The sequence below is a fragment of the Vigna unguiculata genome, chromosome 3 (assembly GCF_037176805.1).
Source record: "Vigna unguiculata cultivar grain cowpea cultivar isolate G323 ecotype 2 chromosome 3, ASM3717680v1, whole genome shotgun sequence".
Classification (NCBI taxonomy): domain Eukaryota; kingdom Viridiplantae; phylum Streptophyta; class Magnoliopsida; order Fabales; family Fabaceae; genus Vigna; species Vigna unguiculata.
In genome coordinates, this window is record NC_140794.1 from 8,873,058 (window position 1) to 8,926,327 (window position 53,270).

General features: G+C 33.3%; 2 protein-coding genes across 17 annotated transcripts; one reads left to right on the forward strand and one right to left on the reverse strand.

The window, feature by feature from the left end:
- Positions 1-303: 303 nt before the first annotated feature.
- LOC114175122 (FHA domain-containing protein At4g14490-like) lies at positions 304-6,867 on the reverse strand. 12 transcript variants are annotated; one of them, XR_014994129.1, is made up of 6 exons: positions 5,624-6,867; positions 4,216-4,423; positions 2,864-2,932; positions 2,675-2,751; positions 1,763-1,851; positions 325-1,492 (listed from the first exon to the last, which is right to left on the reverse strand). XR_014994129.1 is itself a non-coding variant. In XM_085671752.1 (1 exon), exon 1 carries the CDS (start codon positions 6,779-6,781, stop codon positions 5,675-5,677), a length of 1,107 nt encoding a protein of 368 aa, XP_085527878.1. In that variant the 5' UTR covers positions 6,782-6,867; the 3' UTR covers positions 5,358-5,674. The 12 variants fall into 12 exon arrangements, 1 of the variants encoding a protein (XP_085527878.1); XR_014994127.1 differs by having other exon boundaries at positions 306-1,492; positions 1,763-2,751; XR_014994132.1 differs by having other exon boundaries at positions 314-633; positions 1,343-1,492; positions 1,763-2,932.
- A 3,599-nt stretch (positions 6,868-10,466) lies between these two features.
- Positions 10,467-52,988, forward strand: LOC114177994 (vacuolar protein sorting-associated protein, putative (DUF1162)). Of its 5 annotated transcripts, none has more exons than XM_028063642.2 (51): positions 10,467-10,903; positions 11,218-11,257; positions 11,355-11,421; positions 12,012-12,179; positions 12,632-12,736; positions 14,537-14,614; positions 14,839-14,948; positions 15,145-15,238; positions 17,110-17,153; positions 18,247-18,315; positions 18,450-18,508; positions 19,915-20,122; positions 21,390-21,458; positions 21,571-21,650; positions 22,856-23,005; positions 23,761-23,824; positions 26,068-26,169; positions 29,576-29,767; positions 30,182-30,309; positions 30,856-31,006; positions 31,484-31,579; positions 31,675-31,776; positions 34,145-34,203; positions 34,299-34,401; positions 35,222-35,407; positions 35,508-35,624; positions 35,764-36,041; positions 38,194-39,734; positions 39,854-41,010; positions 41,248-41,376; positions 41,477-41,632; positions 42,760-43,332; positions 43,459-43,530; positions 43,628-44,032; positions 44,148-44,331; positions 44,411-45,149; positions 45,504-45,620; positions 46,105-46,378; positions 47,361-47,474; positions 47,546-47,629; positions 48,605-48,655; positions 48,744-48,923; positions 48,999-49,318; positions 49,431-49,787; positions 49,880-49,943; positions 50,206-50,352; positions 50,718-50,822; positions 50,906-51,016; positions 51,105-51,209; positions 51,615-51,684; positions 51,832-52,988. In XM_028063642.2, the coding sequence occupies exons 5-51, from the start codon at positions 12,646-12,648 to the stop codon at positions 52,515-52,517; spliced, it is 10,371 nt and encodes a 3,456-aa protein (XP_027919443.1). In that variant the 5' UTR covers positions 10,467-10,903; positions 11,218-11,257; positions 11,355-11,421; positions 12,012-12,179; positions 12,632-12,645; the 3' UTR covers positions 52,518-52,988. The 5 variants fall into 5 exon arrangements, with proteins under 5 accessions (XP_027919443.1, XP_027919441.1, XP_085527371.1 ...); XM_028063640.2 differs by having other exon boundaries at positions 12,644-12,736; XM_085671245.1 differs by lacking the exons at positions 10,467-10,903; positions 11,218-11,257; positions 11,355-11,421; ... (10 more) ...; positions 21,571-21,650; positions 23,761-23,824 and having other exon boundaries at positions 22,916-23,005.
- Positions 52,989-53,270: the final 282 nt, after the last annotated feature.

The window sequence follows — 53,270 nt, forward strand, 5'->3', positions numbered from 1 at the left end:
ACTATAAGGCTTAAATATAGTTTTAGTGGTCGAAAAAATAAATGAACAATTTTGTCTCTGAAGTTGGTGGATACTATCACACTAGTCCCTCAACCCAAAAAAAATCCTCAAAATCCCCAAAACTATAACATGTAAATCACACCAGTCCAACACGTGACTTGAGTAATAATATTACCATATTTTTGGGACCTAAATGAGAATAACTGATTAAATTTTGGGACTTTGAATATTACAGTTTCAGAGATTACAATGGTCATTTACTTGTAAATAAAAATATGACAATTCTTTGTCAGTAACCCTGAAAATTCATTTAGACCATTAAGAAACCCATGATTTTAATTCTTCACCAGACACTAAAAACATGCTTTTCATAATTGTTAAGGACAATAGATTGAAAAAAAAAAAACGTATATATACACATAACAAATAAAACCAAAACAAATTCTATTTCAGGATACCAAAAAATATATTTTGGTTACATTATAAACATATATTTTGGTTCCCATCAATATGTTTTCAAAGAAAGAAGGAAAAGAAGCAACCTGTTCTTGTTGGAGAAAATCCAACTTAATCTTGTACAAGTTCATATATTTCCGTCGAAAACATCTGCATCCAGGAAACTTAAAGAATTACCTAGACAAGGTATATGAATGTGAGGGAGAAACTGCATAACAACACACGTCATAAGGAAATCAGGTATACTACATTTCTCCTTCTATTTGTGCCTTATAAGTAGGAAAAGGAAGACATAAATTTAAAGATACCAACTTGAGGGGCAGTGTTAGAATCCCTTGATTTATGCTGCATTTAATATTTCCGTGTATAATTTTAATTACATATCTAGGAAATTTAATTACATTTCATAATTAGGACAATTAATAGGCTGACAGCATATTATATATTTATAATCCAAGATCTTTGATTTTGAATTGTAGGGATAGATTATATCCATTATAAATTAGGATTTTAGGTTAGTATATCTATGTATTATATTTAAGAGCAATTGCTCCTCTATGAATAATATCATAAACAGTTTTTCTGAAAACGATAATTACCATAATCTTGTCCCTTGTGGCATAGCTTGATATTAGAGGCCAAGGTATCATAATTAGTCATCTAACAAGGCAATACAGAGTATGACATTGACATGGTAAAGAGAGCAAATTCAGATCAAGTAATGCCTAAAGTTATCATAGTCAAGTGGAGGTGAGAGAAAACTAGAGCTGGAGAAACAGAGAGAGAGAGAGAGAGAGAGAGCCCGCAAAAGGTAGGAGAAACAGAAATGGACATCAGAAATCAAACACAACTTTTATTGAGAACGAATTATATTGCATGAACTTACAATCGATCACCAAAGTATCTCCATGATGTTTTCTTCAATTTCCTACGAACATAAGAAAGAACTGATTGCTGTGCATAGTGCCACCAAAATATTTGCCAGCCTTCACATTTTCTTGGTAAAAGACAATGCCAGGGGCGAAAGCGTCCATACCTGTACAATATAAAGATTAAAAATTTAAAAAACCTAAAGCTATACTTTTTACATAAGAGACAACTTCATTGGAAAAGCAAGAACTGAACCAAAGGCAACATACAATTAGAATAATAGCTATTAAGCTGATCCCAGAAAGTTGATTATCCCCAGTTTATGGAAGGGAAAAGAACAAATTAATTACATTTGGATAATCAAAGATTTGAAGGAGCTATGGAGTAATTAATGCAAGTATCAAATGTAACAACTGAATTTCTGAAACCAGCTTACCTCTATCAAGGAATTACAAATCCTGAGTCACTGAAAAAGTACTCAGTTTTGTTCCTTCTGATACACTATTCCGCATAAGAACTGGAAGTCTGAAACCAGTTTTAGCTTCAACTCAGATAACTAATGTTATAATGAATAGTGCATAGTTAGTGCTGAAGTTAGATCTAGGTTTTGTGCAGAACACGAGAATTACACAATTTGTGTAACCACAAGTCTTCCTAGATAAACCTTTTTGCAATATACAATAGATGAAAAGCATAAATCAATGAATATACTCGGAATTCATAAAAGAGTATTGTACTGTTGATATAATATTAGAATAACCAAGCAGTCGATAACTGGAAATATTTTTCACATCCACTGATCTGCTTCCAACTACTGCAATAACAAAAATTGACAGGCTGGAAATTTACTTTAATGTTAGATTCGCAAAACTATCTGATCAGCTGAAGAGTTTCTACAATTTTTTTCCAAATTTAAAATTGTTATAAAAAAATTCAGTGAACAGTAAATAATTGTCACTGTTTTAACCTTGCCTCGTGTTTTGCTTCATATATATCAATGTTATTTTGTTTCTGAAAAAAAATAAAGATTAATGCACCATGTGAAAGTATGTCCAGAAAGTACTTCTTTAACAGTACAAAAACAACTATTTCAAGCTGTTGTAACATGTGCAGCATGACCTTAATGTGTTTATTTCCTCTTTCCTTTCTGAAGATTTAGTTATTCCTTACCAGAATTGATTAGTCGATATTTTCTTATTTGTTGTAATCAGACTCAATTATGACGTCCATAGTTCTAGCATAAGTTTTTATGACCAAGGCTGTATAAATTGTTGCACACTCGGAAAATATGAAGTGTATTTAATTGTTTTCTTCTCATTTTCAACTCAAGCTCTGGCAAGGAACTTACTTTTCTCTTAATCTACAAGTGCAAATATAATCGCACACAAGACACATGTGCTGTAACTGAACCTCGTCTAAGGATATCTGATAAATGGGGACAATATTAGAACTACATATAAGCAATGCAGGTAGAACAGAAAAAGATAAATACCAACAGATTAGTTAAATTGACAAAGTCCACAAAATGAGTACCAACCAAACCACTCAATTCGGCAGTGACAGAATACTGAGGAGTATTGCCATCAAGCTTTTCCAATCTGTTGTCCTGGAAAACAAAATAAAAAGCAAAGCATAAGTAGGAAGAAAGAAAAGCTTCTCATGGTCTTAATATTAATTACACAAATACTGACCAGAAGGTTATGCATAAAAATAATAAGTGGAATGCAATACACACCCACTGCACAATTAATGGAAATATGCAGTAAATACAAAAGAAGGTTGGAGTATTGCAAAAATTGCAATAAATGAAGTTAGTGGTTGTCAAAATGGTGGCTAAGATCATAAAATTGCACAACCTTACGAGCATGGAGGGCTGTCCATGCTCGATCAGAGTGAAATCACCGATCTTGCTTGTTGAAACATAGAATCAGCAAGTTTTGCTTTACAATTCCAATTTGTGTAACATGGTTTTGTGTTTGGTTTTCGACCATTCAGGTTGCAAAAGTAAACTAAACTTCTAGCTCCGTTACACATAAAGTCCCCTAATATCTGTTTCCTCACACATCAAATCTATCCCACACCCTACCTTGTTGATCTCTCCACTGTCTGCCTTCTGTTGTTGCAATAAAATTTCGACCAACCGCATTCTGATCTCCCACCTGGTGTTCTAACTACACTACAATCTTCATGTTGTTGATCTGGTTTCTATATCTCAGCTCAATCTATATTCTGCTTTAACTTGTCATGGCAAAAAATCTCCTCAAGTTTAGATGCTTGGGTTACATTGGGACCATTTTACCATGCTTTAGTATTTATAATTGTGTTATCATGAAATCATGTTGTGCGTTGTATGAGATCCTTTTATAATGAATTTTAAATTTTAGTTGAATGTTATGATTTAAATGTTATTTTTTAACCGCACCATTTTTCATGCACATGTATTATAACTTTGCATCTTCAGTAGGATCATACAATCCATGTGTTAGGATTATGTGATTTACAATATTTCACCCCCATCTTGGTCCTCACATAGGACCTCAGTATAAACAACATTGATTACAGTTACTATGAATAGGAAATTTTTCTGCTCGAAAAGTACATGGGGATGAAACCTTGACAAGTTACAAAAGAAAACAGCTAGAACTTAAGATATTGAACCATGTAACAGGGCATGCCAATTAATTTGCATTGCTAACAAAGAAGCACCATTAAAGAGACCACAAGCAGGACATCATACACATTGTCTGTCTCTCTCTCTTGTAATAGAAATAGATAAAGCTACAGTTCATTCTCTAATAGAGTTAAAATCATAAATATCACAAGAATTAGTAAGATGCAAAGTTAACGTGGAATTATGGAGAAAGAGGGTTCTACTAAAGATGTCCATACCGAAAGAATTAAGGTTGCATCACATGGTGCCAATATAGAATAGTAATGTTTTCCTTCCAATCTAATATTGCTTGCTGAGTACGAGTTACCCATAGTGTTCATAGTTACCAAGTCCATGGAGCCATGAAACAATCTGGAATAAAATTCAAGCCCCTTGACTTCTACAATTTTATTTTCTTGGCCCACTCTCATCCTTCCATTTACTGACCTGAAATATAGGAAGAAAAAACAAGTCACCTCTAAGTCAAATAACTTGCATAAATTGGAATTTGCTCACTTGAGATAAAACTTGAAATAGGACTACAACATTTCAAACACAATACCATTAACCATACCAACAGAATGTTACAATTCAATTTGAACATCAAAGGAGGAGGTCAGAGATATGATTTGATTATGTTAGAATTATGATTTGATTTCATTAAAGAGGGAGGTACGATAGGATTTGACAGGGAAATATCTTACCAAATAATTCTCATTTTAGATATTGATTCCATTCTTTATCATTGTATATCTAAATACTCGTGTGTACAAAACACATGGAATTCTTTATATCCCTTCTCAACTTGGTACTTGAGAACTACCATCCCCTACATTTGTTTTTTTACTGGTGCTGATACACACCTTGATCGAAAAAACAGAAAAATTCCCAAAATGCATAGGTAGAACCCTTTTCTACTGAATATACCTCAATTACTATTGTTCAACAATTGTTTACAAAGGAACTAAACTCCCTCTACAATCCTCGCAAACCCTGCATCCCCAAGGAAAGGATTAATGACATTTATAACAAGTCTGTCTCCTGATGCATAGGCTCCAACATGAATGGGAGTGTTAGGGATCTCATATGATTGTTATTAGATATGATTTGATTACATTAAATAGAAAGATATGGTATGATTTGAAGAAATCCAAGCAGGTTTTGCTCAACAGCAGATGTCATGCCCTCCCACTTGAGGGGGTGTGGGAGGTGGGGGTGTCAGATATTATTTGGCATTATTTACCTTATTGGCTCTAACAACGAAAAGGGTTTAAGATACTTCATAAAATCTTAAAATAGCACATGATATAACACAATTCAAATGCTCAATATCATATAGATTTAAAAAGGGAAGTATATAGCGGAAATCAGAGGATCTTAGTTGACACTCAAGAAAGCAAAATAAATTTAAAATAAGATCTGAACCAGAAAAACAAAGGAGTACCAAAAAGAGGAAAAGCTGCTCTCTAACTAAAACCCTAAACAAGTTAGATCATCATGCAACAGTAGTCCTTAAACCATATCTAAGAATAATACAAAATTCCATTAAGCAGCTTGCAACGTGATAGATATGTCTCTGTGACACAAAACCGTCAATGAAATAGGAACTAAATTCATGAAAACCATGCCCTATGTGAGCATACTTACAAACAAAAGTTAAATGAAATAGTAAAGTCGACAAGGAACTAAAATTTTGGCCTATCTCTCCAGTGTCATTTTATCCTTGGCATTCTGTTGCATCTTTGCGATGTACTCGCGGAGTCCCTCAGCTGTTTGAGTCATTGAATCAAACATCTCTTCTGTTTCATCTCTTATCTGTTTGGGCAGGTGAACTTCCAAGAAATCCAACCACTCACCAAGTGTCATCTTATTCAAATCAGGCCAATTCCTATCATCTTCATTCGAATTCCCCTTTTCTTTCCCGTCACAAGCCTCTTTCCCACCATTCCCATCTTCACCTTCTTTATCCAATTCCCTCTTTCCAACAACACCCATCTTTGTCTTCTTCTCAACATTCTCAACTTTCGCAGTCACTCCACGCGTGTTCTTCGAATTCCGTGTCCCGCGCGCCTTCTTCGGTTCCTCCACCACCGGATTATCGAAATTATCATCACCGGAATCAGAAACCACAACCAAACTTGGATCCCGCGTATCCTTCTTTTCCTCCACCTTCTCCGCAAGAATCAAATTATCAACACTCGATCCTTTAGCCTCGCTCCCTCCTCTTTTCGACTTCCGCGTAACCCTCGCGGGAGGATTCACGCACTCAGATTCCACGTCCACTACACTCGCCTCGTTTACATCAACGCTCTGAACCTGACTCTTATCCCCATCCTTTACTCCCAAACCTCTTCGGCGGCCGCGTGGCTTAACCGGCTGAGAAAGAGCCGGAACCAGAGCTGGAGCCGGATCGGTTCGACCGCGGCGCGTGGGGTTCCGTCTGGGGGGAAGAGCGTGTTGCTGTTGTTGTTGTTGGGAAGGGAGAAAGATGACGTGGATGGAGGTGAATTCTCCGATCTTGATGGTGGAGTCGTGGTGGAGAGCGAAGGGGGTGTTCGGGGGAATATGTGAAGTGTCCAAAACGGTGCCGTTTGAGGAGTCTAGGTCGCGGAGGATCCATTCGCCGGATTCGTTGAGAATGGAGAGATGTTTGGAGGAGATACCGGGGTCCTTAATGGGGAGGGTGTTGCCCTTCACGACCCGACCAATTCGGACGGCGGATCCGGGTTTGAAGTCTAGGGTTTTGCCTTCGCCAGGGCCTTGCAGAATTTCCAGTCGCAGAATCGGAGCTTCTTCTTCTTCCATTCCAAAGGGACTGAGTGATTCACTGAATCTGCGCAAACAAGACACTAACTACACTCTTCTCCCGCCCACGCAAACTTGAACATTATTTCAAATTATCTAGTCTCGGATTGGGTTTTTGTTTTCAAATTTAGATAGAGAAAATTATAATTATTATTATATTTAGATAAATAATTTATTTATATACATAATACTTAAATAATTAAATTGATAATTTATAGAAATATTAAATAATCAATTTTTTTATAATAAATTAATTAAAAATGAATATTATTATCTTAATATTGATGATTTTTATGTTAAGTAAATTATTACTACCGATACTAATAATAAGAATAAATTATATTAATAATAATACTATTAATAAGAATAATAATATCACAGTACTAATTTGTTTTTTAAAATAATAAAATAATTAATATTTTTATATGATAGTTTTTTGTGATGTATCATTTCATTAAGTTTGCTATTGTGTCCTATACAACCCAGTCAACAGTTTCTTCTCTCATTTCATTTGGTTGAAGTTGGTTCAATGATGGGAAGTAAAAATGGCAAAACGAATCAATTTAACTTGTTTTTGACATGTAAAAGATGGATTTGTCTAGGTGTCATGAGTGAAAAACGGATAAAAAAACTGCAACTCATTCTGTGATGGACGAGCGGACTGATCCACTATTTTTTATTTTATTTTTTAATGTTTTTTAAATTTTATTTATAAAACTTGTTTATATATATATATATATTAATAAATATTTAGAACATATTAAATTATATAAATTTTTTTAAGCTTTTAATTATCCATTAATATCTTTAATTTAATAAATTAAAATAATTATTATATTTATATGTTAAATTATTTTATTATAATTAATAATTATAATATAATTTTAAAATATAATAATATTATATATTTATATTTATATAAAATATAATTTAAAAAATTAATTTTTTAATTAGTTTAATTTAAAAAATAGAAAAAGTTAATAACCATGAAGAATTAGTCTACTTTTGACATGTTAATTTAACGGGTTAGACGTAATAGACCGACATATCATGTCTAATTAAACGCTTTAAGAAAAGCACAAAATAAAAAATATATATGAATATAATAATTAATTAAACAAATGTGAAATGACATAAAGCCAAATAGACACTTATGATTTTTACATATGGTTAATTATGTAAAATTTCTAATAATTTTGATTCTTAGTTTTATAATAGATAATAAATTCTACGTAACATTTTTAAAATAGGAAAATGCTGTTTTTTCACAGTGCACATGTTGTTTAAAAAAATAGTAAAAGACTTTGTGACATTTCATGATAGATGTTTGATTTAATCACAAAATTTTATTAAAAAAACTTTTGATAAAAAAGTATTAATTAAATAAAGTAATTATTTTGACATTTATATTTATAGATGTGATCTTAATCTTGTATTTAATGTTCATTTCAATTTTGTTATCAATAATAAGTTTTATAAAGAGACTAATTCTATTTTTGTTCAAAAATTCAGGAACTATAAATATATTAGTCTTTTTATTTTATATAAAATAAAAATATATAAAAACATGACTTTCCGTTTTCAATTTTTTTACACTATTTAACACGTTTCAGCTTTATTGTCTCATAATTTATGAATTTTAATTTTACTTAAAAATTTAAGGATTAAAAGAACATTTAATTTTTAATTCTATATAAAATAAAAATATATATCAAAATTATTTTTTTCAAATGTATAAAATTGTCATTTAGTATATAAAGAAATTCATATTTGAAATAAATTATTATGTTTAAAATACTTGTTTACTTTGATATACGATTACGATACGTGTATCGGATATGACACGTATTCGATATGTTGATATGTTTATTTTAAAAATAATATAATACGGTACGTAATATATGAATATCGAAATGTGTACAATCATTGTTAAAAACATAACAAATATTTATTATTATTATGTGAATCAAAATTAAAACTATAGGTACTAAAGTTGTCAACATAAAATACATAAATTATTGTCATCATAAAAGTACCATTAAAAAAAAAACTCTTAAATAATGATTAATTTTAGTAACCAAAATTATGTTAGAGATCAATTTCATAATAAGTAACCAACTTAGAGACGAACTATTTTGGTAACCAAAATCTTGATAGGTAATATTGTTGACCAATTGAGAAACCAATTATTTTGGTAGTCAAAATTTTGGTAGTTAATGTTAGTGACCAATTTAGAAATTAATCCATAATAAAAACTATTTTAATTATCAATTTATAGACCAATTATGATTTTTTTGAATTATTTTAGTTGCCAATAATTTTTAGTTTCTAAATTGGTACTTAAATTATATGTTGTTATTAAAATTGGTCATTATTCAAATATTTAATTTTAATGGACCACGACTTTATAAATTATATACTTCATTTGATAAATATCAATAGAGTATCATAAAATATCATATATGGATACATATATAACAGAGATAATGATCCAAGTTGAAGTATCAGTGCATCATAGCTTGTTTCCTATGATTTTGGTATAATTCTTTTTATCATTTTCTTTACAATATAAGACACACATTTCTCTATGTAATATATAATTAAAAAAAAACCCAATTTATGATTCTATCATAAAATCTTATTATATAATTAAAATTATATTTTTTATGAAGTTATATAAAATAAAACATTTATATAATATAAAAGTTGGATTTTCTATTTAATTAATACAACGAGCAATTAATTTAGAAGTAAAATTTCATTTTAGTTTATAAAACGGAATATACTACTTACACACAAATATCAAAGTTTTATAAAATAAATAAGAAAATTTAAATTTAATTTACCATATATTATTTTGTTTGAAAAGTTAAAATAACTCATGTAATTAACATATTTTAATTACTTAAATAAATATTTAAGTCATTAACTTTAATTTTTTAAAACTAGTGAACAAAACTAATTTTGGAGAAATGATGTAATTCTTATAGTTCATTATTTTATTTTGTAAAGATAAGTTTCAGACAACATCATTTTTAATATATATATATATATATATATATATATATATAAATTAAAAATAAATCTGTAAGATAAATATATTAAAATTTTCTTAAAAAAATGAAAAAAATATTCTTAAATAGTGAGCAGATATTTTACTTTTGATCACATCAATATTTTAATTAATATAATAAATTTGAATAAATAATTTTGGAGAAACTATAATATCATTATCACCTAATATAATACTATATAGATTTAAAAATCATATATTTTATAAAAAAGTTAAAAAATACCATTTATAGAATATTTATATTAACTTTTATATAAATTTCGATAAATTAAATTTAAATATAATTTTATTATATTTTTAAAAAATGGATGGAAATGCTACTTTCAATACAAATCAGATAAAAAAGAAAAATTATTTATGGAATAAAAGAACTTTTGAAACTGTTTCACTTGAATCCAATCACTTAGAATGTGCAGATGAAACATTTTACCATTTCCTTACCCGCCTCCAGCAACGCCGAGTTTCAGCGCCAATGACATGTCACTACAACCATAAAAATCCTACAAAAATTAATTTTACCCGCGCGGACTTAAAGGCGGGGCAAGCTGACCCGTTTATAAAATTAAAGAAATTGAAATTGTGATGCAGTGAGTGAAGTGGTGGTGAGGTAAAAAAGTAATTTTGTTCATTAATTTGTATAGTCCCTTCTTCACGGAACGCAAAAGCTCCCTTCTTCACGAAACTCCCTCTCTTCCCTGAAAAACGAAATGCGAACGCGGTGAAAATCGAGGCAGCAGCAACACGGTGTTTCCTTGGTCAGCGGCGCCACACATCCAGCGGAGGCGCAACCGTAGGAGTTAGGGTACCAGCGAACGCGGTGGCGCAACCCTAGGAGTTAGGCTTCCAGCGAAGGCCGCGACGCCTTCCTCACTCTCCAGACAGCCAGCAACGCCCCCGTAACTCCCTAGCCAGCCAGCAGCGCCTCTTCAACTCCCTAGCCAGCCAGCGGTGCCTCCTCCATCCCTCGAAGGCAGCGACACGACCCTCGTAACGCGGTGCAACACTCCATACAATTCTGCTTCTCTTCCGGCAAACCCCTCCCATTCTAGGTACGTATATGATTTTTCTATTAAATCATAAAATTGATATCGGTTGATAGCTAGTAATGACATTTTCATATGATAGTTCTAATTCATAGTTTATGCTTCGTATTCTGTCAGCTTCTGTTTCTGTCAATTCTAGTTTTTGCTTCGTATGTTGTCATCATAGCTTCTGTTTCTGCCAATCGTGTTACCTCAACGTGTCAAATCCTTGATCTTCTTCCACGGTCATACCCAAAAGTTAATTACAGACTGATGCATTGTATAGATAGATGGATAGATAGATATACAAACTGATATGATCGACCATTTTATCTTTGCAGCTGGTCAGAGATAAAATTTTCCATGGCTCCCTCGACTCAGGTTATTTACCTCTCAAAATTTATTTATTCACCAATGAAGGAAGACATTTATGTTTGTTGAATGATGATCTTCATTGCAATATGAATTGCTTTTTCAGACTGCAAAACTGTTTACATTCTGCTGTTGAAAACAAAAAGCCACATATCAGACCTTCATTTTTCAAGGTCAGTTGCAACTGCACTTTCCTCAGCAGTTTTTTTTGTTTTCATGTTTCCATTTTTTTCTGTTCTCGTGGTTCTACCATAAGTTTGGACTCATTCTTGTGGTTCCTAAAAGCATTAGTATTTAAGATTCAAATATTTACATAATGTTATAGTATATGTAAATGTGCAAAGTATATGTTTTAGTATTTCCTACGGTTTTTTGGAAAGCTTGGAGGGTATGAATTTGTGATCAGCATTTTAAGGTAAGTTGAAATTGAACCAAAGTGTTCAGAGAGTATGAATTTGTGATCACTGCATCTAACTTGATTATTAGTTGAATTTCTGGTGAAAATATGTCATATGTCTTCATCATATGTGAATAAATGTGGAAAACATTGATTTAGTAGTCATGAACGAGCACAACTTTTCATGGAATAATCATAATAGAATATGGAATGTTGGTGTAGCCTCTCCCCTTTCTCTTGCTTGCTTCCTTATTGTTTATGTGCATTTGCGTATCCCTGTTGCATAGGACATTTTTTTACTCAATTTTCAATGTTCAACTTAGATCTTCTCAACTAGAAATTGAAATGGATATTTTATTCTGGCAGCTTGGACTTGTAAAGAACAACATCTTGAATGATGAGTTTGAACTGGTAGCATCAGATTCAAGGGATGCCAATGCAAACAGTACCACCTTGTTCTCTGATGACACAGATGACAAGTCCAAAAGAAGCACTAATCCAGAGACTGTAGCATCAATCGAACAAGAACAAGAGGTTAATGCTAGAAAACAGTATTTAAACAGCAAAAGAAAGAATGTAATGGGTTTTACAGAATTGGAAATTCATGACTTTCTGTTTGACCTTGAAATTAAATGATTATTTCTAAATTCAGACATTTTCATCTGTCCAATTTAAAAAAAAGTATTACTTTTTCATGTTTAATAAAAAAAGCTCATGGGCTGGCCCTGGCCGGCAGAACTTTTGTGGATTTTTTGGCCATGTGGGATTTTTTATTGGGGACTTTTTGGTCCCGTGGACTTTTTTGGGCCTAACCCATGTCGGCCCGGGCCAAGTCATGTGGACTGGGCCAAATTGACAACTTCACCCACACGCTCAAATCACTACAACGATATCAAACTAGAAAAGAGAAAATCTATAACACCATATTTGATTAGTATTTGATTTGAGTGAATTCAAACTAAGATATTAATGTTGCATCTGCCAAGATAATTCTCCAGCAATGTTTGAAGGACTGGTTCATCAGTTGCTTCTGGGTTACCTGGGACGATATTTCAAAGATATACAGAAAGAACAACTGAAGATTAGGCTCGGTACGTGATTTACTAGTTGTGCTTCTTCAGTAATTATATTTCCTATTGTTTTTATGCTAATCTTTTTGGAGTATGTTAACGAGTGTTAGAATTACCCTAGTGTTTACGTTGAGGCCATTGCTGCTGCCCCTCAATCTTGTGAAGTTGAATTGAGTGGAAACTCAGTTTGGACTTCCAATAATGTTTATTTGGTCCTCTATTAATATTTTGAACAAAATAGTGCCTCAGTGTATAACTTTGAGGTCAAACGGCTCTTTTGAAAAGCTGAGGTTGTTGAAGGACCTATTTGATTCCAAAAATTGGTACTGACGAGTCTTTATGACATGCTGAGCTGTTCACAAACTGATAGCACTTGTATCTTTGAAAGGCCAAAATGGAGGTTTACTTGTTGATTCTGTTAGTCTGTGAATCATAGTTAGCCAGCCCTATTGCATCCTGCCAGTGTCTCAGTTGCTAAAGGATGTAAGGAGAAAGATCAACTTACATTTGGAAATTTTACACATGGCATCCACCTCAAAATTTGGTTGATTATGTTCATAAATGCAACTAAATTTTGTTTTATAATTAGTTAAAAGTAAACAAACACGATTGAAACATTTGTCAATATATGGTTAATAGTCATGAGGTTATTGAAATATTTAAAGGTGGTTGAATTTGTTTCTTAAGTGGTTAATAATGTCGTGAGGTCATTGACATCACCAGTGATTAATTTCATGCCTAAATATCGTTAATTTTATCTAGTGGTTAATAGTGTTTAGAAGTTATTGAACATCACATGTGGTTGACTACATATGTAAATATGGTTAACTTTGTTTCACAAGTAGTTAAGGGTGAATGAATGTAGTTGTATCAAATACCTATATGGGGTTAATAGTGACATAGGTTATTGAAATGTCTAATGGTGGTTAACTTTACCATAAAGTTGTTAACTTAATAGTTTTTGCCGAGGTTATTAAAATGTCTAATAATAGTTAACCACTTGCCAATCAAAATTAACCATGTCGCTATGTTATTAACCATGTGTGCTGGGTGTAATTGGGTGATATTTTTGTAATATTTGTTTAATTCTTTCCAATGTGTACTTTGACTTATATTAGCACCTTTCAAACTGTATGAGTTAATTTGATTCAACAAGCTATCAATTTGTATTATATGATTAATCTCAAATGACTTTTAATCTTACGGTGCATGAATAAATTAGTGTAATTTTGCATCCTTGATACAGATCAACAATTCATCACCTTTTCGTTTTTACTTTTCTTTCACCAATTCTCATGAAAGAAATTGAAGAGTCATATAAACTTAAATTGTTAAATGAAAAGGAATTGAAGGAGCAAAATTAAATTTTAATTAGTCTACTTTCCAGTACTTCATTTGCCACTCATCATTCATTCAATTGATGCACTTTATTTAGATGTTCATTGCTTCATTTCCATTCTTTCAAAATAGAGGATATAACAACTCAGGTTCAATTAATAATTTTGTTTTGAGACTTATGGTTAAGTATTTTCCATCTATATATAGTTTAAAATTATTACATCGAACACTGTATCATCTAAACAATATACTTAGTTGGTTTTCGTTGTCATTTGTCTTATGATTCTGTACAGATTATGATACATAATTTAAAAACCTAGCACGGGGATTCACAATTTGATAACTAAGTTTGACTAAATGCATAATGTGCTTCCATTTGGTTATTCTGTTGCTATTTACTAATCATTTTAATCGTAAATGCTTGCACTTTAAATTAAGAATTTTGGAGAACTGATTTTTGAGTTGACATTTATTATTGCATAGAGGAAGTACTACTGGAGAATGTGGAGCTGATACTTGATGCATTTGATTATCTCCAGCTTCCCTTTGCACTAAAACAAGGTATAGCAAATTGATCCTCCTACAAACATATAGTTAACAAATGCAGCTCATTTCCATAAAAAATCTGGACCTGATTTTCTATTCTACACTCTTTGTCTTCTATTTATAATTATGCTGTTCTGTTTTTGATTTTTTTTGATAAAGTGGTTGATTGAAATAAGTGGATTGGAAATTCTCGTTGGAACTATTTTTTCTTTCCTAACGTTGCTTGAAAATTTGGCTAGGTCGAGTTGGAAAGTTAAGCATAAAAATTCCATGGAAAAAGCCTTGGGACCCCATTATAATAATTTTAGAGGATGTCTTTATTTCTGCATCACAGCGAGGTGATCAAGAGGTACTTCTTAATTCCAGCGTTCTGTGTCCAAGCTTCTTTTTTCAAGAGCAACCTATAACCAATGAATCATAACCATTAATGAAAAAACATAGTAAACAAATTTTAGATTCTTAGTTGTATCATTTGTAGCCAAACATTTTTCTTATGTATTTTATTTATTTTTGAGTTTATTAGCTATTCTATGCTGTTGTAATAGTGGGGTGCTGATGCTGTTGATAAAAGAGAATTTGCTGGAAAAAAGGCTAAGCTAGCAGCAGCAGAGTTGGGAAAATTATCCAGACGAGTGTGTGGTAAGCCATTTAACTTTGATTTGAAGTGTTTTTATTCAAATATATTTTATTTATTTTCTATGTAAGAAGGGAAATTATTTGTCAAGCTCCAAATAAGGGTTCAGATTGCATCAGACCTTTATTTGAGAGATAGAGAATTTATTAATAAGTTCAATGGAAGGCCGCTAGAAGGGTTTGCAACTTTTTCTAAAGAAGTAAAGACTGAAATTTTCTTCTGTACGATATCAATTCTTAAGGTCTAACTTCTTGATAAGCTCCTTCTCCCTCTGCCTGTGGCTACACTGCCTTGGCATATTGAAGCCTTATTTTTTATCTGTTGTGAAAAAAATATATTTTCATATTCATTACTTAACATAAGTTAAATTGAGCCTTGGGGCAACAATAAGGCTACTGCTTTGTGACATGACTCGTGTTCATATCCTGTGAGCATTTCTGCTTCTTGGGCCAAGGTCATGGAGATCTACCATTCTCAAATCTTACTGACAAAAGCCACGTACACTCCATTTTTATTCTTTACTTAATAAATAACAATTAACATTGACATCGTTTTCCATTTTGCCATGGTAAGTTTCCTTCTCAATTCCAACATATCTTAGCAATGAATATTTAAAGGACTTTTATTAAGCTTAGATTTTCATGTTAATGAATGAATTTCTATTTCTTCATTTATACAAAACTCATCTTGGTCTTTCGAAAATATTTGAGCTGAACTAAATGGATTTTGAATTAAATTGTATTAAAAAACTGAATTGTTTAGAACAACTAAACAAAATTGTTATGCTAGTTTAATTTTTTACGACTAAATTGTTTTTAAATAGAACTGTTTGAACTAAATTGGACTGTGACTTATGAGATTGGAAAACATATTCTAAAATAAGCTGGCCATTGGTAACAATTCAAAAAATTCAGATAGTTCAAGCAATTCTAAAAAAATTTAGAATAATTTAATTTGATTCAATTCACTCAAACCATGATGTTGTTACCATTATACTATTTAGTTCAGTTATGTTGAATCACCTTTAAAATTCAATTTCAGAATAATTCAATTCATGCATTTGCTTAGCCCTAAACTTAGCAGGCCCCCCTTCTCTCCTTAACGGCAGGGAGGAATGGGTAGTGATCAATTTATAAAAAGGAGAATAAGGAGAGGGAGTGCAGAATGTATTGTCGAAGGAAAAGTAGAAATTAATGTAGTTTTGAGTTTTTTGGTAGCTGTGGGACAGCTGTTTCGGTTGGGTACAGAGATTGCAATTAGTGGGATAGCTGTTGCAGTTAGTGGGACAGATGTTCTGGTTGGGGGCAGAGGTCTTCCTGGTGGAAAACCTTTATATTCAGTAGTTTTGTTGCTTGAAGGGGAGAGAAATTGTAGTTTTTTTTTTTTTTTTTTTTTATGGTATGCACTGTAAGAAAGGAAGTAATTTTCCTTTGCTTTTTGTGTATATTTGGAAGATTATGGAGAAATAATATTTCTTATATAAATTTTTTGTTTTTTTATTCCTTTCGTGTTTCACACCTTCAATTGAAGGTTTCCTATAACCAATCTATATGCTTTAAAGACGAGATGAGATCTTTATTATTTATTGGCTAATGTGTTTGTTTGGTTTTCAATCCCTATTAAACAATGATTTGGGAGCAAATGTTTTCTTATGTTGCATGCTTTGCTACAGAGGATAGTAGGATACAGTATCCTCCAATTGTTTTTTATTTTCCTCTCTTCTTTCTAATAAACATTTGAGAATTTAATAATCTTTCACAATATTAAATTTCAACTTTTGACCTGTTTTCTTGTGCTAATCCTTGTGCTGGTCAACCTAATATTTGGGTGAAGTATTTGTGTATTTGGTTTTTATATTAATAGTTTTTTTCTGCAGGTAGTCAAGCTGGGCAATCTTTCATTTCTCATGTCACTACAAAGGTAGGATATTTCTTTTTTTGCTAGGTATTATTGTTGTTTCTGCCTAGGCTACTCTGTTCATAGCAATCTAGTCTTGTTGGTCCTAGGTGTCAAGGACCAAGCTCCTGTAAGGTTGTGCTATTTGGTACATGCCCAGGAATGATTTTCGTTTGTAATGTACCCCTAATTCAATTTTCTTAAAGTGTGGATAGAGCATTTTTTGAACCGCTGGGTCAACCAGTCAAACTAGGAACTAGTTTGGTTATGCTCGTTGATAACACAACAGTAACAAAGAGTAACTGATTCTATTTTTATCAGTTACCCTTTCTTTCCTATATATATTTACGTTCCTATGCATAGGTTTAGTTTGGTATTCTTTTGTAATTGACAACAGTCAAATACAGTTTTCTTTCTTTCTGTCTCTCTCTCTCCCAATCCTCTCTATCTTACATGGTATACAGAGCTGAATCCCATGGCCTCTGAAAATTCTTCTTCTGCCCACAACTCTAACACATCCACTGTTACTTCCTCCTACCACCCTCACACTTTCACCATACTGATCTCTCTCAAACTTAACTGAAAATTTCTTGATCTGGTAAGAACAAGTGCTTGTCACAATCACAGGACTGCAACTTTTCAAATTTTTGGACGGTCAACTTTTCAACTTTTCAAATTCTACCTCTTTTAAAGCATACTTGTTGCTACAAACTGGCTTAGGAACGGTTTCTAAGTTTATCTTCTGGTATTAATAATATTCTTATTGCTGTATAGGATAAGACTACTGTCATTTCTTTTTTAATTTTTGTTGTATGCATGGTTGATTCCATTTTTTAAGTTTCGTTTGCTGGACCTTGGTGCCAAATAATTTAAAAAAACGAAGCAAGAAGAAAGATTACAATTTCAAATTTATATAAAGATTTGTGCCATTGTGCCATGTTAGATGCTATTGAGTTCTGCTTTGTGGTTTTCTGTTTTAGTAGACTACTTGTGGGAGATATTTTATCCTCCTATTTGTGTAACTTTATATCTCTTCTTATCGAGTGTCTTTCTCTACCTAATAGGACACTCGTACTTGGTGCAATTAATGTTTTATGCCTTATTGCTTTTCTTTCAGATCCTTGACAGCATTCAAGTAGACATAAGGAATTTTCACGTATTATACACAGATATGCAGAATGATATGGTATGTTTATGTTGCACATATTCCCTTTCAAATTACTCAGGTCTTGCATGTTGCTTTTAAATCCACATATTTTAAGTATTTGCTTATTAACAACTAACTTTGGCTAACAGTTGTTTAATTTTAATGTTTTTCAGGGGCATGTTATGTTTGGTTTAAAGTTTACTAGCTTGACCATGAAGCAACATCTTATTGGGTAATGCTCTCTTATTTTCGTTTTACTTTTATAATTAGACCTTTTTTCTTTTTTTCTTGTTGAAGATTTGTAGAGACTTTTTTCTGGATCTATTTTGGGGCTGTGGAGTATTTGTCGCCTATTCTGTGGGTGCTTATCTTATATCTTATTACGTCTTGTGTTTATTACATTTTTTTTATCTTACATCCCCGATCTTTTTTTTTTCTTTTTCTCTAAATGTTCATTATTTTACCTCTGTTAAAAGGAATGGTGACAAAACAAGTCATCGAACATGATACTGCACTGGTACCATGTTCGGAAGAGAGAAATCAAGATGGATTATAAAGAATTCTGTGTTTTGTATACATTAGTATTGTTATTTATAATGGAAAAGAGATACAATAAGAAAAAAAATCAATATCTTATAATAGGAAATATTTGGTAAGTTATTTCCCTATCTACCGTATCTTGTTTAATAAAATCAAATCATATCTTTAATATGTCCTTTCACGCTGGAGCACATGTATCATATAATACAAGCTTATTACAAATGTCATTATCACAAGAGCCCGTGAGAGAACCATGTAGGCCCTTTTCGTTGTTAGAGCCAATAAGGTAAATAATGCCAAATAATATCTGACACCCCCACCTCCCACACCCCCTCAAGTGGGAGGGCATGACATCTGCTGTTGAGCAAAACCTGCTTGGATTTCTTCAAATCATACCATATCTTTCTATTTAATGTAATCAAATCATATCTAATAACACAATCAAATGAGATCTCTAACACTCCCATTCAAGTTGGAGCCTATGCATAGGGAGACAGACTTGTTATAAATGTCATTAATACTTTCCTTGGGAATGCAGGGTTTGCAAGGATTGTAAAGGAAGTTTAGTTCCTTTGTAAACACTTGTTGAACAATAGTAATTGTGGTATATTCAGTAGAAAAGGGTTCTACCTATGCATTTTGGGAATTTTTCTGTTTTTTCGATCAAGGTGTGTATCAGCACCAGTAAAAAACAAATGTAGGGGATGGTACTTCTCTAGTACCAAGTTGAGAACCGAAAAACTGAGAAGGGATATAAAGAATTCCATGTATTTTGTACACACGAGTATTTAGATATACAATGATAAAGAATGGAATCAATATCTAAAATGAGAATTATTTGGTAAGATATTTCCCTATCAAATCCTATCGTACCTCCCTCTTTAATGAAATCAAATCATAATTCTAACATAATCAAATCATATCTCTGACCTCCTCCTTTGCTGTTCAAATTGAAATGTAACATTCTGTTGGTATGGTTAATGGTATTGTGTTTGAAATGTTGTCGTTCTGTTTCAAGTTTTATCTCAGGCGAGCAAATTCCAATTAATGCAAGTTAGTTGACTTAGAGGTGACTTGTTTTTTCTTCCTATATTTCAGGTCAGTAAATGGAAGGATGAGAAATGGCCAAGAACATAAAATTGTTGAAGTCAAGGGGCTTGAATTTTATTCCAGATTGTTTCATGGCTCCATGGACTTGGTAACTATGAACACTATGGGTGACTCGTACTCAGCAAGCAATATTAGATTGGAAGGAAAACATTACTATTCTATATTGGCACCATGTGATGCAACCTTAATTCTTTCGGTATGGACATCTTTAGTAGAACCCTCTTTCTCCATAATTCCACTTTAACTTTGCATCTTACTAATTGTTGTTTTATTTATGATTTTAACTCTATTAGAGAATGAACAGTAGCTTTATCTATTTCTATTACAAGAGAGAGAGAGACAATGTGTATGGTGTCCTGCTTGTGGTCTCTTTAATGGTGCTTCTTTGTTAGCAATGAAAAGTAGTTGCATGCCCTGTTACATGTTTCAATATCTTAAGTTCTAGCTGTTTTCTTTTGTAACTTGTCAAGGTTTCATCCCCGTGTACTTTTCGATCAGAAAAATTTCCTATTCATAGTAACTGTAATCAATGTTGTTTATACTGAGGTCCTATGTGGGGACCAAGATGGGGGTGAAATATTGTAAATCACATAATCCTAACACATGGATTGTATGATCCTACTGAAAATGCAAAGTTATACATGTGCATGAAAAACGGTGGGGTTAAAAAATAACATCTAAATGATAACATTTAACTAAAATTTAAAATTCATTATAAAAGGATCACATACAACGCACATGATAACACAATTATAAATACTAAAGCATGGTAAAATGGTCCCAATGTAACCCAAGCATCTAAACTTGAGGAGATTTTTTGGCATGAGAAGTTAAAGAAGAATATAGATTGTGCTGAGATATAGAAACCAGATCAACAGCATGAAGATTGTAGTGTAGTCAGAACACCAGGTGGGAGATCAGAATGCGGTTGGTCGAAATTTTATTGCAACAACAGAAGGCAGACAGTGGAGAGATCAAGAAGGTAGGGTGTGGGATAGATTTGATGTGTGAGGAAACAGATATTAGGGGACTTTATGTGTAACGGAGCTAGAAGTTTAGTTTACTTTTGTAACCTGAATGGTCGAAAACCAAACACAAAACCATGTTACACAAATTGGAATTGTAAAGAAAAACTTGCTGATTCTATGTTTCAACAAGCAAGATCAGTGTTTTTACTCTGATCGAGCATGGACAGCCCTCCATGCTCGTAAGGTTTTGCAATTTGATGATCTTAGCCACCATTTTGACAACCACTAACTTCATTTATTGCAATTTTTTGCAATACTCCAACCTTCTTTTGTATTTACTGCATATTTCCATTAATTGTGTAGTGGATGTGTATTGCATTCCACTTATTATTTTTATGCATAACCTTCTGGTCAGTTTTTGTGTAATTAATATTAAGACCATGGGAAGCTTTTCTTTCTTCCTACTTATGCTTTGCCTTTTATTTTGTTTTCCAGGACAACAGATTGGAAAAGCTTGATGGCAATACTCCTCAGTATTCTGTCACTGCCGAATTGAGTGGTTTGGTTGGTACTCATTTTGTGGACTTTGTCAATTTAACTAATCTGTTGGTATTTATCTTTTTCTGTTCTACCTGCATTGGTTATATGTAGTTCTAATATTGTCTCCATTTATCAGGTTATATCCTTAGACGAGGTTCAGTTACAGCACATGTGTCTTGTGTGGGATTATATTTGCACTTGTAGACTAAGAGAAAAGTAAGTTCCTTGCCATAGCTTGAGTTGAAATTGAGGAAAAAACAATTAAATACACTTTATATTTTCCGAGTGTGCAACAATTTATACAGCCTTGGTCATAAAAACTTATGCTAGAACTATGGACGTCATAATTGAGTCTGATTGCAACAAATAAGAAAATATCGACTAATCAATTCTGGTAAGGAATAACTAAATCTAAAGAAAGGAAAGAGGAAATAAACACATTAAGGTCGTGCTGCACATGTTACAACAGCTTGTAATAGTTGTTTTTGTACTGTTAAAGAAGTACTTTCTGGACATACTTTCACATGGTGCAGTAATCTTTATTTTTTTTAGAAACAAAATAACATCGATATATATGAAGCTAAACACGAGGCAAGGTTAAAACAGTGCAATTATTTACTGTTCACTGAGTTTTTTTATAACAATTTTAATTTTGGAAAAAAATTGTAGAAACTCTTCAGCTGATCAGATAATTTTGCGAATCTAATATTAAAGTAAATTGCCAGCCTGTCAATTTCTGTTATTGCAGTTGTTGGAAGCAGATCAGTGGATGTGAAAAATATTTCCACTTATCAACTGCTTGGTTATTGTAATATTATATCAACAGTACAATACTCTTTTATGAATTCCGAGTATATTAATTGATTTATGCTTTTCATCTATTGTATATTGCAAAAGGGTTTATCTAGGAAGACTTGTGGTTACACAAATTGTGTAATTCTCGTGTTCTGCACAAAAGCTAGATCTAACTTCAGCACTAACGATGCACTATTCATTATTACATTATATCTGAGTTGAAGCTAAAACTGGTTTCAGACTTCCAGTTCTTATGCGGAATAGTGTATTAGAAGGAACAAAACTGAGTACTTTTTCAGTGACTCAGGATTTGTAATTCCTTGATAGAGCTAAACTGGTTTCAGAATTTCAGTTGTTACATTTGATAACAGAAGGATTGTGTAAATACTTGGTACTTGCATTAATTACTCCATAGCTCCTTCAAATCTTTGATTATCCAAATGTAATTAATTTGTTCTTTTCCCTTCCATAAACTGGGGATAATCGCCTTTTTGTGATCAGCTTAATAGCTATTATTCTGATTGTATTTTGCCTTTGGTTCAGTTCTTGCTTTTCCAGTGAAGTTGTCTCTTATGTAAAAAGTATAGCTTTAGGTTTTTTAAATTTTTAATCTTTATGTTATACAGGTATGGACGCTTTCGCCCCTGGCATTGTCTTTTACCAAGAAAATGTGAAGGCTGGCAAATATTTTGGTGGCACTATGCACAGCAATCAGTTCTTTCTGATGTTCGTAGGAAATTGAAGAAAACATCATGGAGATACTTTGGTGATCGATTGTAAGTTCATGCAATATAATTCGTTCTCAATAAAAGTTGTGTTTGATTTCTGATGTCAATTTTATGTTTCTCATACCTTTTGCGGGCATTCTCTCTCTCTCTCTCTCTCTCTCTCTCTCTCTCTCTCCAGCTCTAGTTTTCTCTCACCGCCACTTGACTATGATAACTTTAGGCTTTACTTGAACGGAATTTGAATTTGCTATCTTTACCATGTCAATGTCATACTCTGTATTGCCTTGTTAGATGACTAATTATGATACCTTGGCCTCTAATATCAAGCTATGGCACAAAAGACAAGATTATGGTAATCATCGTTTTCAGAAAAACTGTTTATGATATTTTTCATAGAGGAGCAATTGCTCTTAAATTTATCACACAGATATACTAACCTAAAATCCTAATTTATTATGGATATAATCTGTCCCTACAATTGAAAATCAAAGATCTTGTACTATAAATATATAATATGTTGTCAGCCTATTAATTATCCTAATTATGAAATGTAATTAAATTTCCTAGATATGTAATTTTTAAATTATACACGGAAATATTAAATGCAGCATAAAGCAGGGGATTCTAACACTGCCCCTCAAGTTGGTATCTTTAAATTTTTGTCTTCCTTTTCCTACTTATAAGGCACAAATAGAAGGAGAAATGTAGTATACCTGATTTCCTTATGACGTGTGTTGTTATGCAGTTTCTCCCTCACATTCATATACCTTGTCTTAGTAATTCTTTAAGTTTCCTGGATGCAGAAGTTTTCGACGGAAATATATGAACTTGTACAAGATTAAGTTGGATTTTCTCCAACAAGAACAGGTTGCTTCTTTTCCTTCTTTCTTTGAAAACATATTGATAGGAACCAAAATATATGTATATAATATAACCAAAATATTTTTTTTTCTATCCTGAAATATAATTTGTTTTGGTTTTATTTGTTATGTGTGTGTGTGTGTGTGTGTGTATATATATATATATAAATACTTTTTTTTTCAATCTATTGTCCTTAACAAATATAAAAAGCATGTTTTTAGTGTCTAGTGAAGAATTAAAATCATGGGTTTCTTGATGGTCTAAATGAATTTTCAGTGTTACTGACAAAGAATTGTCATATTTTTATTTACAAGTAAATGACCATTTTAATCTCTGAAACTGTAACCCACTGTCACTTTGGTCGTTAGATTGTGAAGAAAGTTTCTGGAATTAATTCATTTATTCGAAGTCCCAAAATTTAGTCAGCTATTGTCATTTAGGTCCCAAAAATATGGTAATATTATTACTCAAGTCACGTGTTGGACTGCTGTGATTTGCATGTTATAGTTTTGGGGATTTTTTTTTGGGTTGAGGGACTAGTGTGATAGTACCCACCAACTTCAGAGACTAAATTGTTCATTTATTCTTTCAACCACTAAAACTATATTTAAACCTTATAGTTATGTAGAGAGGCATTTAATTGCATGAAATACATTTAGGATGATGATGGTTTGATACCATTTTTCTTTTATACTAAATTCATAAATTATTATTTTATTTAAGTTTATATTTATTTTACTATAATATTTTGTTATAAAGGTTTGTTGTCAAATGAATGTAGATAAAAAAAGTCAGTGTCAAAATACATTTTTCCATACATTTAATTTGCGTGGAATACATTTAGTCTTTGAATGTGGTTTGATAATATGTAAGCAGTGTCTTAATTCACAACGTTGTGTAAATCATGATTCAGGGAAACACACTTTTTTTCTTATCTGAATAATTCAGCATCATGACACATGGATATGGAAAAGCACTTTTTTTCTTATCTTGTGTTACGGTTTCCTTTTAGATGGTATTAGAGCTTGATGCAAAGTAACTTTTTTAGTGGTATGCAGTTCACGATGCTATGCAGTCATTTCAGCAGCTTGAGACACTTTCTGGTCTTCATCTGTGATTGTTTTTTGCCACAATGAACTGTCATTTGTCAAAATTTCTGGCTGACAACACGTCTGGCTAATGAACCTTGTCTAGACTGGCTCACATTTGAAATCTTTAGAGACAGACCGAAAAGTGCTTAAATATGGAAGGAAGTCCTCACCTCATAAGTTGGTTCTATGGATTTGAAGGTGGTACTAAGCCCATCCTAGATCCATTAAAAGGGCCACCTACCTATTACTCTGGCAAAAGCCAAATAGGCTTGGACATTGCGGGTGTATTGGGGAAAAAGCATTTCATTTGTCTAGAGATAGAATCTGAAAAGAATATATATGTGAGGAACAACTCTTTCCAAACAAGCCATTTTTGCTGAGCTGAGTTACTCTCAAATCCTAATTCTACTCTCTTATCCCCATGGTCTGCAAGAACTCATTTTTTTTGGCACGTGCAACCAATTTATGCCCTGTATCAAAGACTTCGTATTTTTTATTCCTTGCATTGATGGGCTTCTTTGTTCTCTCTATCTCAACATGTTGGAAATCGTGACATTTATTTTTAATTTTCTTTCAATTAGCGTAGATATTTTATTTAGCTAGGTTCTTTCCATCTTTACAGCAACCAGTTTCTTTGTTTTACAAATAACTTAAAACAGTTGTACTCGGCTGTCACCTGGCAGTTGGCATGTCTAAACTTATTAATAGGTAGCAAAATACATTTTCCACATTCCTATACTAAAACAGAAAAGAATTGTTTGTGTAGGGACTACAACTGAGTGTTTAGGTATAGTTTCTAAAATGAAAAATTGGCACAGCTATAAAGACCGAATGGCTGATTAAACCTTGTTTATTTAAATGACTTGTTAGGATATGTTTTAATGAAGGGATTGTGTGGCCCTTTAATTAATTACAGATAAACAACCTTGATAAAAAGGACTTCGATTAATTGCAAATACTAATGGAATGATGTAATTTTGGTAATTAGGATAAGTTTGGTATTTGCCTTATAGTTTTTTCTCTGTTAATTCAGTCTGCCATGTAGTTTAGCCACATACTGTTTTCATTACATTTTCCATTTTCTATTTTCAACCCATGGTTTAGAATATTAATTTTGTAGTGTGTCCTGTTAATGATGACTATATTTATGTTTATTAGCTAGTTGATGATGACATTCTTCGAGATTTGGAGCAAATGGAAAAAGAATCAGATTTAGATGATATATTGAATTATCGATCTGCTGCAGAATCTGAGATGGAGGTGAGTATGCTCCAAGTCATTTAATGAGAACAGCGTTTGTTTATTGGTGTTATTTTCCTTCTTTGACTTTCATATTTTATTCAACTTTGAAATCTGAGGAATGTTTGTTCTTGGGGTATTCTCTATTACAGAAGGGTTAAGTGTCTTTCATCAAGTTATAGAGTATATATATATATATATATATATATATATATATATATATATATATATATATATATATATGTCCAAAGATGTTCTGTTTAAGGAACACGACTTTCCTTATGTAGATTCTTTTCCTAATGCACTGAATTCTATCATAGATCTTAATTTGTATTTCTGCACAGGTCTCACTCTTACACCACCTCAAAATTCTCAAGCTCCTTCACCAATAACTTCTGTTACATTTGAGTCTTTTAATACGCTATGTATCACTCAAGGTTATTGAACTCGCGGGTTGACTCGTAAACCCGTACGAGTCTGCGAGTTTACTCACCGTTTATGAGTTAACTTGTTAATAAACTCGTTTTCTTTCAGACTCGAAGGGGACTCGGAGTAGGGTCGGTTGACTCGTACAAACTCACGAGTTTCAGACCGAGTCACCGAGCTCGTAGAAGGGGATGAAACGACCTAAAAATTTGTCTTCAGATTCAGATTTTAAACCCAATCAAAAGCCCCAAATAAAAAATGTGAACCAATTGAGAAATCGAAGCTCAAACCATAAACCCTAATCGAAGAACAAAAGAAGATTGAAACTTGAAAGTGCATCGCAATCGCATTGCCGTCGTGTCGCTGTCGCATCGCCGTTGTGTCGTCGTCGCGTCGCACTCCTCTGACGTTGTAGATGCAGTGGCTGTCGCACTTCTCCCTTTGAGCTGGTTCAGTTTCTCACTTTCTCACTGACTCACCTTCTCTAGCTTTTTCTATTTGAGTGCTTCGTGCTTCGCTTCGAGATTACATTTTAAGTTACTGTTATGCACACATTACATACATATATTCCTTTAAATTAATTTAAGTTGTTACTTATATACATACATATATATATATATATATATATATATTTGTCTTTTTTCTTTTAATTTTTAATTTAATTTTTGTATTTTTGGTTTTTTGAAAAAATTAATTATGTCATTTTTAATTGACTGAGATTGATTCACAATACTCGAGAAATGGTTCGGTTAATCCTATTTTAGAGGCATTTGATCTTGATAATATAGTATTTGATGTCAATGTTTATGATGTACACTTGTCATCTGAGGAAGAGCATGATGGTAATGGAGAAGATGATGATGAAAGAGATAATGATGTTGGAGATTATATAATTAGAGGATTGGAGCTAGAAAGTTGAAGTTATTTATGTTGTGATTTGTATTAACTTATGTATTTGGTGTTATTTGAACTTATATAACAATGACATGTGTGTTGAACTAAGTTACTATATACAATTTTTCAGATGAAGTAGACTCTTACAAGTCTACGAGTTAGGTTTGCGAGTCGAGTTTACGAAACTCTCACGAGTCTACGAAACTCTCACAAGTCTATGTAGACTCTCGAGTCTATGTAGACTCTCGAGTCTGATAACCTTGGTATCACCTCTAACTCATCTTCTAGTCTGTTTCTGTTCCTAATACAACTACAATAGTTAACACTCATCTTATGGAAACTAGACCTAAATCTGTTATTCTACATGCCGGAATTCATCCCTCATTGTTTCTCTCATTTTGTACATAAAAATTTTAAGTAAGCACATGCGGATGATAATTGGTTGATTGCGATGGAGCTGGAATGCAACGCACTTAAGCAGCTGGAATTCTACGTGCTTGTGCAGCAAAATACATGGGACTTAGTATCTCTACCTCCTCATAGACAAATTGTTGGCTGTAAGTGGGTTTATAGAGTTGAGGAAAATGCAGATGACTCTATTGATAAATATAAATTAGCTTGATGTTAGGGGGTTTCATAAAGTACATCTCTTTGATTTTCATGGAACCTTCTCTCTGGTGGTAAAGCATATTACAATCAGAGTTGTTCTTTGTCTTGCTGTGGAAATTGGTTCAGCTTGATGTCAACAATTCCTTTTTGAATGGTATCCTTGAAGAAATAATTTATATGGCACAATCTCTTGGATTTGAAGTGGGGGACAAATCTCTTGGGTTAAAAGAAGCACCATAACAATGGTGTGGCAGATTGCAATTTACACTTTGTTAGTATGTCTTTGTAAGCAGTAAATGTGTCTTTTTGCTTTGTGCTATAGAAAACAATCTCAGGTTGTATATTTTGTGGTATATGTTGATGATATAATAACAGGCAGCTCTAGTCCACTAACTCAACAAAACACAACAAAACTTCATGCAACTTTTTCTCTTATGGTTCATCCTCATCTAGACTATTTTCTTGTCCTTGAAATTAAATATTTGCTTGATAAGTTTATTCTTATAACTCAGCAAATATATTTCAGACTTGTTTCACAAAACACGTATTACTAAAGCTCATCCCATTTGTTCCCCTATGGTTTGCAAATGTAAGTTATCAAAGTTTTGGTTCAGTGGCTAGTATTTTGCAATATGCCACTACTACTAGATTGTAATCCAGCTTTGCTGTGATCAAAGTTTGTCAATTTATGGCCAAGCCACTGGATTCTCACTGGGTTGTGGTTATACACATTCTACAGTATCTTAAAGGTACTTTGCTCCTTGGACTACATTTTCAGAAAGCATCTCTTGCCAACCCTGAAAGCATTTTTCTGACGCTGATTGGGCATATGATATTGATAGTAGACATTGTACTTCAGGAGCAACTAACTTTCTTGGTCCCAATTTAATATCTTGGTGGTTTCGCAAGCAGTGAGTCACTTATTTTTGTAGCACAGAGGTTGAGTACAGAAGTTTGGCCCAAACTTCTACTTAATTAAGGTGGCTTTCTATTTCATTCACTGAATTTCAAGTTTCATTTACTGATCCCATTCTTTGTGATAATCAAAGTTCTATGTCTATTGTTCACAGTCCAGTGCTTCATAGTCGCACTGAACTCATGCAGATTGGTATTTTCTTTGTGCTGGAAAATATTATGGCCAAACAGCTCTTCATCTATCATATTCGTGTTCTTGACAATGGGCAGATGTGCTGATGAAGTCTTTATCTTCAACTCCTTTTGCTTTTCTTAAAGGCAAACTCGATTTTATTCTGAAAGATCTTCTCCTTGAGTTTGAGATGGGGGAGGGGGGAAGTTTTGTTAGAGTGTATATTACTAGGGTGAATAATTAATTATTGTTATATGTGTTAGCTTTTATTGCTGTCAGCTATTCCTAACCATAACTTTTGTTGCAAGTGGTTGCCTATAATTAATCTTGTAAGATTCTTATCTCGTAAATAATGAAGACATTTTGTGATGTGTGATTTTTTTTCAAATCTTCTCCTTTTTATGTTTACAGGAATTTCTTTCAAGATGTTCTACTCCTAACAGTGGCAAGATTAACACTGATATTCCTGTAGAGAAGTCTTGCAATGATGAACATACAGTTAAATCTCGGGGATGGTTAAATTGGCTTTCTCGTGGTATGCTTGGTGCTGGAGGAACTGATGATTCTAGTCAATTTTCTGGAGTTGTGTCATATGATGTTAAGGTACTTGCATGCATCAATGCGCTTGCTGTGTACTGTTGTTTAGCAGAAAACTGGTAGAAATAAATGCTTCAGAAATATGATACGGACTTAGTACTATTGGGTAGAGTATTGAAGTGCTTGGTCATCCCCCTTATGCTATTAATGCTGTGACAACTAACTGATTAAAATTAATAACTCAAATGATCAATCATAATTCTTAACAATGAGAAGATGGCTATATTTGTTGGCGAGAGAATTGTTTTTCTTTGCTATTCTGTTAGTTCAGAACATATCTATATCCAAATGAATTGTAGACATCAGAATCACATACTACATTGTGTAATTTTCTGTTGGACATCACCAAAATGTAAACCAAGAAACCCATATTTTATATTTTAGTATGATCGTTATCAGTTGTTTTCTGTATTTTTGCAGGATATGTCTGAAGCAACTGAATTTCATCCTCTAGTATCGTCCAGTTTTGATTCTGCTGAAAAGCATGAATTATACATTTTTTCGATGACGTTTGAGATTGATCAGATTTCTGCTACGTTGTGTAGCAAGTATGGCGCTCTATCCCTTTGTTCTCAAGCATTTTGAGATACTTTTTTCATCTAAATCCTTGGGAATAATTTCTATTTTTCATGTGATTCATGTTAGAGTAATTAATGCTTTATTCAGTTCTGTAGCAAGCGTCATATTGTTTATGTTGTTTAGTGTAATGTTTCTTTTCCAGCTGTTAGCCTTGTAGTTGAAACACAGTCCGGAGTATGAGTGAGATCATTTACTACATTTAGAGGAACCTATTAGGAATTCATTATATTCTAATTTTAAAACAGTGAAATCTGTGTTTTATTTTGTGTTTTTAACTCTCCAAACCCACTTTCCCTCACTTTCTCCTTGACTGTTATCAATTCAGCTGTGATTTTTTACTAAAAAATTAGAATATAATCTCAACTTTAGAATGCTACTCAGTTTTTCATATACTAAACTCCGTCTCTTTGATTTGATTATGTGTGATATGAAATTGAACATGTAGCCATGTACTCGTACTCTTAAGTAGTCAACTAATTATGTTTATTTTCCCAATCTTTCTTTCATTTTCTAAGGCGGCATGGTATAGGAATTGCAGAAATAATTGTTGAAGGTGGAATTGTCAAGTCTAAGATCTACAAAGATCGTGGAATTGTTATATCCAAATTCAATTCTGGGAAAATGGTTGATCTAAGCAACAAGAAAGTCGTTGTGCATATTGGAGGGGTATCATTCTTATAATTTCTTCTGCATTGAGTAAACATGTAAATCAATTGGGGAATTTTGTTTGCCATCTTTCCTTAATAGGTGCTATTCCAACTTCCTTCTGGATACATTGGTTCTTAATATTTCTCATTTTTTTTCTATACCCACCCAACCTCATAAGCTTCCTATTTCTTTACCAGATATTTTTGGCTGTTGGCTTTTTTACTGCTCAACATTCATTGCCAGAGAGAAGTGTTACTTTTATGGGCATTGGATAATTTTTTCTCCAGTTTGATATAAACCTTGCCATGACACTTTTCCCTTTAATCCACGAAGTTTTGTTCCAAATTTTACTTCACTGGATTTCTAACATTATTTCATTTCATCCACCACAATGTAGAAAAGATACAACAGAATTATTGGAACTTTAGCCTGATAGTTATTCTACGTATACCATTTCAATTTATATTTCTTATTGTTATATACTTTGACTTGCAGCCTGTTGTTGAAAACCATTTACTGGACAATTTGGATAGTTGTTGCAGCATTCGAGTAAAATTTTCATCCCATACAGATATGGACATGTTAGTGAAGGTATGCAACACTGTTGGTATGCTCGTGTAGGTAAGCATATTCAAAACTGAAATGTCTTGTTATATCATATTTTCCTTTCCAATTCGTTTTAACAGGGAATACTCAAACAACTTGAAGTGACAGTTGATGCAAACATTTTATCAAATTTGTTGGAGTTTTATGACGTCTTTACGTCATTCAAATTTCATAATGAAAGGGTATTAACTATTTTACCAATATCCTGCTTTCATTATTGTTGTCCTCATTATTAATTTTGTATATGTTAGCATGCTATTAAACCCTACCCTCACTAAGTGTCTTTTTGAAGTGAGATCATTCTTTGCTACCGTCCATTGTGTACTAGTCCTTGCTGACTATTTTCATCAATTAAGTGGCAACTGACTTCTGCGTGTTTAGTTGTTAATGAGAAAGGTTTTTAGAATTTTAAAGTAGAAACTGTCTGATTTGCTTGAACAAAGAACACTAAGCAATCTGGATATTTTACACTAAGAAATGTTTACAACTTGCTAACATGCTTTTACAAGATAAGACTATTGGGGTCAATCGACTAGAAAATTAGTTATGGGGCTGCTTCATAAGGGTTTGGGTAAGTTTCTTCATTAGCATATTTAAAAAGGAAAAATGAGAGTGAACTTCTCCATCTGCTAAAATTAGCTTATGTATAAGCTAGATTGTAGAAGTTCTCATATAATGTTTCAAATTATTTTCAATTTGTGCATAAGCTAAATTTAGCTTGTGGAGATTTTTTTATTACTTTTCACTACTAGAAGTGTTTATGGATAAATTTGTCCAACCACCTTTTACATCCAACACCATTCTCAAGCTGGAGGCATGGAGCATATAAGAAAAATGTGTAGGGCTTTGGACAAGTATACTGAATTCAGGTTCCTTGAGGGGCTCAGACAACATTTACTAGTTGATCATTTAAAGTAAAAGGGTTGGTGATGGCTCTCTCAGAAAGGACTTTTCTAGACGTAATAATGATTGATAGGCACCCAAACATATGGGGAACCCACTCTCAAAAGCTAGCTATTAAGGAGGGAGAACCAAACATTCCATGGTACTTAACAGGGGACTTAGCAACCCCATAATATCCAAGTTCCTATGTTAGCATTGCTCCTTAGAGCTGATCTCTTGGTGACTTTTGTTCAACGAGACTTCACATATGATGACACTTCAACCTTGCTCTACTCCGAACCCTCTGTAGGTACTCCGAACCAAGGTACTATGAACTAGTTTCAATGTCAATTGATAAGTACCCAAGCATTTAGGGAACCCATCTTGAAATTCACAAGGCTGGATATTGCATTCATTGTAATTTTGGTTGGCCAATTTATGTATTGTCCAAGGGAAGTTCATTTACAAGGCACATGTATAATTCAATTTCCCAACTAATCTTTTATCCTGTTCGGGATCTGACATTGGCTCCCCCTGATTTGGTAGAAGTTTAGTATTAGGATCTAAGAATGTATCAAATTTTGAATTCATCAATCCAGGTTCCTCCAAAATATAAAATGCATACTTCCTTTGAGAAATAACAATACCAAGATATATATGAGTTTTCCAATATCATTGGTCTGAGAATGATTAAAAAGATGTTGTTTCATTTGGAGATGCCATGGTTGTCATTGCTTGTAAGAACTATGTTTCAACATATACTATCAAGTAGACACATCCAACACTTGAGTGACGATAAAAGACAGAATGACCTGCCTCAAATTGAGTTGTTTGAAATTTTTGAACAAGGTTGCTAAATTTTTCAAAACCAGGCCCTAGGAGACTGTTTTAGGCCATATAAGGATTTGTGAAGACAACATACCAACCCAATAAACTTCCCCTGAGTAATAAATTCAGGAGGCTATTCCATATAAATCTCTGCTTGCAAATCTCCATTGAGGAACGCATTTTTAACATCTAGTTGATAAAGAAACTATTGTTGAAAAGCAGCCATGTCGCGGTGAAAACGGATGCTCCGACGGTGATGGCGGCTGATTAATGAAGTTTGTTGTTTGTTGGATCTATTGTTTCACTTGCTATCAGACCACCGATCAATGTTGTGTCCATGCTTAAGATATATATGGCTCGGCGTGAGGAGGTGTTTTGGAAGTCCTATATCGATTAGAGATATGACCAATTTACATTAGTGTGTGCAAACTTCACCTTACAAACTAGTTTTGTGGGGTCCAGTTAAGCTTAAAATTCACTTAATAATTTTTGATGATTAATCTGCATGGGGTTTTTTCCTTTCTGTAGAGGATAATTAGATTAGGTGAAAGTAGGAAACCAAATTCTAAAGAGAGAAGAAAATATTACAATAATGAATTTTCTAAAAATTAGCTAAATAAAAACAGTAATAGAGTATTCATACTAAAAAATGTATTATTACTGACTATATAGGGAAACAAATCAATCACACAATCAAACTGATTAACTGAAATATTTCAGGGGATCTAATAGAGATTTGTTTCTCTTTTGACTCCCAGTCTACACATTGTAGTTCCAGTTGAGGACGATATATTTTTGTTTGTATGTTGTCATAGATCTCTTGTTTCTGTCAAACTGCAGGTGTTGCTGTCACTGAATGGAATTGAAAATGACAATACTCGACTCTTATCCAAAGCAGAGTAAGCTGTGGTGTCACATTTTTCAGAATCCTTTTTTTATGTGGAATCATCTGTCAAACAATGATGGCAACTTTTGGGTTTCTTTCAATCTGCAGATATATTTCTGTAAACCATAAAAAACTTGTGTGGGATGTTACTATTGTTGATGTTTCTGTCAATTTTCCTTGGAGAAACACAGCATCAGAGTATAGCAACTTGGTAACTTCTCTATATTACCAAACTAAATATGTTTTGTGTCCAATATTGCTTGACGAGATCAGTGGACTAATTAGTTTAACTGTGAAATAAAAATTTATGCAGTCTTTTCTCGCACTGTGAGTAAAAACTTGGCTCACTACACTTTTTTGTTTCACGAGAAACAGCCATGAAACTTGAATGCAATCATCAATAACAAACCAACAAGCCCTAGATGGAGTAGGAATATTGGTGGGTTCCCAAACATGACTGTGTATATTAATACAAAAGGAATAGTTGTTCTATTCTTACTAAGGGGAAAATCAACACGCTTGTGCTCTGCTAATTCACAAGTATCACAATGAAATAAAATTAGATTCTGGTTTATCATAATATCTCATTTTTCAACAACTGTAATGAAAGTCCTGTCTGCAAGTGCAATTTTTTGGTTACTAGGACAGGGTCTATTGAGTTATGTGGTCTGTGGCTCCAAAATCAACTACCCATACACCTTCTTTAGAAGAATTTAAGGCATTTATTGCACAGGATAATAAATATTACCTGCAAATTCTAAGGAGTAATTACCTGAGTCTGCAGGTTTTGTTAACGTCTCCAGCTTTATAATTTTCTGTCAGCCAATCTATGGTTGCTTCAGATTTCCGAGTATCAGAAAACTGTAATTAAATCTCCTATTTATGCAATTAAAACTGTACAAAGAAATATTTACTACAACATAAATCAAGGTATTCTGACAGTTTTATCCTTAGTAAATTATTGAATTACACTTTGTTTCATAGTTATTTTTTTCTTTTTTTTTTTGCTTATTGTTGATGTTTTAGCACAGGTAATGAAGTCAAAATCTATATGTTTTAAGTCCACAAATGGTGTTGAGTCTTTTTCTTCAAAAGTTGAGGAGCAACCATATTCTGTGAAAAACTTTTTAAATTCATTGTCTACATCTGGGATTTGTATGGGCATCCAACTTCAAGATCTATATCAGTTTTTGGATGTTACATTGGATAATTTTATGGTAAGGCTCTCAGTTCACAGGTAGTTCTTGTGCATTTATATTTGTTGTTATTCATTATTTTTTAGTGTGGTAACTATTGAATTGGTTCTAAATACTTCAGATCACCATGATAAATTCTGATGGGTCAAAAGGAATTTCTATTCTTGACAAATTTAGTGTTTCGATCTTCCTGGCATTTTGCAGAATCCCACACGAGACCATTTTGAAGCAATTAGAGGTGATTACTTTTTCAGTTATGAAGTAAAACAACTTGAACTTGCACTTAATACAAACATGTCTCCCATGCAGTAATTTTTTGTTCTTTCTTTGTCTTCCTCTCTCCTAATCTCTTGATTCCTTGTAATTCTTAATTTCAGGTTTATGTATCTATTGAATCTCTTAAAGCACACTTCTCTCCCTCAATATATGGTTCTTTAATGGAATTGATGAACCATATTGGCACATTGCATTTAATGGGTGAATTTGGAGTCTTAAACTCCTCGCATCCTCCCAATACTGTTTCAGTTGTGCCAGCATATTCTACTTTTGGCATATCTATTGTTTCAAAAGTTGATCTGGTTGATCTGGAAGTTGACTTTGAATATGGAGATAGCCACTCTGAGCTCATGGTTTCCTTACAAAAGATGGTCTTACGGTACGTTCAACATATGCATTCGGCTGTCTTTCATGGAGACTGCCTAGAACTTTCTTGACACTTGTGAATGTTATTTAGTTGAGTTTTGGAACTAGATTTTATAGGTATCTCTCCATTATGTGGTTGAGGAATAAGTTTGAAAAGATCCTAGGAGTTGTAACTTGATAATAAATGTTATGATTCATTTTGGGGCCATTATGAAAGAAATAACTTGCTTCAACATAACTTTTGCAGAGGTAAATCCTTCTTTTTCTAAACGCAAATTGAATGTAATTTTAAACTGGATTTTCATTGCACTAAAATCCAGGAATAGTTTAGAAGGGTATCAATATTCAAGAGTTCTTATCACATTTCTATACTTTTTCTCTGTTCCTATATGTTGGAAAAAAAATACTTAATTCATTAAAACCAATTAAAATAGTTGAATCAGTTGATTTTCATTAGTAGTATTATATATATTTTTCAAGCATACTCATAAGATTAAATGATTTAAGACGTTGTTTACTATATTTAATGGGAATAATTTTTCAACCAATAGGTGTGTCTTTTATTAGTAATAGCTTCTGTTCCTATATGTTGGATAAAAATACTTAATTCATCAAAACCAATTAAAATAGTTGAATCAATTGATTTTCATTAGTAGTATTATATATATATATATATATATATATATATATGTATATTTTTTTTTTTTCAAGCATACTCATAAGATTAAATGATTTAAGACCTTGTTTGCTATATTTGGGCCAAGGTTATTCTTAAATCCCTATTTAGTTAAACATACTAGGACTTATAGGCTGGTATATTTAAATAAACAGAAATAATATATCTGTTTGTGTTTAAAGAATTCATGCTTAATGACATGTGCATAATTTTAGATTCATTTGTCTATTTAGAACTAGGTTTGTAGGCTTATTTAAAAGGTTTTCAAGTAAACCTGGTTAGGTTTTATAAAAATTGCTGCATTGATAGATTGGTCAGGTACATGCATTGTAATGTACAGCTTAGTGTAACCCTATTCTTAAGATTGTTTATGCCTGACCAAACTCCATAGAACTAACTTTTAAGGTGAGGTTTACTGTCACTTATATACCGTAAATAGCCTAATCTCTAGTTGATACAAGATTTCCAATGAACTCATTAACAAAAATAACCCAAAAATAACCCAAAAATTTCCCCTTTGAGAATTGGTTATAGTAAATTGAACTCATAAATGTTTTGAAAGTTATACTCTGCTCTCCGCTCCCTTGAGAGATGAATTGTCTTGCACTTTAGTTCATTTTAATGTAAATGAACCCCATAATTGTGGGGATGAGTAATGAACGGGCTCTTCAAGGATTAATTTTTTCTTCTATTTTTTGTGATTTTTTATGTCAACACCCTATTGGTGACTTTATGGCTTATAAATAGACCATGGCCTTGTAACTTGACACAATAATTCTCCTCTAAAATCCCGTTGTTGATAGTAAAAGTTCAAATGGAATGATGGATGCTGAGAGTTGTAGTGAACAGAAATGATATTGCTTGAAAGTTGTGTTTTGGAGGGAGAGCAGTGTAATTTTTTAATTAAAGATCACATGCTAGGCATCACTAAGAGAACAGTGTAATTTAAGTATCTCTGAAGAGAGGGAATATAATATACTCTATAAGAAAAAATATTGGCTAGTTATGGCTTCAAACATTTTAAATGAACTAGTAATAAGAATGTTCATCAGAATATTTGTCCTTATTGTTTGTGCATCAATTTAAATTTTAATACATTTTTTTGTGCCAAAACGGAATGAAGAGAGCATGCAAAGGATTCCAAATGAGGGTTGCAATGCCCGGTGGATGAAATCTGTTGTAAGATTGTATGGATATCATGGCTTTGTTCTGTGTTCTGGATTTAGATTGCTTTATATATATTTATGATATTTGAGTGCATATGAAAATTTCACTTAACCATTACAGCCCCAACAATGCAAATTATAGATGTTTTCAAAATAGTGATCTTCACAGTTTGCTTTATATATGTTTTCAAAATATGACTTTTGAGTATATTTATGATATTTGAGTGTGTATGAAAACTTCTCTTAACCATTACAGCCCCAACGATGCAAATTATAGATGTTTTCAAAATACTGATCTTCACAGTTTGCTTTACTGCTTGCAGGTATGTTTCTACAGAATTTGAAGAGATTTTCGTCAGTACGAAATCTTTAGTTATCCATGCTAACAAAATGAAAGAGGAAAGCCTTGTGCTTTTATCTGGGAATATATCATCTCCTGGTTCTACAATTGGAGAAGACTGTGTTCCTGGATCAAATATTGAATTCAATCAAGATTCTGATATGGCTTTGGTTGCTGATTCATGTTTTATCATGCATTATGAATCTTCCAGAACTGATGTGGTTTGTCATAGGACTTTTATGTACATAAGTAATACTGATATCCACTGCTATCCTCATATTACTGGACTGCTCATTGGATTCTTTGATAGGTTGTCTGCTTATACCAGCAGTTCTGAGAAATCCTCTGCCAGTAATACTGTTGACTTCTCAAAAATTTTCTCAGGTGTTGGGTTACATAAGTTTGGCTTCTCAAATTATTTTGATTTTGGTTCCACTGATTCTGCTTGCATTCCTATGGATTCCTTTCCTTTTGTAACAATTCACAATTCTGGTTCTCTTGGTAATCTAGAGAGCACACTTATACATGCCATTGGTGACTGGAGAAATTATTTTATCGAGAGGGACAGGAAAATAAAAAACTCCAACATAAACATGAGGATAGGGTCCGAATTTTTTCAAGTTTCTCCCTCAAAATCCAAATCTGGGATTGTGAGCAACTTTGATATTTTCCATACTGAATTACACCTATGTGGAATAAGAGCACATTTTCATGACTCATCATGTATTATTGGGACAATCATGGTGCCTACATCTAAGTCTTGTCTATTATTTTGTGAAGACAGTATGGATATATCTTCTTCTTCTGAAGGATTAATTCTTACATCATCTTGGGGCCCACGAAATTTTCAAGATTATCTTTGGGGTCCCTCTTCACCAAATTTGTCTCCTATTTTAAATATACGGTTCAGGAAAGGACAGAATATGTCTTCAACTGCTGATTTGGAAATAAGCATTGGCATTCAGCATGTCTACTGCATGTTACCTTCTGAATATCTCTCCATTATGATGGGTTACTTCTCATTATCTGATTGGGATGGTGCTTGTAATCACTATTCCTCTGGAGAGCACAGGGATATAGCTGTTGAAAATGAAAAGAAAATTACGTATAAACTTGAAATCTTGGACTCTAATATAATTCTTCCAGTGGAAAGCAATGACCATCAATTTATAAAGATTGAAATGCCACAACTTTATTGTAGTTTCATTGAGAATTCTGGTGCTGATGATGTATTAAGAAACATCCCTCCTGAATGTTCAGTTCCTATTCATAAGCTTGCCAAAAGAAATGATTGCTTAAATGTGTTTGGGCGAGACTTGTTTGTGTCATTCCTTCTTTGCAAGAATGATTTGCTTGGCTTAGCCAAAACTGAACGAATTACAGAATTTTTAACTAGTCCTTTAATTGCACCCATAAATGCAGATGTTTGGGTTAGAATTCCATATGAAAACAACTCTGATTGCAAAAGCACTTCATCAATATGTTTCATGACAAGCATCGGCAGTTGTCATATTGTTGCAGAAGGTATTTTCTTCTACTTAATTTGGTCATCCCCCCACCCACCCACCTTCCTTTTTTATTTATGTGCTTCACTATATTTTTAGATCATGAAATTGTAATTGAGAAGTTTTCTTCAATAACAGATTGCCACTTTTTTGATGGATGTACGGCCATATGTGATGTTGTTGAGGAGTTTTCCTCAGTTGATGATCAATCCAAATATTTTAAGTCAGATGTTCTTCAGTTCCTTAATTCAAAGAGAAGCATGGAGGCAACACAAACTATTTCTCCAATCCCGATGGCCTCGACCATATCAACAGAAGTTAAATGTTGCACACAATCTTTATTTATAAGCTTCTATCACAGAAAAGAAGATTTTATGGACTTAATAGCCAAGGGTGATTTGGGGTTCATTTGTTCTGCATGCATATTGAATGATTCCTTAGCATTTTTAGATTTGATTTTCACTACCTTTGTGTTTTACTCTGCACATGATTCTGTTTTAGCAAAATGCAACCCAACCTCCTTTTCCCTGTCAGTTCTTGGTATCTCTTTTTCCCAATCTATTGATGGGAAAAGTGAAATTGGCCTTTGTCTTTCTTCTGTTGATATTTGGCTTCATTTGTCTGAGTGGACCGAGGTTGCTAAATTCCTTAATAAGTTTCATGCAAATTTGGAAAAAGGTCCAGGCCAAGCAAATAGTTTGTCCGTGAATGCTTCTGAAAGCACCTCAATACCTTTTACCTCGGAAGAGGTCAAGAATGATGTCTTAATAATGAAGTCAGAAAATGTGTGTATTGCATTTCACATCCCTGTTTGGGTTGGCGAAGAAGCTTGTGTGGAATTACAGCATGCTGAAGGTCTCAATGTGAAACCTTCGAGTGTCTCTTTTGATATATTTGAAGCAAAGGATGCAAAACTTCTTACTGTTTCTTTCAACATGAATGGTTTTGAAATAACCGTAAGAAGCGTAGGTATCCAACTGAAGTCCAAAATGGACAAAATAAGTAGTTTAATAATTATAGTTGAGAATGGAAAGCATACATCTTGGCCGCTTCTTGATGTAATTCAGGTTGATGTGGTTGCTGTATTTTGTAAGAATCATCCTAACGCCATCAAACTCAATGTGGAGATCATATGTGATAATGCCAATATATGGATTTCACATCCTGCAATTCATTCATGGGGTGCTGTAAAATTTGATGTTCTGGAATCAGGATCTTCTCAAAATTCAACTATCAGCAGCATTACTTTCGAATTCCGCATGAGGAAGGTTTCTATTCTCATAACAGATGGAAGGGTATGTTGATATCAGCCTGTACAATGCATTTCATTTTACTGACATTTGATTCATTAATTACTAATCGTTTGATTCTCATATTGGTTTATCAGACTAAAACTTTAGTTCCTATACTAATCAAACTCTTAGTTTTTAAACTGTTGCTGACTGATACTTATCGAAATTGAACCATGGATCCAAATACAGTTGATTTTGGGTCCAAAACACTCTTATTTAAGTGTTTTGTGTTCCCTGTAGTGGAGCCATAATGGGCCTGAACTTGAAGTTCTTGTCAGAAACATCTGGTTTCATATAGTTGCAAGTGGAAAGCAGATGGAATGTTCTTTCAATGGTTACCTTCAAGTAAACTACAATAACATAGAAAAGGTGTATTTAATAAAAGTTCTGTCTCGATAGATACCATTGTTATTGTTTTAATTATTTTGCATTAACAATTTGGTTGTTGTTGTGCTCTGCTAATCTTAAGGTGTCATGGGAACCTTTTATCGAGCCTTGGCAGTTTCTGCTGACATTAGTCAGGGAACAAGAAATGACTGTTCTGCCGAACAGGTCTGTTTCGACAAATATCGTTCTCAAATCTACAACTCAGCTGAACATTAATATCACAGAATCCTTAGTTGAGGTATATAAAATTTTGTTGTTCGTTTTTATGAGTTTTTCTAGAAACCTGTTATTTTACATCCTTGTAGATCATTTCTTTCCGTTCAGTTTATGGGCTAGTTTGGAAATAACTAGTTCAGGTTCTTTGCTTTTGGTGACTGATCATTTTGAATAAAAGTGAACCTTGGACATGCCTCATAAATAGCGTGTCCTGGTGTTCGACTTATCGGATACTGATACGCTTACGACACTCGTACAACATGTATCAATGACGTGCCCAATTTGCAAGACATTTTTTTTTGTTTCTGACATGATTTTTACCTAACTCCAACATAATGTTATTAACCACAAATACAATTATTTTCTAAAAAACCCATAAACATTTAAACTTATTATATAAGTTTCTATTATGATTATAGAAATAAGGAAGAAATCTTATATTCTCATTTACTTTTCCTATTTTGGATATTAGATAGATAGATTAGATTCATTTTTGTATTAGGTGACAATGTGTTTAGATTATTTTATTTGACTAATCTTGTTTATAGATGATTTGAGTATGTAAATACATAATGATCTAATATATAGACTTGTGTCCCTGTGTCTTACATTTTGGAGACTAGACGTGTTGAAGTGTTTGTGTCTTGTCCAGTGTCCATGTCAATATCAGTGCTTCATAGATTTTGATAGGTTTACAATGTAATTATTATTTTTGTGACTGGAAAATTAATTTGAAGTATCAGTCCATACATTCTCCCTAGAGTTATAATATGTAATTCTGTCCTCAAATTTTAATATATTTCCGTGACATTAAATTTATAGTGAAGATTCCAGTTCTGTTGGCTTGTGTTTTCTGTTCTTGTTTTCTCCAGCTAATTTGTTTCCAGTGAATGGTGAACAAATTTGACTTGAAAGGATGGTCCTTACATTCTACTTTTGTAAGTACTGACATGATATTGTATGTTGAGATGGGGAATTTTGTTTTTCATCTTTCATTTAAACTTTTGGCTTGCATGGATATTTTGGTCTTGCCTAAAGAATTAGGATAGCAATCTTGGTAATCTTGAATTACTGTTTTGTCTGATTGTTTTTAATGTATAGTATTTGTCAATAATAGTGATTGTTAACCTTGAGTATTTCATTTTGCAGTGTCTTTCACGTGCTACAGAGATTTTCTTCGATGGTCCAGGTCTAATGAGATTGGATGATCACAAAGGCAACAAACTTTTGCATTCATCATGTGCAGAATATATGTCTGCTAGAACATGTGGCGCTCCTTATGTTTTGCAAAACCTGACTTCTGTGCCTCTTTCTTACCGTGTATATCGTGGGCTTGTCAATCCTGATGAGTTTCATGGTTCTAATGAGAATCATGCGAAATATGTGCAACCAGGTTCTTCAATTCCGATATACATGGATGAAAATACAGAAAAGAAACTTTCTCGTTTCAGGCCTTCTCATTCTTCTGATAGTTTAAGTGAGCAAAGGACAAATGGATTTACTCATCATTATCTTATTGTACAGCTCGAAGGAACTTCAAGGTCATCTGATCCAATTTCAATGGATTTAGTGGGACTAACATGCTTTGAGGTTAATTTCTCCAAGTCTTATAATGAAGCTGCTGAGGATGGTAGTCTGAATACAGCCCCTACGTTGGTTGTTCCGGTTGTATTTGATGTTTCAGTGGTGCGCCATAGCAAATTAATACGAATATACTCCACTGTATGTACTAATTGGTTAAAGTTTTCTCTAGAGTCTAGATTTTCTGTTGACAAGGACATCTAGATTTTCTGTTTACAAGGACTCGTCCATTTTACCATCCTTATTAATTAGATTTTTGTTATACAGGTTGTTCTTCTAAATGCAACCTCAACACCTCTTGAGCTGCGGTTTGATATTCCCTTTGGTGTATCGCCTACGGTACACAATTTTCTCCAACTATTTAACAACTTCTGCTGTTAATGTATTGTTATTTTTATATGATATTTTTTTGTGATGTATCATTTCATTAATTCAGCTATTAGGTCCAATACAACCTGGGCAACAGTTTCCTCTTCCTCTTCATTTGGCTGAAGCTGGCTGTGTAAGGTGGCGGCCAATGGGGAAATCTTACTTGTGGAGTGAAGCTCATAATCTCTCCAATCTTCTTTCAGTTAACAGCAAAGTTGGAAATTTTAAATCTTTCATGTGCTATCCATCTCATCCAAGTAGTCTACCATTTCGGTGCTGTCTATCTTTTAAGAATATGAGCTTGACTTCATCTGGATTGCTGAAAAATAAGGTCCCTGCGGATGATGTAAAGAAGCACTACATTCATCACCTGATCTTAAGTGCTCCACTAATAATTAACAATTACCTTCCTAAGGAAATTTTGTTGATCAGTGAGAGTGGTGGCGTAGACTATACTGTGAGAGTTTCAGAGGTTTGTGATTGTTGTTTTTATTTTATTTGTTCATTTAATTTGTTTTTGTCTTTGTATAGCATCTTCATTTAAGTGGTGCAACAGTCTAAAGACTTCACATATTTTCTTGTTTTAGGTGGGAACTTCTGTATACCATATTGATCCCTCACATGACCTAGGACTGGAGATCTGCATTGATGGGTTTAAATGTTCTAATTTTAAATTTCCTCGTTTAGAAACTTTCTGCACAGTGGCAAAGTTCAGTGAAACAAAGTTTTCATCTTCTGAAACCCTTAAATTTGAACCAAATAATTCTAGTGGTAATTGATTTATATGTTAATTTTTGTCTTGTGTTAGTGTTGTTCGTTCACCTCTAAATGTTTTGTCTTGCTCTTGTAGGTCCAGTATATATTACTGTAGAGAAAGTAATGGATGCATATTCTGGTAGTAGGGAACTCATCTTTTCTGTTCCCTTTATTTTATATAACTGTATGGGTTTTCCCCTGTGTGTGATGGAACCCACTGGTGAAACGAATGAAAGGGGATTTGTCATACCTTCTTATTTTGACATGGGTGAAAATGTAATGTTATCTTATAAAAAGGATGGTCTTTCCTTGCTTACATCCAACCGTGAATTACCTGTGGAAGTACCACATAATCCAAGGAGTTATATGAAGAATCATACCGTTTCTTGCAGAGAGGATGGTAGTGCAAATTCTATCGGCAATTACCATGAGAATTTTGGAAGGCATCAAAGTAAAGTTCATTCTATATTGGGAAATCCTTCTTCGGGAAGATTGAAGAGTACCCTGAGCTCAAGGATCCAGTCCACTTGGAAGGATTCAGGTTCTGGTAATCATGAGCATGAAAAGGTTCAGCCCTGCATTTATTCTCCAAGCCCTGATTCCTCTGTAAATGATGCTTTTGTTAAAGTCAGTAGATGTTTTCCTGAGGATGTTAGACAACGGATGCCATATTCCTTGTGGTCAAATCCATTTTCTCTGCTGCCACCAAGTGGTTCAAGCACTATCCTTATTCCTCAGTTGACTTCAAATTCTGCATTCATTCTAGCTATGTCATCTAACTCAGTTGCTGAACAATATGCTGGGAGGACAAATGCAATCACTTTCCAGCCTAGGTACATATTGGTCTTCATAGATATTGTTATTGATGAAATCCGTTGGTCAACCTACCATTGAAGGTGTAAGCTTTTAATGTTGTTTGTTCCTAGAAATGCCAGTAAAGCCTCTCTGGTGAAGTGCTCGGGAGTCTGATCTTACTCTTGATAATTTGGGAGTAGTATAGAAAATTTGTATTGACCGGCATTATTTCCCCTTTAGTTCAAAAATGATGTTCATTCTGGGATGTGTGTTGTAGTTGAAAACCATTCTGTTGCCTTGTGAATACCTTTAGGACGACAGATTTCTGGACAATATTCATATTTGTTTATATTAGTGTCTTTTCATGTAATCGTTGTTATCTAAATGTGCAGATATGTAATCAGCAACGCATGTAGCAAGGAAATATCTTACAAGCAGAAAGGCACTGATGTTACGTTTTATTTAGGAATAGGAAAACATGATCATCTTCACTGGACAGATACAACCAGGTATGTATCTTGGATAGTTTGTATTGTTCCTTTATTCTGAACAAAGTGTAGTTGTTTGTTTCCAGTAGCAAAGAAGGTTGCTTTCAGTCTGTTAAACACATAGCAACCAAATAGGGCTGGATGTAAGAGATGGTTTTGAGAAAAAATAAAGTCTCACACTGACTAAAGATAATTTCATAATATGTTATATAAGTGAGAGCAATTGTCACCTTATAAACTGATTTTGTAGGATTAAGTTAGGTTTAAACCACTTCATAAAGTGATATCATAGCCTATCATAGATTCATTAAAAGGATCATTCATCAAGTCCAAGAGTGCCAAAATACGGTATATAAGTGAGGCAAATTTAATAAGCCAGTTTTGTAGGTTTAGTTAGGCATAAACCATTTTAAAACAGGCACACTGTTTGCACTTTGTATTTTGTCTTTTCTTTATCTCGTTCTTCAATCTGTTCAAACTATTTGTATTCTAACATATGACACAGGGAGCTGCTTGTTTCAATTTGTTATAATGAATCTGGATGGCAGTGGTCTGGAAGCTTTTTACCAGATCATCTGGGTGATACACAACTGAAAATGAGGAACTTTGTTTCTGGAACATCAAACATGATACGGGTTGAAGTGCAGAATGCTGACATATCCATGGGAGATGAAAAAATAGTTGGAAACATCAAGGGAAACTCTGGGACCAACTTGATTCTTTTGTCAGATGATGACACTGGGTATATGCCATACAGAATTGATAATTTCTCTAAAGAGGTCTGTCACTAGTTTTTAAGTTGCATTACTGCTCTAGTTGTGACTCCAAAATAGTTGAACTATTTTATATGATTACTAAAGGATTACTGTTTTTATAATAAGATCAAGGTTAGGGACGACAACGGGTCGGGTATGGATAATGTCTATCCGCTACTCGACCTCCAACAAAAATGTCCACCCATTACCTGTCGGATCTCCGTATGAAAAATACTTGTGAGTTTTAGAAAACTTGCAGCTACTTGTGGATATTTAAAAAAAGATATTTTATAAATTTTTAAAATAAAATCTAAATAAATTACAAAAAAATATAAAATTATATATAAATTAAATTTTAATTAATAAAATATAAATTAAATTTTAATTAATAAAATATAAATTAAATTTTAATTAATAAAATATAAATTAAATTTTTCTTTTTGCGGGTAACGATACTCATGGATACAGGTAGTATGATACGTTGCACCCGATCCGTTTATAAACCGATATTAAAGTACCTGGTACACGCAGATTCGCCATGGATTTTATCTTGGATACCTGCGTGCACGGGCATTTTTCCTATCTCTAATGAGAGTGTTTCCTCTTTTTTATATGCATGTTGATGTGTTTGTTGAGACTTCTCTAGATTTTCATCTGAACGCATCTGTCTTAACACAACGACAGAGTGTTATACTACCAGCTGAGGTGAGGTACATATATCATACGAGCCATTTGGTTCTGTTAGCAATCATCGCTTTAGGAATATTGTTTACCATTGGTCTCTCTATACAGCTTCATCTAATTTGGTTCTGTTAAGAATCTATGCAATTTTTTTTTCTTTAAATTTACATTCAAATTCAAAAGTCAATGCCGCTTTCTATTGCATTAATGGAAAAAACTGTATGAATGTATTGGTTGTATATGGGTACTTCCTAAAGACATGCACCGAACAAAATTCTTAATCTGTTGTCAATTGAAATCTATTTGTTATTTTGGTACTTTATAGAGATTGCGAATATACCAGCAGAGGTGTGAAATGTTTGACACAGTCATTCACTCCTATACTTCTTACCTGTACACATGGGATGAACCCTGCTACCCTCGTCGACTAATTGTGGAGGTAAAACTTTAATCCTTTTGCACAATGGAAACTTCAATTTACTTTATCTTAAGTGATAGCCAAAATTGAAGGTACCTGGAGAGCGAGTTTTGGGATCATACGACCTTGATGATGTTAAAGAATATATGCCTGTCTGCTTACCATCAACCTCTGAGGTAAACTATAACATGTTATCTGCTCATTAATATTGAAAGTATAGGGCTTTAGGCATAGAAGCAACTGAGAAGTAAACTACATGGTGTGTAGACAATTCACCAAGCACTAAACCTTTATACTGCACAAACTTGTAATCCCATTTAAATGGGGTAATAAATTATTATTTGGAAATGTGGAGACTATTTCTGAGGTCATGTTCAACTATTTTGTGATGTATGTAAATGATGTGATTATATCGTAAATAGGGAAATACGTTCAACTAATAAATTGGGATGGTCTCCATTATTAGCCAGTATTAGATTTCGCTATATTATACTTTGAATGATTATAAAATAAAAGATTTGTGTTATTAAATACACAATTTACAACAATAAAGAAACTTTTTAATATATCATCATGATATCATGAGATATCATTCAAAGTTAGGGTATTTCCAAATTTCTGGTTGTGCTATTTGGTTCAGTAATAATTAGGGTATTACCTTTTTTATTCTCTTTGTGCTTATCAGCTCTTAATATTTAATGCAATCATTCCTTGTGATTTACATAGTGTAAAGTTCTACATTTAGAATTTTTTATATTGTTAGACATTTTAATTGTGGTAATTATGCAATTTTAGCATTTACATAATTATGGTAACTAGGCGATTAGGATACCTGTAATTATAACCCATTTTTTTAATTTCTATTAAAATAGGTGCATTACCTATGCTAAAATTCCAGTTTTTTAGTATTTTTCGCCTATTAAAATCTTTTATCAACAAAAAAACAACAAAGGGAATTGTTTCTAAGAACATCTATTTTCAATTATTATAAGAGGTTTTGGCAGTTGTTTTAACAATCTGATCTGAGCTATTTTATTGACATGAATGAATACACAATTGAAGTCTGTTGATTTTACATGTATTCTAGGACTCAAGTCTAGGTTCTACAATTTCAATTTTCTTATCTTAGCTTATGCAAATATTGATTTCAGAAGCCCGAGAGGACTTTCTATTTATCAGTACATGCAGAGGGAGCAACAAAGGTGCAAGAATGTTGTTAGATTTCATCTTATATCTGACCTGAAAAAGTACATTTACTGACCTCATGGTTATATATACATATATTTTCAGGTCCTTAGTGTTCTTGATTCAAATTACCATATCTTTAATGACGTGAAGAAGTCAAGTGCTGCTCATGCTACAGAGAAAAGGTTGTATGATCAGAATGTGGTAAGGGCTTCAGAATACAAGGAGAAAATATCAATTTTTGTTCCATATATTGGGATTTCATTGATTGATTCATACCCACAGGTAACTGAACTGAACTTTATTTTCAGGATCTCTTTTATTCCACTATCTCTGCTAATCATACTTTTATTTCTGTAGGAATTGCTTTTTGTCTGTATTAGGGATGTTCAAATGAATCTACTGCAAAGTTTGGATAGGCAATGTCTTTCCTTGCTAATATCATCCTTACAAATTGACAACCAATTGCGCTTTACTCCATATCCAGTATTGCTATCCTTCGATGGTGGATACAGATCTGGCCAAGTTGATAATTTTAAATCTAGGGAGGATGGTACAAGAACAAGAATCGAAAATTTAAGTCAAATGAGCAGCTCTTCTGTTCCTGTATTATGCCTAGAAATATCAAAGTGGAGGAAAAAAGACATTTCATTTATTTCATATGAATACGTAAAATTGAGGTTTTTATTTTCTAACTTTCTTGCATCTTTACAGTTTACTGTTACTGCTTTGATTTTTTGTTGATTATGTACTTTAAAGTCAATTCTTACATATTATGCTTAATTCTTGCAGGATTGAAGATTTCCGTCTTGAGATTGAACAAGAAGTCATATTGAGCTTGTTTGAATTTTTCACAAATGTCTGTTCAGTGCTGCAATACGGAATCATGCCATCTTCAGATCACTATGATGGGGCATCTCTAGAGAATTCATCCTTATTTGTTCAAACTAGTGATAATTTCAGATTAAGTGCCGACCAATGTCCTCCAAAAATTGCTCCAATGTTCAGTGGAAAACATAAAAGGATTGCATCTTCTCCTTCCATTGTTCCAATTGGAGCCCCATGGCAGGAAATCTATCTGTTGGCCAGAACTCAGAAGAAAATTTATATTGAAATGCTTGAAGTAGCACCAATCAAGTTGACTTTAAGGTCAGTTGCTCATTTTAGGTTTTTTCCAACTGCAGTATTCAGTTTCTACGTGTACTATTTCTGAAGCAATGACACAAATTATACAAATGCAGTTTTTCCAGTGCCCCATGGATGCTTCGAAATAGGATCCTGTCACCCAAGGAATTTCTCATCCATGTAAGTAGAATTCCATTTTTCTTTTGGAAGTAATTTTGCACTGCTAGAGTATCAATGAAAGTTGAGCTCTTTAAGATGACTCACATCAGTTAGGAATATATGACCAAATTAGTTCTTATTATATTTGGGCAGTGCTTCCCCTGGCCACCAAGAAATGTAGTTCTAGGAACTTCTTGTACCAAATATTTAGTCCTGGGCATGAGGGAGGATGTTCTACTTATAAAGTGGTTTGTTTTTAACAGCTTATTTTTAATAATTACAGAGAGGTCTTATGGCTCTTGCTGATGTGGAGGGAGCACATATTTATTTAAAGGATTTAATCATTTCACATCATATGGCTAGTTTGGAATCCATTCAGGAGATTTTGATTAGGCATTACAACCGCCAACTACTTCATGAGACTTATAAGGTATAAAAATGATTTATATTTCAGAATCATGTATCTTCACTATTCAGGTTAGAAATGCTAATTATGCATGAATTTCCAAAATCATCAAAATCATGTCAATTATCTGTAGAATTTTGTAACATGTTCATTCTTTCTATTAATGTATCTCATATATTTGAATTAGGATCGAAACTTTTTTGTTGAAAATATTTTAGTCTGCTCCGATTGGAATGATTAATTTCCTTATAATTGAATTGTAAGGTTCAAGGAAACATAATGAACTAATCTTTGTTAAATTATTACTTACTACCATGGCTTAATGTGCATTAAGCAATCCAGTTTCATATCTGTATAACACGATGTTCCATTATTTGGTAAATTTGAAGTTGTTTGGTTCGGCTGGTGTCATTGGTAATCCCCTGGGCTTTGCACGGAGCATGGGCCTTGGCATTAGAGATTTCTTGTCTGTGCCTGCAAAGAGCATTGTGAGGGTAAATGTCTTATATGCTGCCCCTTTTTATTTATGATATCCTTGCATAACAAACTATTTTAGCACTATTTGATCCATTTACAGAGCCCCACTGGACTTATCATGGGCATGGCTCAAGGCACCACTAGTCTTTTAAGCAACACAGTGTATGCTATTAGTGATGCAGCTTCTCAATTCAGTAAAGCTGCACGCAAGGTGTTTCTTGGTTTGAATTAATCAATGTTTGACTTGTAAGATTTATTTATTTACTTTCTTGTAATCATTGGTAGCCTATTTTGTGTAGGGTATTGTTGCAATTACGTATGATGACCGAGCAGGTTCAAGGATGGAAAAACACCAGACAACTGTAGCTTCTGACAGTAAAGGTGTAATTAATGAAGTCTTAGAGGTATGTCAATAATTCCATGTTTAATCTTTCCCAAAAATCTGTCCACCTAACCTCTCATAGTTGTAGTGATGTTCTTCAAGATATACTCCACTACCTCCTGGAATTCACCTATTAAAGTTCTACTCACTTGAATTAATATTTGGAATTTGGGATTGATTTTCCCAACTACAAGAACATAACTAAACCCAAGTGTTGATTACGGTGTATATATATGTATATATATGTGACACTTATTACTCGTAGCGTCTTCTGCTGCCTGTGCAATTTTGGTATTCTGCATTTCCACTATTATATCTATTCCCGCTCTCCATCTTCTTGTTGTTATTGCTGTTAATGCTATTTATCTGAAATTTTTTATATGATCTTTTTATTGAAGTTGTTTCTGCTCATCTATGTTGTTGATAGGGACTCACTGGTCTTCTCCAGTTTCCTGTAACAGGAGCTGAGAGGCATGGTCTTCCTGGTGTTCTCTCTGGTGAATCAATTTGAATGAGTTGTTTACAAGTTCCTTAATCCTTTCAAGCAACATTAAGAATTGCCGGGGGCAATTGTTGCTTGAGATGGAATATTCTCTTTGCTTGGCTACTGACCGTGCTTTCTTTTTCTTCTTTCTCTGTTGAAGGAGTTGCATTAGGAATTACAGGACTTGTGGCTAAACCTGCTGCTAGTATACTTGAAGTAACGGGAAAAACTGCTCTCAGTATTAGAAACCGTAGTAAACCCAGTCAATTAAGACCTCAACACTATAGGGTTCGGCTTCGCAGGCCACTGTGCCGTGAATTTCCATTAAAACCTTATTCGTGGGAAGAAGCTGTTGGAACATCCGTCCTTGTGGAAGGTGATGACGGTTTGAAGTTTAAGGATGAGAAATTAGTGGCTTGCAAAGGCCTTAAAGAAGGTGGTAAATTTGTTGTCTTAACAGAAAGATTTGTACTGATTGTTTTCAGTCCAAGTTTGATAAACTTAGGGAAGCCTGAATTTTGTGGCATCCCAGTTGATTTGGAATGGATAATTGAATGGGAGATTGGATTGGAGAATATAATACATGCGGACAGTAGTGAAGGGGTTGTACACATAGTTGGTAGCAGACCAGAGTCCTTATTAAGGCAAAATCAGCATTCTCCCAAGGGAAGATCCGTACGTTGGAACCAATATGCCACTCATCTTCCATTTCCTCAGACAAACTTGGAACTATCAAGTAAGGAAGACGCAGCCAATTTTTTACAGATTTTATTGTCTGCTATCGAAAAAGAGAAAGGTAAAGCATGGGACTGTGGCCGGATTCTGCATCGTGCTAGAATGAAATAGGTTTAAGTTTAGTTATGTCTGTATTATGGAAATATAGTTTCTACCACTACAATGCAGATCTAGATTGGCATGCCTCCATAAATTGGAATCACCAAGTTTTCTGGCTTTGGGGAGGAAATAAGATAAGCACTTACATACATGTCTTCATTCACATTTCAAATATGTATACATTTCTTTGAGGCTCTTTACAGTTTTAGGTTCAGAGTCCCTTACCATGCCCTTCTCCTTCCTCAACTTTCGACGTCTAGAACGAAGAAAACATGGAAGAGAAGAGGGAGGGAAATTTTGATGTAGAAAATCAAAGCATTGAGCAAACAACTTCGTATGTTTTCTCTCAGTTATGCATTTGTACAGAAAAAATTGTATATTTTACCGTTGCCATTTTGTTCCGTGTTGTTAATATTACCAACGATTGTGTAAATATTATTGCTTTTAATTTTTTTAGTAACAATATAATTAGTTGTGTAAGAAGATTTGTTCTAAGCTATTATCAACCGTTGTTGTGACGATTGCGTTCACATATTGGTAGTTATTGACGCAATTTTTTAAAGTTAAATCATGTTCAGAGAAAGATTCTTAAAAAGTGTAAGTGTATTTTTTTTTTTCCATTAAAGAAAAGTAAGAAAAGGAAATGTTGTAGTCTTTTCAGAAGTAAACGGCCTCTCTTCTCCTTATATAACTGTGTATATGATTTGGTTTTATTTATGATTAAAAATATATACTAACTAAACATGGTCATATATAGTTTGGATA

Excerpts from the sequence above, each read along its gene's own strand:
- LOC114175122 (XM_085671752.1), bottom strand. The coding sequence starts at position 6,781 with ATGGAAGAAGAAGAAGCTCCGATTCTGCGACTGGAAATTCTGCAAGGC.
- LOC114177994 (XM_028063642.2), top strand. The coding sequence starts at position 12,646 with ATGTTTGAAGGACTGGTTCATCAGTTGCTTCTGGGTTACCTGGGACGA. Across the intron at positions 23,825-26,067 it reads ATTTTCTCCAACAAGAACAG|CTAGTTGATGATGACATTCT; the intron begins GTTGCTTCTTTT and ends TATGTTTATTAG. Across the intron at positions 44,033-44,147 it reads ATACTGTGAGAGTTTCAGAG|GTGGGAACTTCTGTATACCA; the intron begins GTTTGTGATTGT and ends TTCTTGTTTTAG.